A 68,744-nucleotide genomic window follows, 5' to 3' on the forward strand; every position below is an offset into this window, starting at 1 on the left:
TACAAATTTTGAAAAGGAGCTATGTGTATGTGGTAAAGCATTTAAATGGTATAAGAAAATGATTCTTTTATATTATGAAGAATGATATTTTATTAGGTTTTTTTTTTTAGTAGATACTTTTACCAGATTGAGGAAATTTCTTGGGGTTAGTTTAAGATCATCTTATATGGGAGTAATATCAAATGAATTTTCTGGAACAATTGGGATGATATGACTTTTTTATTTTAATCAATTAATGTGATAACTGATATGTATTACTATTTCTCTGTTAAGTACCCTTGAGTTCCAGGGTTAAATCCAACTTGGTCGTGGTGTATCATCATTGCTGGATTTGGGTTGCTTCTATTTTGTTCAGGACTTTTGTGTTGAAGTCCATGAGTGAGACTGGCCTGCACTCTTCCTTTCTTGTCCTGTGCTTTGTCTTACTTGGATCAAGTTGATACTGTCTTCATAGAATGAGCTGGGTATGCCCCCTTCTTTTTCAGTTATCTGGATTGTTTTTTTTCTTGTTTTATTATTTTAATTTTTTTCCACTGTATAGCATGGGAACCAAGTTACTCTTACATGTATACATTTTTCCCCCCATCCTTTGTTCTTTTGCAATATAGGTATATAGACATAGTTCTCGATGCTACTCAACAGGATCTCCTTGTAAATCCATTCCAAGTTGTATCTAATAACCCCAAGCTCCTGATCCCTCCCACTTCCTCCCTCTCCCTCTGGGCAGCCACAAGTCTATTCTCCAAGTCCATGATTTTCTTTTCTGTAGAAAGGTTCATTTGTGCTGGATATTAGATTCCAGTTATAAGTGATAGCATATGGTCTTTGTCTTTGTCTTTCTGGCTCATTTCACTCAGTATGTGAGTCTCTAGTTCCTTCCATGTTGCTGCAAATGGCACTATGCCATTCTTTTTTATGGCTGAGTAGTATTCCATTGTGTATATGTACAACATCTTCCTAATCCATTCATCTGTTGATGGACATTTGGGTTGTTTCCATGTCCTGGCTATTGTGAATAGTGCTGCAATGAACATACGGGTGCATGTGTTTCTTTTAAGTAGAGTTTTGTCCGGATATATGCCCAAGATTGGGATTGTGGGGTCATATGGAAGTTCTATGTATAGATTTCTAAGGTATCTCCAAACTGTTCTCCATAGTGGTTGTACCAGCTTACATTCCCACCAACAGTGCAGGAGGGTTCCCTTTTCTCCACACTCCCTCCAGCACTTGTTATTTGTGGACTTATTAATGATGTCCATTCTGACTGGTGTGAGGTGATATCTCATTGTAGTTTTGATTTGCATTTCTCTTATAACCAGCGATGTTGAGCATTTTTTCATGTGTTTGTTGGCTGTCTGTATATCTTCTTTGGAGAAATGTCTATTCAGGTCTTTTGCCCATTTTTCCATTGACTGATTGGCTTTTTTGCTGCTGGGTTGTATAAGTTGCTTATATATTCTAGAGATTGAGCCCTTGTCTGTTGCATTGTTTGAAACTATTTTCTCCCATTCTGTAAGTTGTCTTTTTGTTTTCTTTTGGGTTTCCTTTGCTGTGCAAAAGCTTTTCAGTTTGACGAGGTCCCATGGGTTTATTTTTGCTCTTATTTCTGTTGCTTTGGGAGACTGACCTGAGAAAATCTTCATGATGTTGATGTCAGAGAGTGTTTTGCATATGTTTTCTTCTAGGAGTTTGATGGTGTCCTGTCGTATATTTAAGTCTTTCAGCCATTTTAAGTTTATTTTTGTGCATGGTGTGAGGGTGTGTTCTAGTTTCATTGCTTTGCATGCAGCTGTCCAGGTTTCCCAGCAATGCTTGCTGAATAGACTTTCTTTTTCCCATTTGATGTTCTTGCCTCCCTTGTCAAAGATTAATTGACCATAGGTGTCAGGGTTTATTTCCGGGTTCTCTATTCTCTTCCATTGGTCTGTCTGTCTGTTTTGATACCAGTACCACACTGTTTTGATGACTGTGGCTTTGTAATACTTCTTGAAGTCTGGGAGAGTTATGCCCCCTGCTTGGTTTTTGTTTCTCAGTATTGCTTTGGCAATCCTGGGTCTTTTGCTGTTCCATATAAATTTTTGGATTGTTCTAGTTCTGTGAAAATGTCATGGGTAATTTGACAGGGATTGCATTGAATCTGTAGATTGCTTTGGGTAGTATGGCCATTTTTACAATATTGATTTTTCCAATCAATGGAATATCTTTCCATTTCTTTACATCTTCTTTATGTTATCCAATTAAAGTTTTATAGTTCTTGGCATATAGGTCCTTTACCTCCTTGGTCAGGTGTATTCCGAGGTATTTGATTTTGTGAGGTGCAATTTTAAAAGGTATTGTATTTTTTATTCCTTTTCTAATATTTCATTGTTGGCATATAGAAATGCTACTGATTTCTGAATGTTAATCTTATATCCTGCTACATTGCTAAATTTATTAATCAGTTCAAGTAGTTTTGGGGTTGAGTCCTTAGGGTTTTCTATGTATAGTATCATGTCGTCTGCATACAGTGACAGTTTTATCTCTTCTCTTCCTATTTGGATGCCTTTTATTTCTTTTGCTTGTCTGATTGCTGTGGCTAGGACTTCTAAAACTATGTTGAAGAGCAGTGGTGAGAGTGGGCATCCCTGTCTTGTTCCAGGTTTGAGTGAGAAGGCTTTCAATTTGTCTCCATTGAGTATTATATTTGCTGTGGGTTTATCATAAATGGCTTTGATTATGTTCAGGAATGTTCCCTCTATACCCACTTTGGTGAGAGTTTTGATCATGAATGGATGTTGGACTTTGTCAAATGCTTTTTCTGCATCTATTGAGAGATGATCATATGGTTTTTGACATTTCTTTTGTTAATGTGGTGTATGATGCTGATTGATTTGCGTATGTTGAACCATCCTTGTGAACCTGGGATGAACCCTACCTGGTCATGGTGTATGATCTTTTTGATATGTTGTTGGATTCTGTTGGCTAAGATTTTGTTGAGAATTTTTGCGTCTATATTCATCAAAGATATTGGCCAATAGTTTTCTTTTTTGGATTGTTTTTATGTGATGCTTTAGAATCTTGGCTTCAGCTCCATGGTCACATCCTCTGAGAAGGTTGTCAAGGGTCCTGCCTCCTGGCAGTTATGCCCCTGTGTAACCCTCCTCATTGGTGAGGCTGGACAGGTGCCTTGCTTCTACTGAATAGAATGTGGTAAAAGAGATGGGATGCCACTTCTGAAATGAGGTGATAAAAGCCTGTGGCTTCCACCTTGGGAGCTCCCTGCCTCACTCTGAGGGAAGCCAGCTGCCATGTTGGGAGCTGCCCTGAAGAGAGACCCAGGTGGCAAAGATCTGAGGGGGGGGCTCCTGGCCCACAGCCAGCAGGGAACGGAACCCACGAGCTTGTGAGGAAGGGAATCCTGCCAAACCACCTAAGAGGACTTGGCGGTGGATCCTCCCCCAGGTGAGATTTTGGATGGGATGTAGCCCAGCCCGACAGCAGCACTGTAACCTCCTGAGAGAGCTTGAGCCAGAGGTGCCAGCTAAGCCTCACCTGGACCCCTAACCCAAGGACTGTGCTGTGAAAATGTTCGTTGTTTCCAGCTGTTCTATTTTGGGATAATGTGTTAGACAGCATCAAGAACTAGTGCACCTTTCTTGGTGTCTGTTCCAGCCCCAACTTCAGGGACCAGCTTTTCATGGATTCCAGCTTAATTGGTGTAGGTGAAGCCTGCCTGTGCCTGTCAACTTAGCAAATCATGTATGATAGAGAAGTTTTAGAGAATTACTGCCCTGCTGTCAGAACCTTGGCCCAAAGGGAGAAGGAAATCATTGGATAGCTTCTTCCTCTTTCTTTCCCTTGGCTGGGCTGTCCTGGACGCAGTGGTCATATGGCCTCTCAGAAGATGACCTCTGTTGATCAAACAGTTGGTTGCTTTTAACAGCAAGTATTGGCCAGGTTGGTTAAGGGACCTGGTATAGATGATCCTGCCTTTCATGCTTGATTTTTATTTTCCTTCACGCTTGCTCCCCTGGGCTCAAATTCCCCATAAGACAGTAGCCCAAAAGCCTGGGTCTCAGGCTCTTCTTCCTTGGGAAATCTCTGGAGTTCATGCTTTCCTTGTGGGAGGATGACTTCCACTTAATTTTTAAAAGACTTTTTGTACTATTTAACTTTGTATTCTTCTTGGGTTAGTTTTGGTCAGTTATGCTTTCCTAGGAACTAGCCTATTGCTTCTAATATTTTAGCTAATATTTTTCATGGTTCTTAGCAACAGTTAAATTAATAGTTATGATCTTCTTCAGTTTAAGACATCATCCTACAGATTTTAGATATTCTGGTGGACCCAGGCGTGTGTCCTTTTTAATAATTATAGTGAGCATCATGGTCTGAGAGGCACTCTGTGTTTCTAAGTAACCACTGTGAGCGAGCAGAAGCAAGACTCTCCCCACCACCCACATGCTGAGACTGTGGACAAGGGTTGCTGGGGAAGATAGTGCCCATCTGACTTCCAGAGGAAGCCTGGGAATTCACCAGATGGAAAATCAGCTTGGCCCCTTCCAGGTGGAAGAACAGTTTTGTTCAGATACTAGCAGAATCAGTTATGTTTCATCTTGGTGGGCATGGGGACTGGCAGATCATACCTTGTTTAAAACATCAGGTGCTCCTTAGAAGTGGTCTGAGATAAGACTGAAGAAGCCAGCCATGACCAGATGCACATGAGTCTTTTTTTTCACATTTTATTTTTATTATTTTAAAAAAATGAGATGTACTTAACATACAATGTTAATTTCAAGTGTACGACGTAATGCTTTGATATTTTTATATATTGGGATTTGATCACCTCAATAAGACTAATAAGCAGCAGTCACCATACAGAGTTGTTCCAATATTTTTGACTGTATTCCCTTTGTGTACATTGTATCCCTCTGACTTGTTTATTTTATGTGTGGGAGTTTGTATCTATTTGTCCCCTTGGCCTTTTGTGGCTGTCCCCCCGTGCCTCTCCCATCTGGCCACCATCTTTTTGTTCTCTGTGTCTATGATTTTGTTTCTCTGTTGTTTGTTTGGTTTTTTAGATTCAACATATAAATGAAATCCTAAGGTATTTCTTTTTCTCTGACTTATATCACTTAGTATGATACCCTCTGGGTCAATATAAAAACAAGAAAATGAAAAACCCAATTAAAAATGGGCAGAAGAAATGAATAGCCTTTTTTTCCCCCAAAGAAGACGTGCAGATGGCAACAGACACATGAAAAGGTACTCAACATCACGCATCGTCAGGAAAAACAAGTCAAGCCTCACACCCCTCCCTCAGAATGGCTCTCATCAAAAAGCCAAGAAACACATTTTGGCCAGGATAGACAGAGAAGGGAACTCTCCTGCCTAGTTGGTGGGATTGTAAATTAGTACGACCACTGTGGATGTCAGAATGGAAACTGCTCAAAAACGAAAAGTAGCCTACCATATGATCCAGCACTTCCAATTCTGGGTGTCTATGAATATGCATATGAATGAATGAATGTGAAAATGAATATGAATATGAACACATAAATTTGAAAAGATACATACCCCTATGCTCATGGCAGCACTGTTTACAATAGCCAGGATGCAGAAGCAGCCCAAGGGACCAACAAAGGTCTTGAGTTGCTACTGCCAGACATGGATTTTATCCTGTGGATGATGGAAGCATGTGGAGAGGTCTGAGCAACTGAGGAATGTTACAAAATCCATGTTTTACCAGGCTCTGTCTGGTGACAGAGGAGGGGATTCCCTGGGTGAGGCTAGCCTAGGATCAGGCCAAACTCATGCAGAGGTTACTGCAACACTGAGGAGAGACCACCAACGCTTTGCCTCTCTTTCGCAATATGACATGTGATGCTCATCTTTTCCTTCCCCCAATACTTCCTCTTTCATTATTTGCCTTTGTCGTGGTCTTCTGACACTTGCCTTCCATTCCCTGATTCTTCTTTCAATCATGGATTTCATCATCTTTTACCCCCTGCTTTCTTGGAAACCCAGATGATTCTGATTGCTACATGTCAGACCTGTTTGCAGCATCTCCTATTGGCTAACATCACGAATTCAGTGAAAACATAACTTTTAGTAGGCAGAACGATGTGCTGTGATTTTGTGGCCAAAACCAGCTCTGTAGAGTTTGCACAACAGTGGAATCATGCTGAAAGGAGTGGAAGGAAATCATTTATTTATTGTATAAATATCAAGGCTGACCCAACCTGCCAAATTATTTCAGGAGGCACCTTGGAATCCAAGTAAGTATGAATCACCAGCTGTGACCACATGTCCTGGATTCATGGTTTAATTGCTTGGGCAGGTTTCATCCCCACCCTGAGCTTTTGTTTCTGCATCTGTAAAGAGGGATTTAAATAATCCTAGCCCACGTGAAATCCTCACAAATATTCCTTAAGGATCATTTAAGAGAGACATGAGGGAGTTCCCATCGTGATGCAGTGTAAACAAATCTGACTAGGAACCATGAGGTTGTGGGTTTGATCCCTGGCCTTGCTCAGTGGGTTAAAGATCCAGCATTGCTGTGAGCAGTGGTGTAAGTCACAGACCTGGCTTGGATCTGGCATTGCTGTGGCTGTGGTGCAGGCTGGCAGCTACAGTTCCAATTGGACCCCTTGCCTGGGAACCTCCATATGCTGTGGGGGAGGCCCTAAAAAGACTTAAAAAGAGAGAGAGAGAGAGAGACGTGAAAGAACTTTATAAACAGTACTTTGCAGTAGAGATGTTCTTTGTTAACTTGGAATGATAAAAATTCTGGAATTGTGTAGAAAGCAAGTGGATTTCCATGAGGAAATCTTCCTCCTCCTCTTCCCTTTGATGCAAAGTGAATGAGAGCACTTCTGATTCAGGGCACAGGGGCCGGTGGAGTGCAGGGAGGCTTTCTGCATGATGGGACGTGTGGGGGTCAGGGAGAACATCCCCCACCCTCACCCCAACTCTCACCGATAGGCTTGTGAGGGAGCCTCACCTTGTCTGTATAGAGACAAGGGCATTCACCACCCTCTCAGAATACCTGGGCTCTGGGACTAGCTCCCCCATAATTCTTGGGCAAGGATGGGCCTGGTTCAAGGTAAGGCCTTGAGTTAGAAACCTAGACTTTCTAAATTTGAGTCCCAGCTCTGCTAGTTATTAGTTATGCATTCTTGGATGGTTCCTTAACCTTTCTCTGCCCAAGTTTGGTCATTTGTGAAACGGGAATGACAGCAATACTTAGCTCATAGGGTTGTTGGGTGGATTAAATCAGTTAATGCAGGCCAAGTACTCCGAACAATATGTTTAGCTTTCTATGCCCGTGTGTGTGTGTGTGTGTGTGTGTGTGTGTGTGTGTGTGTGTGTGTGTGTGTACACCCCTCTCTGCAGTCCCATTTGGGAAGCCACTCTAGAATCTAGAGCTCAGGACTTAAACAGGTTGGTTGTCTTCTCCCAGGTCAATCCTCTTCCATTGTGCCCTCAGGAACTCTTGGTTCCTCACAGGCCTGGGGGACATGGGGACTCTAAATGACATAGAAGGGAGAGAGAATACAGAAGGAGGAAGAAGTGCTTAGAAAATCTTTCACAGGACCTGAGAGGACAGGTGGTGAAGAGGCCTTGTGGTTGGGATAAGGTCCTCATAGGTCAGTTCTGGTCAGTTTTCCTCTCAGACAGATGAGGAAAGAGACCCCAGGATGCCCAGGGTCACACATTCTACCGCATCCATCCTGCTGATTCTCTTGTCTCCGTATCTTTTGAAGAAAGACAGAGTTTAAGGAAACAAAAAAGGGTCAACTCTATCATTGCTGGGAACTTAAGAAAGGCAGTTCTTCCCTTTCATAGCACATGTCCCAGTATCCAGCTCAATATTTAGTTGTGTGGTAATTTGTTTAGTGCTTTTTGCCTCCTTGCCTTCATAAGGGCAAGGACCTGACCCATTTCTATTTAGGCTTGGCTCATGGCCTGAACACGGTAGGCACAGATCCCAACCCACATGCAATGACCTTGGGGGGAGATGCTCACCTCCTCCATGGCCAGGAGCAAATGTTTACAGATTTGCCATTGGCCTCACCACCCCCTCACCAACCACAATGCCTGGCCACCAAAACTTGGATACCACCTGAATACTCTGAAATGACAAGATCAGGGTATGCCCTACTGAGAAGATTGAAGGCTTGAGAACTGAGTTATGGACACGTCACCTTGCTTTTATTTATTTATTTATTTATTTATTTTAAAGGAGAGATTTTTTTAAAAATTTCAATACTGCCAATACTTCATCTTTTTTTTTTTTTGTCTTTTTGTCTTTTGTTGTTGTTGTTGTTGCTGCTATTTCTTGGGCCACTCCCGCGGCATATGGAGGTTCCCAGGCTAGGGGTTGAATCGGAGCTGTAGCCACCGGCCTACGCCACAGCCACAGCAACGCGGGATCCGAGCCGCGTCTGCAACCTACACCACAGCTCACGGCAACGCCGGATCGTTAACCCACTGAGCAAGGGCAGGGACTGAACCCGCAACCTCATGGTTCCTAGTCGGATTCGTTAACCACTGCGCCACGACGGGAACTCCTTTTTGTTTTTGTTTTTTGTTTTTTTTTTTTGTCCAATACTTCATCTTTTTTGCATGAGTCTCGAAGAGTCTGCAACGACTTTGGAAATTCTGTTAGTTTTTCTTAGCTGCAGTTTATCTTTACGTGAATATAGGTCATCTCCAGTATTTATTTGTGCTTTTACATTTTAGGATATAAAAACCAATGTAGACTTTTCAATTTCCTTAACTCAAATTTTGCAATAAAACTATTTACTCATTGTGTACCTCAAAGTGTTGCCACATTTGTAAGCTACCAGAGTGACTCTTCCAAGCCGAGAGCTAAACTTCTATTTCTTTAAAAAATTATTTTAATACTTTGTATGTGCCTGCAAAGATAAACTATTTAAACTTTTATTCAATTTAAAAATCGATACAAGCAAATGAATAACACATGTGAAGGGCACTATGTTGATTCAGTTCAATTTGACAAACATTTATTGAGCAACTATTAATGCTGATTTCTGCAACAGGTACAGACTGTGACATGGTCTCAGATCTTGAAGTGTTTACAATTTTTTTTTGGCTTTTTAGGGCTGCACCTGCAGCATTTAGAAGTTCCCAAGCTAGGGTTGAATGGGAGCTGTAGCCACTGGCCTACACCACAGCCACAGCAATGCCAGATCTGAGTCACATTCGCTATACCGTAGCTTGGGCAATGCGAGATCCTTAACTCACTGAGCGAGTCCAGGGATCAAACGTGAATCCTCCTGGAGACTAGATGGGTCTTAACCCACTGAGCCACAGTGGAACTCTTACAATCTTTTTTTTTTTTAAATTGAAGTGTAGTTGATTTACAGTATTGTGTTAGCTTCAGGTGTATTGCAAAGTGATTCAGATAAATACATAGGTATATTTTTTCAGATTATTTTTCACTACAGGTTATTCCAAGACATCAACTATTACTCTCTGTGTTATACAGTAAGTCCTTGTTGCTTATCTATTTTGCACACAGTTGTTTGTTAATTTTTCGTCCCTAATTTTTTCCTCCCCTCCTCCCTTCCCCCTTTGGCAACTGTAAGTTTGCTTTCTATGTCTGTGAGTCTCTATTTTGTATGTAGAATCATTTGTATTATTCTTTAGATTTCACATATAAGTTATATACCATGGTAGTTGTCTTTTTCTGACTTAGTATGATATTCTCTAGGTTGATGTATGTTGCTGCAAATGGCAATATTTCATTTTTTTAATGGGTAATATATACCTCACCTTCTTCTTATTCTTTTTTTTTTTGTCTTTTTGTCTTTTGAGGGCTGCACCAATGGTATATGGAGGTTCCCAGGCTAGGGGTCTAATCAGAGCTGTAGCTGCCAGCCTGTACCACAGCCATAGCAATGCCAGATCCGAGCTGCATCTGCGACCTACACCACAGCTTACGGCAATGCCAGATCCTTAACCCACTGAGGGAGGCCAGTGATCAAACCCGAAACCTCATGTTTCCTAGTGGGATTCGTTTCTGCTGTGCCACGACGGGAACTCCTATCATCTGTTGATTGGTATTTGGGTTGTTTCTATGTCTTTGCTACTGTAAATAGTGCTGCTATGAATATTGAGTTTTAATTTTTTCTCGCTATGTCTAAGAGTGAGATTTTTGGATCATATGGTAACTCTATTTTGAGTTTTTCAAAGAACCTCCATACAGTTTTCCATAGTGACTGAACCTGTGTACATTTCCACCAACAGTTTTCTCCACACCCTCTCCAGCATTTTATTATTTGTAGACTGTTTGTGTTGGCCATTCTTACCAGTTTAAGGTGATAACTCACGGTGGCTTTGATTTGCATTTCTCTAAAAATTAGTGACGCTGAGCATTTTTTCATGTGCCTATTGGTCATCTGTATGTCTTCTTTGGAGAAATGTCTATTTAGGTCTTCTGCCCATTTTTTGATCGGGTTGTTTTTTGTTTTTTGCTATTGAGTTATATGACTGTTTGTATTTTTTTGGACATTAACCCCTTGTTGGTTTCATTGTTTGAAAACTTTTTCTCCCAGTCTACAGGGTATCTTTTCATTTTGTTGATGATTTCCTTTGCTGTGCAAAACTTTTAAGTTTAATTAGGTCCCACTTGTTTATTTTTGCTTTTATTTATTTTATAAGAGAGTGATCTAAGAAAATATTGCTATGATTTATGTCTGAAAATGTTTTGTCTACATTCTCTTCTAGGAGTTTTATGAGGTCATGTCTTATATTTAGATCTTCAAACCATATTGAGTTTATTTTTGTGTATGGAGTGAGGGAATGTTCTAACTTCATCGAATGACATGCAGCTGTCCAACTTTCCCAGCACCACTTGCTGAAGGGACTATCTTTTCTCCATTGTATATTCTTGCCTCATCTTTGAAGATTAATTGACTATAGATATAGGGGTTTATTTTTGGTTTCTCTATTCTGTTCCTTTGATTTTATATGTCTATTTTTTGTGTGCCAATAGCATGCTGTTTTGATTACTGTAGCTTTGTAATTTTTTCTGAAGTCTGGCAGGGTTTGCCTCCAACTTTGCTCTTTTTCCTCAGTACTGCTTTGGCAATTCTGGGCCTTTGTGATTCCAAATAAATGTTAGGATTAGTTCTAGTTCCTTGAAAAATGCCATGAGTAATTTGATTAGGATCACATTAAATCTGTAGATTGTTTTGGTTAGTATGGCCATTTAAACAATATTAACTCTCCCAATCCAAGAGTATGGGACATCTTTCCATTTCTTTGAATCATCTTTGATTTCCTTAATCAGTGTTTTATAGTTCTCAGAATATAGGCCTTTCACGTCCTTGGTTAGGCTTATTCATAGATATTTTATTATTTTTTAATGTGATTTCTAAGTGAGATTCATTTTTACTTTCTCTTTCTGATATTTCATTTTCAGTGTAAGGAAATACAACAAATTCTATATATTAATCTTGTATACTGCTACCTTGCTGAATTCAACTATTAGTTCTAATAGTTTTTGTGTGGAGTATCACATCATCTGCACAGACTGACAACTGTACCTCTTCTCTTTTGATTTGTGTACTTTTTATTTCTTGTCTGATTGATATGGTTAGGATTTCTGATACTATGTTTAATAAGACTGGTGAAAATGGACAGCCTTGTCTTGTTCCAGAATTAAGCAGAAAGGCTTTCAGCTTTTCATCATTGTGTATTATGTTGGCTGGAGTTTTGCCATAAATGGCTTTTATTATGTTGAGATATAGTCCCTCTATATCCACTTTGATGAGAATTTTTTTTTCTTTTTAGGGCTGTACCTGCAGCACATGGAAGTTCCCAGGCTAGGGGTTGAATTGGAACTGCAGCTGCCAGCCTACATCACAGCCAGAGCCACAGCAATGTGAGATCTGAGCCATGTCTGCAACCTGCATCACAGCTCACAGTAATGACGTACCCTTAACCCACTGAGTGAGGCCAGGAATCAAACCCGCATCCTCATGGATACTAGTCAGTTCTTTACTGCTGTGCCACAACAGAAACTCTGATGAGAGTTTTTAAAATCATGAATGGATGCTGATTTTTTTCAAATGCTTTCTCTGCATCTAGTGAGATGATCATGTAGTTTTTGTCTTCTTTTGTAGATATGGTGTATCACATTGATTGATTTATGTATATCAAACCATGCTTGCAACTCTGGAATGAATCCAACCTGACCATGGTCTATGATCCTTTTTATGTATTGTTGGATTCAGTTTTATAATCTTTGTTGAGGATTTTCACATCTATATTCATCAAAGATATTGGCCTGCAACTTTTTTTGGTGTTTTCGTCTGGTTTTGTATCAGGGTAATGGTGGCCTTATAGAATGAATTAGGGAATGTTTCCTCCTCTTCAGTTTTTAAAAACAATTTGAGGACTATCAGCATAAGTTTTTCTTTTTGAGTTTGGTAGAATTCCTCAGTGAAGCCATCCAATCCTGGACTTTTGTTTGCAGGGAGTTTTTAAAATTAGGGTGTCCATGTTCTTTCTTGAAATTGGTCTGTTCAAATTATCTGTTTTTTTAATTGACTCAGTTTTGGCAGGCTGTATATTTCTTTCTATTTTACTAGGTTGTCCAATTTGTTGGCATATCACTGTTCATAGTATTTTTCGTGTGATTTTTTGAATTCTGTACTATTTTTATTTCTTATCTTTCATTTCTTATTTTGTTTGTTTATTTGTATACCCAGGACCTTGCTGTGTGGCCAGGTGTGTTGTGTACCCTCCAGGACTTAGTTGTATATGGAATTATTCACAAAGGAAATGACATAATAAATCAGTTTGGATGGAAGAAAGGGGAAGTAGCAAATTTGCATTAAAAAAGATTGGCCATGTGTTAATGACTGTAAAAACTTGTGAACACTTCAGTCAGAGAGGTCAGGATGGCAGAGTAGGAGGACGTGGAGCTCACCTCCCTCCACAAACAGAACAAAAGTACATCTGCATATATTTTTCTCACTGAAAACTGGCAGAAGATCTCTTAACAAAAAAAGCTGCAAGAATGGCCCCACATAAGTGGGTAAAACAAAGAAAAAGAAGCATCAGGATGGGACCTGGGCCCCTAGGAGGGAGCTGTGAAATACAAAAGGTCCACATGTGTGGCCCCTCACTCTAGGAACCCTCCTTGCCTTCTTGGAGGCCCTCCAGGACAGATAGAGGGACTGGAGGGGCTTGAACTATGCTCATGAGGGGTGTATATGTGTTGTCTTGTGCCAGCTTGCTAGTGATCGGAACAGAGAGACCAGCACAGACAGCTGCCACTTCACCACATTTCCTAGCCCCAAATGTGTGCCAGGTAGGGCTGCTAGTATGTACAACTGCTCAGCACTGAAACTCAGGCTTCAGCAGATGGGCTCTGGTAGAAGATTCAGTGTAGCTGCACAGAGACAGCCTAGAGGGCCTGGAGTGTAGTCCAGCCTAACCTCAAAGCCTATTAGAGCTTGAGTGTGGGGCTGGTGTCTGCCATAGGACCCCCATTATCATTGTGCACAGGACAGGGCATGGATCTGCCAAAGGAGCACCATTATCAGCGTGTTTATGGAGGGGTGAAACTTTGGTGTCAGTGAGTTTGGTGAGTGTGCGCATGACGTGGGTGTGACTAACCTCATAGTCCATTACCAGTGCTCCCATACTGGAGACAGTTCTGGCAGCAGCAGATTTTGTTGGTGAGCACATCAGATGGCAGTGTCACAGAATGGCATGTCTCTGGTGGGCAGCCCTTGGGGAAGGGTATATAGTGGTTCCCTTTTTGGAAAGAGTACTCCAGTTCCATGCACCTCACAGCACAGCTTAGAACTGAATCTGGGGTGCACAGGCTCAGGGAGAGCCCTACCATAGAGGCAGCTAAGTCACAGGTGGCAGAAAAATCACCTTGATTCCTACAGCCACAACACCCTGGCCCCCAGCAACAGTCTAGCACTAGGTCTGGGACAAACAGAATGGAGAAAGTGACACAACCGTGGGCTGCTTCAGAGCAGAACCAGGATTGCCTGCACAGGAGGTGCATAGATTCATGGTGATCAACCATATGGGTCTCGCTTGCTTCAGCACTTACCTCACTGGAGATAGAGTGCACACTTAAGGGACTTATCAAACCCGACACTCAGGGATTCTATTGCAACAAAAGGGGAGCAAAACTCCCCATACCTTCTACAGGGCTGTGATGGCCATAGAGCAGAGGAAGCTCTGCCCAACATCAAATGTAGGCTCTGGTCACCACAATACCAATCAGGTGTAGAGGGAGAAATTGACAGGAATACAATGATAGTAGGAGAATTTAACACCGCACTGAAATTAATGGACAGATCTTCCAGAGAAAATCAATATTGTGACAGAGATCCTAAATGACACAATGAAACAGTTGGGCTTAATTGATATGTACAGGATACTACATCCAGAAAAACAAACAAACAAACAACAGAATACACATTCTTTTCAAGCTTGAATGGGACATTTTCTTGGAGAGACCACATACTAGGGAACAAAACAAGCCTCAACAAATTTAAGAGGATAGAAATTATTTCACATCTTTTCTGACCACAAAAGTATGAAACTAGAAATCCAACACAAAAAGAAAAATGGGAAATAATTGATCACATGGAGATTAAGCAACATGCTACTAAAAACCCAATGAATCAATGATGAAATAAAAGGGGAAATCCCAAAATGCCTCTAGACAAATGACAAAACCATCATTTTTTTTTTGGTCTTGTCTTTTTAGTGCCACACCCATGGCATATGGAGGTTCCCCAGATAGGGGTCTAATTGGAGCTGTTTCCTCCGGCCTATGCCAGAGCCACAGAAATGCCAGATCCAAGCTGAATCCATGACCATAGCTCACAGCAGCGCCAGATCCTTAACCTACTGAGCAAGGCCAGGGATTGAACCCACAACCTCATGGTTCCTAGTCATATTTGTTTCCACTGTGCCATGACAGGAACTCCAACCATGTTTTTTGGAATTTGATCTAACACATAAATTATTCCAGAGAAACACTTCCTCCTCACACTGTGATTGATTCCCTCAGCCAGAGAAAGTCAGGACAGGTTTCACAGAAGACAAGCCACTTGGGCTAACATATGAAAGGATGCAAATAGCAGACTGATGGTGCATCTTGCACTACTGAGTTCCTGACACCCTGTTCACCTATGCTGATACCCAAGCCTAATGCTTCCTTCAGTGTTATTTGATTTTCAACTTTGACCGCTTGATAAAGACTGAGAAAGAAGATAAGCCATTTACAGCTGATGAGGACTCTGAGTTTTTAATCTATATGATTACTTTAATTTGGTTGTTCTATAATTAACTGTATTTGTCTCTATCTTCAACCTGAATATTGTCTGGGTCTTAGTCATATCTCCACCCTAAGCATTTAAGACAGAGCTTTGAAAATACATGCTGACCAATCACAAATATTATTTTATATGGGTACAAGATAAGAGCAAAATTATATTTACTCGTTTTGATACATGATATTGAATGTTTGTATAAACTAAGAATTTACATTTTTTTTGTTAAAGTACAAGATGAGCCCATTAGTACACAAATGAGAAAGTGAGATACATGGGGGCTGGGTGCCCTTCAGGCACAAATGTCTTCCTTCACAACCTCAGCACATCAGATTTTTCAAGTTAGTTGTTCTCTGCTGTGGAATGAAGGGGCACAAAAACCATGTCCTCCGTAATTTCCCCTTGCAGATCAAGGCCATTTCACTGGTTAGAAGATGGTACTGGCTAGATTTTAGTCTCAAACCATGAAGAGCCTTTGTCCACTGAGTTAAATTCCAATCGACTGGACCAGGCCCTGAGGCAAATAGGGCAGCAAATGGTCCCATTAGCTTAGTGAGAAAACCATTGTAGCTGAGTATGTGTTTTGGAGGAAGATGAATGCATACAGTTTCCTCAATGGTTTTGTTTCCAAGAAGAATAAGGCTTTTAATTTGAGTGAATTAAGTTGTCAGTAGTTATCAGGTGACACCCTCATCTTCCATGCTGGATGTGTTTTGTATATCTCTGAGTCAGGAATAGAGAGTTGAATCCTACCCAGGACCCACAGCAGCCTCATGACCTGCACCTGTCTTGGTTCTTCCTGTGATGAGAAGGAGTCTGTGGTTTGAGAAACACATGGGGAGCCCCTGGGCAGGGGTAACCACAGGAGACAAGAACCCACATTCTAAGCAGTTTGCTGTTGCAGGCTTGGGTCTCCCTATTTCCCATAGCGACCCTCATCATGGAACTGGCACACACTGAATACCGGCATTTCAGAGCAGCAGAAGACTTGCCAATCATTCTTCATATTAGCTTATTTATAACATGTTTTGATCCACAGCTGTTGGGAAGCCCCTTGCACTCCCTGAGCCTCAGTTTCTACATGACTCTACTTCATGGTGCCCAGAGAAGGTACCGAAAGGGGACAGAAACACATCAGAATTCCTAGGACTTTCTATCCTACTTTGCCTCGGGATCATCTTTGAGCCTCCAAATTCTGTCCTTTGTTGATATTCGACCTTGCAGCTTCTTCTCTCCTGGTTACCTCTCTGTAGGGCTCCATTTCCCAGAGATTCCAGGGGTGTGCCCCACACTGGGCCTGGCCGTATGTCTCACTGCCTCCATGGGGAGGCTGCTCCCAAGGGAGGGGACTGTAGGGCTTATAGCCCGCAGCCCAGCACAGGACCTGGACCTGACAGTCACCCACTTGGCCTTGAGTCAATGCACAGAGGAATAGGTATACTCACTGCATTACAATTTCCAGTGGCAGCTATGGATTTTAAGAGGTGCCTCCTGGAGAAAGCCTGGACCCAAAGATGACAAATGATGATGGTAGAAATTTCATGCTGCACGACACACACCCCAGAAAATCAAAGAGGGCAAGTGACAGAGCTGGGACTCACTGCATGCTACCAATGAGCCACTCACCCACTCAGGTCAGTGTGAGGCAGCTCTGGGGACTTTCAGGCCAGAAGAACTGAAAGTGAAAAAGGATAAAGAGAGAGAGAAGTGCACAAGGTCCGCTTAAATGTCTTCCATTTCCGTTGAGGTTTAAGAACATCAGAGGTTTGGTTTTTACATTGTCCATGGTTCTCTGCCAAACAGAGGCAAAACTTGGTTCAGAGGGATACTAATGAGCTGGATGAATTTCTCTCCCATCAGGTGTATGGCAGTGTCTCCCAGGTGACACCCAACTTCTAGCTGTCTATAGGACTCCTCCTACCAGCTGCATTAAAAAAATTCCCTACTGGTCAAAGAGTGGGGCATCCAATCTGATGCCCTTTGCCCTGGATGAAAATATCATGCCAACATTTTTGAGACTTTTGTGCTGTATGAGCTACATCTCGGTGGATAAGGAGGTTGGGGTCCACTTGGCCATTGGGTTTCTTTCCTGTGTCACACCCTTCACACCCATTGTTTGAGAAGTGGTGGTCTTCCTATAGAGAAAGGTCCTTTCTTGCTTCACTTCTGTCTGACTCACTGTCTACTGCAAGACTCTCTCAGTGGGATATAAATCAGCCCAAATTAATGTTTTTGGTATAGCTATCACCATCTCCTCCAAGTCCTGCATCTCTTTCTGGAGCCGTCTTGTCAATAGAATGCTGATGGATAATCTAGAATGTCCAGTGATGGTGGCCAAGGCCCACCAGGCCCTCTGTTGTATTAACTATCCAGGAAGATGGTGTGGTCACTAAAGAGTCACAGGGAAAGGAAACACAAGGGCCCAGATTTCTCATGATGACCACTTCGAGTCCACCAACCTTTCTGATGCCCATCACTGCTAGGTACCAAGGACAGAAGGGTGACTAATACTCAGACTGTGTCCACGCCCTCGATCTGTAAGGGAACAAGGTGTGGAAACAAACCAGCCTCCTGGAGAATAATAGAAATGTGCTCAGGGGGATAGGAATTGCCTAGAAGTGGAAGTGGTTATTCCTGGTCAAGGAAGTTGGTTAGAGATGACTCTAAGATAGACTATTCTTTCTGAGCTGAGATTTGAAGAATGAGAAGGTGCCTTATTGGGGAAGTAGGGGTATTTCTAGGCAGAGGAAACTGCATGGGTAAATATTTGTAGATGTAGGTTGTCTGGAGGATTTCAAGTATTTTGGAGTGCAGGCAGCTTAAGGGAGACTTGGCATTATATAGGAGATTAATGGCTAATGGTTTTATTTGAGTTCTGTAACCTTCGGACTTACTGATAACACTTATTGAGTTGTTATTGAATTCTCACAGAATATGAGCTCAAAGGAGGTCAAACTTGAGTGTCCATGGCGCTTTGCCAACTATCAAGGGGGGGAGGGCTCCTGCAGCAAGAGCACTGGTGTTTTTCACTGGCTGCAACCCCAGCTCCACCCACTTCCCAGCATATAAATCTTTCAGCCTCAGCGAGTCATCACTGAGTGTGAAAGCAGCAGGCAAAGTGCAGCACAACCAGCTAAAAGGAAAATCCGAGGAGAGAATCACGGAGGACAGTGGCCATGGACCTGATCCCAGGCTTTTCCACAGAAACCTGGGTTCTCCTGGCTACCAGCCTGGTGCTCCTCTATCTGTGAGTAGCCGTCCAGACTTGTCTGCTCTGTTCCCTTGGACTTAGGTGCTAATCAGGTCTCCCTTTCCCTTTACGGATTTGAAGATCAGATTTAATGGAGGGAAGGGTGCTTAAGCTGTGGGTCCACAAACAGCAAAGGGAGTATTATTGATATTATTGACATTGACTCAGTCCCGTGGAAGGAGTAACCAACCTCCTGCCCCCAAGTGCCTATTTTCTGTAGTTGGCAGAGTTTAGTGACATTATTTGCTCCCAGGGAAGATCTTCTGATGGACGACCAGTTTCCATGGACCAGAATCCACCAGAGGAAGATTTTAACCAACAGGTCCCTGTGCAGTGGGGTACCCTCCCCTTTCCAAGCTCTGGGGGTCCTGGAGACATGAAGTCAACTGGGTTTTTGTCCCATTGTCTTCACCTCCTGGGTTCTGGGTCTGCTACCAGAGATGTGTAGAAGGATTGTCCCTTCAGGGGTTCCTGGTCCCTTTTCTGCTATCCCAGGTGTCATTTACACAAGGCACCTGGTCACCCAGACTTTGTGGGAGGTGGGGCTAGAAACATTGCCTGTCTCTTCAGACTCAGGTTTCCCCCCTTTCCATGCCCCTCTTTGGCACTCATCTCTAAGAGTGCCATCCCTCCCACTTTTTCTATGCCCAACTCTCTAGCCCCCAAATCAGAAATCTGTAGAACAGAGGAGTCTTGGCAGAAATCTGGATATTTTATTCATTTCTTTCACTTTCCCCTCCTATCTCTGGAAGGATTATCATTAACACAGAAACTTATTTTCCCTATGATATGAAATCTGCTCACGACCCATGCAAGTCTCAAAGTCCAACTTGTATTATAATTATTTTTCCCCTTTAAGTACAGTACTAGACAAGGAATCACAGTCATCTAACAGTGTGGGATTCTTGACACCACAGAACAGGTTGGGAAAGGGATTACTTTAAAGGAGTGGGTAGGAAAGGCCCATCTCCATGTCACATTTGACTTCTATCTCAATTTCACTTTTATTAGAAAACAGCAAGAAGTCATGATGACATGAACTCTATAAATGTTTTAATTCTTGGAAAGTAATGGTAGTGATTCAGGTATGTGCAACACGTTTTCTGTCTCCTGACATTTTAAAATTGATAGCTTTTAATTCATTCTTCATCGTAGATTTGTTAATGATATAAGACAATTTCCCATATGTTCTTTCTGAAGGATAAAAGAGATCTGCTCTTCAGTATTTTTGATCACAAAGGTAGATAAATAAGCTGACATTTCTAGAATCATGTCAGGAAAATGAAATCTAGTGTAGAAAGATATATTTCTGTGATGGATATAGGTTGTTTTAAATACACCTGCCAGCAGGTTATTTTAATCTTCAGTGCAGGCGAGTAAGCGCGCCTGGGAGCCAGTGATAATGGGGGAGGCACCCAGGGAGGGTCAGGATGCAGGGAGGAATAGTCCTCATTCCTCAGAGCAGACCTCCCAGCGATGATCGTCTGACCTGGTCCCACCGGAGGTCAGCAGAGTTGGCATCTCATCCGCTTGAAGCCTGGGGTGGGTCACCATCTAAGTCACATGATGTGTGGTCCATCTGGCCCTGGGGCTGTTACTAGGTAGTGTCAGCACCAGGCAAACGTCACAGTCGCCTTAGAAGATACTGGTGCAGCCAAGAGTCAGTAGCTGCAGGCAGAGTTCTCCTGATGCCAACGCAGTGTGAACGCAATAAGAATGATTGGCTTTATTGTAAGGCCCTTCCTTTTTACTCAAAGAAGCTTTCCCAAACCATAAGAAGCTGGAAAGTAATCCAAGAATTCACCCAGACCACACTCTGCCTTTATATGAAATCATGTGTGGTTAGACACTGGACCAGATCTTTCCTTGGGACCAATTCATTCAGACACATTCATTCAATGTTTTGGCATCACTTTAAAAAATATTAAAAGTATAGTTGATTTACAGTGTTGTGCCAATTTTTGCAATATAGCAAAGTGTTGTGCCAATTTCTGCAATATAGCAAACTATATACATATAGTTTTCCATCATGGTCTATCCCAGGAGATTGGCTATAGTTCCCTGAGCTATACAGAAGGGCCTTGGACTTAACGTCTCTTCATTCTAAATGTAATCGTTTGCTTCTGTTAATCCCAACTTCCTGCCAACCCATTCCCTCCCCTCAGGCCCCACCCCTGGTAACAACAAATTTGTTCTCTATGTCTGTGACTCTGTTTATATTGTGTACCTAGGTTCATTTGTGCCATATTTTAGACTGCACATATAAGTGATATCATATGGCATTTTTCTTACTTACTTCACTTAACATGATAATCTGTAGTTGTGTCTTGGCATCAGTCTTGAGTTCATGCAACACATTGAGAGTTTAGAAGGAGAAACTGATTTTCCCTGGTTATGATGGCTGAGGAAGGAACTAGGGTGGGCATAGCCCAGGTCACTCCCTTTTTGGAAACTGATGTCCGCTCCTCCACCAACTCTTCTGGAGGAAAGATCCAAACACTCAGCTGTGCTTGGCCAAGGTGCCCATGCTGCATCTTCAAACAATGCAATTTCCCTCATGCAATTTTTGTGTTTATTTTGTCACATATTCTAAGATGTGATGGATTTGTACAGAATATCTGGGACCTGTAGCATCAAAGAAGAGACAGGTCTTAATCCACCAATCTGAAACATTTTATGGCTATTCATTTTATACCACACAATGACTTTTTTTTTTGCTATTGGCAAGAAGGTACCTGAAGTGTGAAAGGCCTACTTTTAGCTGAAAACACCTGCAGGACATGTTGAACCATTTATACATAGCACACTTTTCAGCCCCGTCTTCCTAATTTGCCTCTACAGTATTGGTCTTGGAGGCTTAGCAACTTCATGGTTAAAACTGTTGCTGGCAACCTCTTCCCTCAGCCTCTCTTTTCCTCCAGTCTCATCTCTGAGTAACACCAGGCTGAGAGGATCTGCAAGAATTAAAACCCAGAGTTGTGGAATTCCACACAGGACACAGGAAGATGAGTTCTGGGTCCATGAGGCATAGAAAGAACCAGTCTTAATGGCTTTTGGGGATAGTTAATGCACAGAGGCAGTAAAGTAACTATTTTGTGACTGAACATCTTGAAAAAATGAGTGTGCTTGGGGCACTGTGCTTAGCAGGTGAGTACCATAAGTTGTAAGCCCAGGTACCATTTGAGAAAGAATGGTCTGGAAATGGATTCACGAGTCATTGGTTCATTTATGAACTTATATTCAGGGAACATATGGTCACTCACCCTTCTCTGTAGCTCAAGTCAACCAAATTGCCTAAGGACAGAAACTTGGGTGTGGCTGAAAGGTACTCACATTTCTGTTATGACAATAGAAGCACTATTGTTTACTAAAGTATGATTATGAAGATAGATTCAAGTAGAATGAAATCCTGACATGTCAGGGCATAGAGGGAAAGAAAAGCACAAGAATCTCCATGAAAATTGCAAGAACAACGTCACAGTAGGGTCTCCGTAACTTACTGTTTTTATGAGGGGCACATTTAAGCGAAAGCTCATTGTGGACACGGAAAAAGAAATTTCCCATTTCTACTTTGAATGAGACTCTCCAAATCATCCAGGAGTCAAGTTATGAAAGAAATCTGAGGAATTCCCTGGAGGACTTCCAGCCCGAACCTCTCAGGAGCACTCACAGCCAAAACATCTGTCGAGTGTTCACTCTACAATTCACGAAGAATTGGGCTGCTTTGAGCTAATCATCGTTACCTTCTGTGGGTCTCATAGTGGTGCTGGCAGAGGAGGTGATGAGTGAGTGTAACTACTGCTTTGGGAGTTGCCGATATTATTTATTGCCTACATGTTACCTCCCTAGGTTGACTGTTCCAGGTCTGAGTCAGTTATGAGGCAGCACCTATTCCATAATCCCTGTGACCTGGTTTTCTCTTTCACTTTATAGATATGGGACTTATTCACACGGACTTTTTAAGAAGCTGGGGATTCCTGGGCCAAGACCTCTGCCTTATTTTGGAAATATCCTGGGCTACCTGAAGGTGTGTGTGGTCTGAACTCCCTCTTTACTTCTTATGGTTGCACATTCCAGCTGAGTTCCACAGTAAAACTGCTCTCCTCGGGAGGAAGTTCTGAGATTTCATACCTTGTAGAAATGACGTCTTGGGCCCCACCCAGCACATTGCAGGTTTTACATCACACCTCTATTTGCAGTTGTCAGGAGCCTCAGGTTTTGCCTGAATCCGACAGCCCAGCTCTCTGGCTGATTCAGTTCAGGACTTGATGTTCTGTCTTGTGAGTATTGTGAAGAGACCCTTCTTCCAGGTGCAGATTCCCAGAGAGGCACAGTCCTCCTTAATATCAGGAGAAAAGCCGGAAGGGGCTCCTGGTCATTGCCCATTCAGCTGCATTCCTTAGAGTCAGACTTTCCTGTTGGCAGCATAAGCTCTGGATAGCGTTTTCTTCTTCCTCCTGGTTTGCTGGGTAACTTCAGTTTCTAAGCAGCCTGAGTGTTTACCTTTGGGTAGTTTTGCATGAGCTCGAATCCATTCACGATCTGCTAACACCTGCGGTTATTTCTGTGGCTCTATTCCACTTTTGCTACCCCTGACATCTTTTGGGTTTTAAGGAATGGGGCAAGAGTTTTCTCCTTCACTTTTGTGCCTTCAAAGGAGGCACTTTTTGGGTGCCTCTGAGCAGGGAGTAGGTATAACAGGGGCAAGATGGTGGTTGTCTATTTACTTCAGCTAGTTAACCACTAAATAGGATGTGGAGTTTTTTAAACAAGGCAGAATCACTTATATAAAATAAATCAAAACAGTATGACTTGACAAAATTATTAAAAATTTAATTTAACTGAATGGAATGTGCGAGGTGACACATGGATTGTGAATTTTGGCAGAGCCTTTGTGGTTAATTCAGCTCTGATGCCTCGCCCAGGGCCTGGTGCCAGAACTAAGGGTCATGAACTAAATCTAGGTGCCCAGAGAGAGAGTCTTGTATGCAGGCTGCTCTCTGGCTCAGATTTCCTTTTCTACAGATGTGAGTTTTTCCCCTCAGATCCTGACTCTTCCAACAGAGGCCCTCACTGTATCATTACTGCCTAACATCTTCCTGTATTTTTTTCCCCTCTGAAGAAGCAGTACTTTTCTTTCTACTTGTCTCAGGTGAACGTCTTAGCAGATGCACCCAAGACCCACATTTCTTGGGCTTTTATTTGCAAAGTCAAACCATCAAATATCACAACAGAATCTAGTTACAGGAAGTTTTTCTTTAATTGTTTCTTTTTTAAGTTACAGAAGTGAAAAGTCAGGGTAAGTGTTTGAATTCTTTGTGAACTTGTGGCATCTTCCTATTTGTGTGTGTGTTGATCTGGACAAGTAGAAAGCGAGTCTGTTTTGCGATTCATTTACTCACTTTCTTAATGCACAAGGCTTAGACCCATTTACATTTGCTAGACCAATAAAGCTCACTGGTGTCTTTAACTTCCTCCTTCTGCTGGAATTCCAGAGAGGGCTCATGAGAGAAATGGAAAGGATGTTTAGCTGGGAGCTGAAAGGGTGTCTAGGCCACTCTAACTTTCCCCCCAGCTTCAGTTTTCTCACAGAAGACAAGGAGATACTGAATATTCTCAGGCAAAGGTAAGCCTTCAGTATCTATAACAGTTGGAGAAAATTCAAGTGCGATTTTAAGTTCTCGTTTCCCATATCTCCTCTGTTTCCCCTCCTTTGCTCTGAGACGTCTCTGAGTAAGAATTATCCCTGCAACTGCCTGTGCAAAACAGTAGCCTGATTTCACGAGTTGGAAGACATTTTTGCCTCCTAAAGAGGTAGGGTTCAATACATTCAGATTAATACTCTAATTTTGTTTCTTCTTGCAGGGTGTTGACCATTTTGATAAAAAGTGTTTTCAACAGTATGGGAAAATGTGGGGGTGAGTATGATGTTCTAGAACCTTCCATTGCCTAGACTTGCTGGGATGTGGCTCCCCCTTGTGGTGTGGAGGACCCTCTTAGCTCAGCTCCTGGGGAGGAAACCATCTACTGTAAAGCTTTGGAGGCTTGTTCCACCAGGGACCCCAGATGTCACCAGGTGTCCAGCTCCCCAGTCTGAGTCAGGCCTGCAGAGCTGCAGGTCAGCACTTTTCTCCAGACTTGGAGGCTTGGGGACCCCAGCATCTCTTTACCCAGTGTCTTGCTATTCCATCCCCCCCCCTACCCGCCATTTTTCCTTCCTTAAGGTGCCCCCCTCTTCTTCTTTTTTGTCTATACCCACAGCATGTAGAAGTTCTCTGGCCAGTGATTGAACCCATGTCACAGCAGTGACCTGAGCCACAGCAGTACAACACCAGATCCTTAACCCACCGAGCCACTGGATAACTTATAGGATGGCTTTAATTGCATAAAATGCATAATTCCAGACCCTTCTCATGTGTGCACATCAATATATATTATTGCCCCTTCCCACATGATTCACTTTTAATTAAAAGCCACAATTCCTTTATTTATATTTTGGATTTATCATGTCGGGTTAGAAAACACTGGAGAGGACATCGGCATACCGTATGGCCTGTGGTGGGGCTTAAAAATCTGCATTTTAACTGATAGTGTAAGAAGTGCTAAGGCAAGTGTGAGGTCATGAGTGTAAAACATTACCTTCCTCCTGTAAACCACTGTCCTTTCTTCACCCATGTGTTTTTTTTAAAACACATGAACGAAAGAAGGGGATCATCCAAGAAAAAAAATTATTCAGTGGAGAGCAGATTATGTGCCTCCTCACTCACTTCGGTCACTGCTTCAGCACTAAATACACTTGACACCCACTTAAACCCTCTGAGGTTTAGAATAGTTTTTAGAGGCTGGCAGCAGTAAATACAGTGATTCTCATCCATTGTTACAGGTGATCCAAAAACCAGTGGAACTCCCTCTGTGACGTCAAAGGAGGAATAGGTGACTTATAGGAAATCTTCCACTGTGTCCAGTGATTGTAAATGCTTGTTAGTGGAAACAAAAGGCCAGAAGACAGTGTAATTAACTTAGAGTCAATCTCGTGCCAGTGGCCCATTCCCGTGAACGGGCATCCTGACAGTCAGGAGATCAAGCCAGTTTGGACATAGCACATATGAAGGGTCAGCTCTGGGTGGTACGAGTGTCAGACGTGGGCCCGCCCTGCTGCTGCGGGAGGCTACCTACCTGGAGCCCGAGGCCCACTCAGAATTCATATGGAAGAATACATACAAGTAATGAAAAGAAAATATTTTCAAAATAAAATCTGCGTCTTTTTCTCAATGTCTTCATTCTCTTTGTCCTTTTGTTTTGAGTTCTTCTAACTATGATGCTCTCAGGATATCTCCTTATCATTTAATGTAACATTTCCTTTAAAAACATATACACTAGAAAGCAAATAGAAAAAAAATAGACTTGGGATTCTTTCATCATCCTCCTTTCACTTGTGGGGCATTCCAAATCTTCCATTTGCAGGCAAATTGCTATATATTTATGATCAGTGCGTCTACAGATTTCATATGCCTTGTTCATGTTTTGATGTATCTTCAAAAATGAGTGGTCGGAAGCTTCCTAATTATGTTTTTCATTCCTAGATAATTTGCCTCCCTTCAATTATTTACTAAGCTAACTTCCTTTTTGATAAGGTAATATTATAAACATATAAAAATAATGGAGAGGAGTTCTCATGTGGTGCAGTAGGTTAAGGATCCCGCATTGTCACTGTAGCAGCTCAGGTTGATGCTGTAGCATGGGTTCGATCCCCGGCCCAGGAATTTCCACATGCCATGGGTGTGGCCAAAAAAGACTAAAACGTGCTGTAAACGTCATGGAGAATGGCATAGGAAATACCTATGTCCACCACACCTAGACTGAATAAGAGTTCTAATGTTATTTTGAACCACAATCTCTAGGAGGAAGGATTATGTAATGTCAGGATGAGAGTCTGGACCTCCGGGTGTGGCTCCAGCTGTAGAAACCAGATCATGACATCTAAGCAGATCTGTTTTCCCTGCACAGGGTTTTTGATGGTCGGCAGCCTCTGCTGGCTGTCACAGATCCAAACATGATCAAATCAGTCCTAGTGAAGGAATGTTATTCTGTCTTCACAAACCGGAGGGTAAGCATCAATTTTTTTTTTAAGTTAAAATTGTATGTATTAAATATTTATTTTGAAATCACTATAAGTGCACAGGCTATTGTCAATAGAGAAAATACAGGGTGGTGCCATGTCATGCAGCCCATGTCCCGTTTCACTCATGATAATATTGTGTGTAAATTTTGCAGAATATCAAAGCAGGAAATTGACATTGAAACTATCCACAGAGCTTACTTAGATTTGATCAGTTTTCTCTGTCCTCATTTGGTGTATGTGTGTGTGTTGCTCTATGAAAATTTATCATATATGTAGATGGGTGTAATGACCACCACAGTTAATGAACTGTTCCCTCTGCCATAAGGCTCTCTCTTACTAGTCTTTTATGGCCACAGTGTGTAGTTTTTTTTTTTTCCTCTCATCATAGTCTTAGAAGAGCAAATTTTAAAAAAAATTTCGATGAGGCCATTTATCATTTATTCTTTGATGGGTTGTGCCTTTGGTATTAAGTTGAAAACTCTTCACCTTGCCCTAGGTCCTGAAGATTTTGTCCTAAACATTATCATTTTATATTTTGTGTTTAAGTCCATGATCCACTTTGTGTTACTTTTTGTATATTGTGTGGAAGGAGGTCATCGTCCTTTTATTATTATTTTTTTCTGGCCTGTAAATGCCTCTCTTTCTCCACCAGCATTTTCAGAAGGACTACTCTTCCTTCAGTACATAGTTGTGGTCCTTTTGTCAAAGATCATTTAGACCTCTTTGTGTGGATCTATTTTTCACTCTCTATTCTGTTGGTTGCCAAAATACTGGCTGCCACTGTACAGCCATGCCAAATGGAAACATGGAGTCAGAGTTGGAGGAAGCAGAAAAAGTAGCTTTAGTCACCAGGCAAAGAGGAGAACACAGCAGGCTAGTGCCTCAAGGACTGCGTGCCCCCTTGGAGGGGGCAGTGAGGGTAGTGAGGTGTCTTATTGTGTTTGAGGAGCAGGGTGTGATCAGCTCCTGACATTATCCTGACTGGTGGGTGGTAAGGTGATTGGGGCAGCATCATCAACCTTCTTGTTCCAACCTGTCTGGGGTCTACGTGCTGTGGGCAGCATCCAGTCAACTTCTTTCACCTGGTGGGGCTTCAGCACCTGCAAAACACCTTCAAGGACATGGCTCAGAGTATTATCTATAGTCTTTGAAGGAGAACTGAAGGTCCTTGTCTTGGTTGAATGCCTGAATTATTATTACTTTTTTTCTCTGTATTTTCTTTTCCACTTCTCTGATTAAATCTGTCCTTTGACTGAAGTTTTTCTATATATAAAGGCAGGTGGAGGACATGGAGGGGCCCACTCTGGGAAGGCCTCCCAGGATCCTGCTTGGTTACATAGTTATTGGTCTATGTATTTAGCCACACCCACCCTGGGATCACACAATCATGGTTAGTGTAGCTGTATAGTAAGTCTGAACATGTAGAAAATTCTTCCCACTGTATTTTTTTTTCTTTCAGAAATGTTTTAGTTATACAAGATCCTTTTCTTTTGCCATACAAGTTTAGGATAAGCCTGCATATGTTTACCAAAAGATCGCTGAGATCTTAGATTTGAAATAAACCTATAGATCAGTTAGAGGAAAATCTGCGCATTTGCTAGGTCAGAACTTTCAGCCCCCCTCCAAAGAAATTCCAGTCCATGTGTGCAGTATTTTTCCCCATTCATTTGGGTTTTCTTTGATTCCTTTCACAACATTGTGTCATTTTCGTAGAGATTCAGTATATGGTTTTATTTTATTTTATTTTATTTATTTATTTATTTTTGTCTTTTTGCCATTTCTAGGGCCACTCCCACGGCATATGGAGGTTCCCAGGCTAGGGGTCTAATCGGAGCTGTAGCCACCGGCCTACACCAGAGCCACAGCAACGCGGGATCAGAGCCATGTCTGCAACCTACACCACAGCTCAGGGCAATGCTGGATCCTTAACCCACTGGCCAGGGATTGAGCGAGACCAGGGATCGAACTCGCACCCTCATGGTTCCTAGTCAGATTCGTTAACCACTGCGCCACAATGGGAACTCCCAGTACATGTTTTTAAAATACATATTTAACAAGTTATTTTATTTGGGGTGATTATAAATGATATTTTTTAATGTGCAGTCACACATTCATTGTTATTATATAGAAATTATCTATCTAGTTGTTAAGTTTCTGTCATGAATGGGTATTCAAAATATCCAGTTTATTTTATTTTACTCTATTTTTTTGTCTTTTTGCCATTTTTTGGGCCGCTCCCGCGGCATATGGGAGGTTCCCAGGCTAGGGGACGAATCGGAGCTGCAGCCGCCAACCTACGCCGGAGCCACAGCAACGCGGGATCCAAGCCATGTCTGCAACCTACCACAGCCTAAGGCAATGCCAGATCCTTAACCCACTGGCCAGGGATTGAGCGAGGCCAGGGATCGAACTTGCAACCTCATGGTTCCTAGTCGAATTCATTAACCACTGAGCCACGATGGAAACTCCCAAAATATCCATTTTTAAAACGTAATATAGTTTTGGAAGATGAAAAAAAGTCTCAAGCAATTTGGCTTGACAGTCCAGTCCCAAACTGAGAAACAACTACCTCTTTTCTTTTTCTTCCAACACTGGAGGGAAAAAAATGGAAGGGAAGAGAATTTCCACATACTTATAGCATTTCTTCAAGAATAGCAAATGGATTCCTAAATCTATTTTTTAAGATATTAAAGTATTAATTACTATTTTTAAAGTATTAAAATTTTAAAAGTTTTAAAAGTATTAACTACTATTTTTTAACAGTAGTAACTAAAGTATTTTTAAAAAGACTTTAAAAGAATTTTAAAGTCTTTTTAAAGTATTAAATACTATTTTTTTGAAACTATCGTATGAAGATATCCGTTTTCAATGCTCATGCTGTAGATACATGTAACGACAGAACTGATCTGAGACCACAGATACTTGCCAAGGCTCTCTGGCTCTTTGTCACTAGTTTCCCTGTACTCTGCACAGACCCAGAGGATAAACTAGGTCTTATTCCTGTCTGATTCCCTTGGAGAATTCTTTCTGTACCGCACGGGTCATTTGCATTTAAAGGGAGATTGGTATCTAAAGGCTGGAAACCACATCAGGTGTCTGGACGTCTCCTCCAGCCTCAAGGGAAAATATTTCTATGATAAATATTTCTTGAGCATCTAGCATAGGGCCTGCTGCTAAGTAGACAGTCAGAATTTGTTAAATAAGTGGTTCTTTTTTAAACTCAATAGATTTTATTGTATTTATGGTTGTACAACGATCATTATAACCCAATTTTACAGCCTTTCCATCCCAAACCCCCAACCCATCCCCACTCCTCAACCTGTCCTCTTTGGTAACCATAAGTTTTCAAAGTCTGTGAGTCAGTATCTGTTCTGAAAAGAAGTTCATTGTATCCTTTTTTAAGATTCCACATATAAGTGATAATGTATGATGTTTGTGTCTCACAGTCTGACTTTAGCATGATAATTTCTGAGTCCATCCATGTTGCTGCAAATGCCATTATTTCATTCCTTTTTATGGCTGAGTAATATTCCATTGTGTGTATGTACCACATCTTCTTTATCCACTCCTTTGTCAGTGGACATTTAGGTTTCTTCCATGTCTTGGCTATTGTATATAGGGCTGCAATGAACATTGGGGTACATGTGTATTTTCAAGTCATGGTTTTCTCTGACTAGGTCCCCAGAGTGGGATTGCTGGATCAAATGGTAATTCTATTTTTAGTTTTTTGAGGAATCTCCATACTCTTTTCCACAGTGGTTGCACCAATTTACATTTCCACCAAGAGTGTAAGAGGGTTCCCTTTTTTCCACACCCTCTCCAGCATTTATTGTTTGTAGACATTTTGCTGATGGCCATTCTGGCTGGTGTAAGGTGGTACCTCATAGTAGTTTTGATTTGAATTTGTCTAGTAATTAGGGATGTTGATCATCTTTTCATGTATTTTTTGTCCATCTGTATGTCTTCTTTGGAGAATTGTCTGTTTAGATCTTCTGCTCATTTTTTAATGGGGTTGTTTGTGTTTTTTTGGTATTGAGCTACAGGAGGTATTTATACGTTTTGGAGATCATTCCCTTGTCAGTTGCTTCATTTGCAAATGTTTTTTCCCATTCTGTGTGTGGTCTTTTTGTTTTGTTTAGGGTTTCTTTTGCTGTGCAAAAACTCTTCAGTTTAGCTAGGTCCCATTTGTTTATTTTTGTTTTTATTCTCATTACTCCAGGACGTGGACCTGAGAAGATATTTCTTTTTTTTTTTTTTTGTCTTTTGTCTTTTTTGTTGTTGTTGTTGTTGTTGTTGCTGCTATTTCTTGGGCCGCTCCCGCGGCATATGGAGGTTCCCAGGCTAGGGGTTGAATCGGAGCTGTAGCCACCGGCCTACGCCAGAGCCACAGCAACGCGGGATCCGAGCCGCGTCTGCAACCTACACCACAGCTCACGGCAACGCTGGATCGTTAACCCACTGAGCAAGGGCAGGGACCGAACCCGCAACCTCATGGTTCCTAGTCGGATTCGTTAACCACTGCGCCACGACGGGAACTCCCTGAGAAGATATTTCTATGGTTTACATCAGAGAGTGTTCAGCCTATGTTTTCCTCTAAGAGTTTTCATATATATATATATATATATATATATATATATATATAGTATATATATATAGTCTTATATCTAGGTCCTTGATCCATTTTGAGTTTATTTTTGTGTATGGTGTTAGGAAGTGTTCCAATTTCATTCTTTTACATATAGCTCTCCAGTTTTCCTAGCACCACTTATTGAAGGCACTATATTTTCTCTGTTGTATATTCTTGCCTCCTTTGTCATAGGTTAGTTGACCATAGGTACATGGGTTTAATTCTGGGCTTTCTATCCTGTTCCACTGATCTATATTTCTGTCTTTGTGCCACTACGATAATGTTTTCATGACTGTAGCTTTGTAGTATAGTCTGAAGTCAGGGAGCATGATTCCTCTAGCTCCATTTTTCTTTTTCAGGATGTCTTTGTCTATTCTGGGTCTTTTGTGCTTCCAAACAAACTTTAAAATATTTTGTTCAAGTTGTGTGAAAAATGTCCTTGGTAATTTGATAGGGATTGCATTGAATCTGTAGATTGCCTTGGGTAGTATATTCATTTTGATAATATTGACTCTTCCAATCCAAGAACATGGTATGTCTTTCCATTTATTTGTGTCGTCTTTGATTTCTTTCATCAGTGTTTTGTAGTTTTCAGAATGCAGGTCTTTTGTCTCTTTAGTATGTTTATTCCTAGGTATTTTGTTCTTTTTGAAGTGGTGGTAAATGGGATTTTCCTCCTAATTTCTCTTTCTGATCTTTCATTGTTATTATATAGAAATGCAGTTGATTTCTGTGTATTAATTTTGTATTCTGCAACTTTACCAAATTCATAGATGAGCTCTAAGAGTTTTCTGGTAGCATTGTTAAGATTTTCAAGGTATGGTGTCAAGTCATCTGCAAATAGTGACAGTTTCACTTCTTCCTTTCCAATTTGGATTCCTTTTATTTCTTTTACATGTCTGATTACCATGGCTAGGACTTCCAAAACCATGTTGAAGAGTAGTGGTGAGAGCAGACATCCTTGTCTTGTCACTGATCTTAGCAGGAATTCTTTCAGCTTTTCACCATTAAGAATGATATGAGTTGTGGCTTTGTATGGCCTTAATTATGTTGAGGTAGGTTCCCTCTATGCCCACTTTCTGGAGGTTTTTTTTTTTTATCATGAAAGGGTGTTGGATTTTGTCAAAAGCTTTTTCTGTGTCCATTGAGAGGATCATATGGTTTTTTTATTCTTAAGTTTGTTAATATGGTGTATCACACTGACTAATTTGCAGATATTGAAAAATTCTTGCATCCCTGGGATAAATCCCACTCGATCATGGTGTACAATCCTATTAATGTATTGTTGGATTCTGCTTGCTAGTATTTTGTTGAGGATTTTTGCATCTATGTTCATCAGTGATATTGGTCTGTAATTTTCTTTTTTGGGAGTATCTTTGGTTTGGTATCAAGGCGATGGTGGCCTCATAGAATGAGTTTGGGAGTGTTCTTTCCTCTGCAATTGTTTGGAATAGTTTCAGAAGGATAGGTGTTAGATCTCTAAATGTTTAATAGAGTTAGCCTCTGAAACCATCTGGTCCTGGACTTTTGTTTGTTGGAAGTTTTTTTTTTGTCTTTTATAGGGCTGCACCTATGGTATATGGAGGTTCCCAGGCTAGGGGTCTAATCCAGCTGTTGCCACCAGCCTACGCCAGAGCCACAGCAACACCAGATCTGAGCTGTGTCTGTGACCTACACCACAGCTCATGGCAGTGCCAGCTCCTCAACCCACTGAGCGAGGCCAGGGATCAAATCCGCAACCTCATGGCTCCTAGTCAGATTTGTTTCCACTGCGCCATGATGGGAACTCCTGTTGGAAGTTTTTAAATCACAGTTTCAATTCCAGTACTTGTGATTGGTCCATTTATCTTTTCTATTTCATCTAGGTTTAGTTTTGGAATATTTTAATTTTCTAAGAATTTGTCCATTTCTTCCAGGGTGTCTATTTTATTGGCATATATTTGCTAGTCTCTTACAATCCTTTGTATTTCTGAGATGTCCATTGTAACATCTCCTTATTCATTTCTAATTTTATTGATTTGAGTCCCCTCTCTTTTTTCCTTGATGGATCTGGTTAAGAGCTTATCAATTTTGTTGATCTTTTCAAAGAATCAGCTTTTAGTTTCGTTGATGTTTACTATGGTTTTCTTCATTTCTATTTCATTTATTTCTTCTCTGATTTTTATGATTTCTTTCCTTCTACTAATTTTGAGTTTTGTATGTTCTTCTCTCTCTAGTTGCTTTAGGTGTAGAGTTAGGTTTTTTTTTCATTTGAGTTTTTAATGTTTCCTGAGGCAAGCTCGTGTTGCTATACACTTTCCTCTCAGAACTGCTTTTGCTGCCTCCTGTAGGTTTTGGATCGTTGTGTCTTGGTTGTCATTTGCTTCTAGGTATTTTTAAATGTCCTCTTTGATTTCTTCAGTGATCCATTGTTTGTTTAGTAGCCTGCTGTTTAGTCTCCACATGCTTTGTTTTTGTAATTTTTTTTTTCTTGTTGATTTCCAGTTGTATACCATTGTGGTCAGAAAAGATGCTTGATATGATTTCAATTTTCTTAAATTTACTGAGGCTTGATTTGTGGTCCAGAATGTGATCTACTCTAGAGAATGTTCCGTGTGCACTTGAGAAGAATCTGTATTCTGCTGCTTTTGGATAGAATGTTCTATAAATATCTATTAAGTCCATCTGGTCTAATGTATCATTTAAGGCCTGTGTTTCCTTTTTGATTTTCTGTCTGGATGATCTGTCCATTGCTGTAAGTAGGGTGTTAAAGTCCCCCGTTATTATCATGTTATTGTCAGTTTCTCCTTTTAAGTGCGTTAGCAATTGCCTTATATATTGAGGTGATCCTGTGTTGGGTGCCTATATATTTAAAATTGTTATATCTTCTTCTTGAATTGATCCTTTGATCGTTATGTAATATCCTTATTTGTATCTTATAATATTCTTTATTTTAAGGTCTATTTTGTCTGATATGGGTATTGCTACTCTAGCTTTCTTATGATTTACACTTACATGGAATATTTTCTTCCGTCCTCTCACTTTCCATTTGTATTTGTCCCTAGCACTGAAGTGGGTCTCTTAAATTAAGACAGCATATGTATGGGTCTTGTTTTTGTGTCCATTCATCCAGTCTGTGTCTTTTGGTTGGGGCATTTAGTCCATTTACATTTAAGGAAATTATTGATATGTATGTTCTCATTGCCATTTTATTAACTGTTCTGGATTTGTTTTGTTGGTCTTTTTTTCTTCCCTTTTTCTCTTGTGGTTTGATGACTATCTTGTGTTGTGTTTGGATTGCTTTTTCTTATTTTTATGTATCTATTGTAGACTTTTGGTTTGCATTTACCCTGAAGTTTTGATATAGGAGTCTATGTGTATATATATATATATACAAGATTGTTTTAAGTTTTTTGTCTCTTAATTGGAAGTGCCTCTCCATGTCCTTCATTTGTACCCTGCTCTTCTCACTTCTGGTTTTTGGTAGCATATTTGTTTGTAGATGATTTCCTATTTTTACTATATGTATGCCTTTACCAGTGAGGCGTTTCATTTCTAATATTTCTGTTTCTAGTAATAACCTTTTCTTTTCCACATAGTGAAGTCCCATTTGTATTTGTTGTATGGTTGGTTTAGTGGTGCTGAATTCTCTTAGCTGTTGCTTATCTGTAAAGCTTTTGATTTCTCCTTCGAATCTGAATGAGAGCCTTGCTATGTAGCATAATCTTGGTTTGAAGTTTTTTCCTTTCATCACTTTAAGTATATCATGCCACTCCCTTCTGGCCTGCAGAGTTTCTGCTGAAAAATCTGCCAATAACCTTATTGGAGTTCCCTTATATGTTATTTGTTTCTTTTCCCTAGCTACTTTCATATGTTCTCTTTGTCTTTAATTTTGGTTAGTTTGAGTAATATGCATCTCGGGGTGTTCCTCATTGGGTTTATTTTATATGGTACTCGTTCTGCTTCCTGGATTTGAGTGAGTAGTTCCTTTTCCATGTTAGGGAGGTTTTTAGCTATTATCTCTTCAAATATTTTCTTGGCCCTTTTCTCTCTCTCTTCTCCTTCTGGCACCCTATAGTATGGATGTTGGAACATTTAACATTGTCCCAGAGTTCCCTTAGACTGTCTTCATTTATTTTCAATCTTTTTTCTCTTTTCTGTTCCACATCAGTGATTTCCACTAGTCTGTCCTCCACATTGCTTGTTCGTTCTTCTGCCTCTTGTATTCTGCTGTTGGTTGCTTCTAGAGGTTTTTTTGTTTTAGTTATTGCATTTTGCATCTCTGCTCGCTTAGTCCTTAAATCTTGTATTTCTTTGCTCAGTGTTTCTTGTAATTTATCAATCTTTGCCTCCAGTTTATTTTCCAAGATCTTGAGTCATCTTTACTATCATCAGTCTAAAGTCTTTTTCATGGAGGTTGGTAATCTCTAGATCACTTAGCTGTTTTTCTGTTTTTTTTTTTTTTTTTTTTTTTTTTTTTGCTGTTGTTCCCTTATCTGAATCGTAATTCCCTGCTTGAAGTTCCCATCATGGCGCAGTGATTAACGAATCTGACTAGGAACCATGAGGTTGAGGGTTAGATCCCTGACCTTGCTCAGTAGGTTAAGGATTTGATGTTGCCATGAGCTGTGGTGTAGGTCGCAGACGCAGCTTGGATCCTGCGTTGCTGTGGCTCTGGTGTAGGCTGGTGGCTATGGCTCCGATTAGACCCCTAGCCTGGGAACGTCCACATGCCATGGGTGCGGCCCTAGAAAAGGCAAAAAGACAAAAAAAAAAAAGAAAGAAAAAGACATAATTCCCTGCTTTTTCATTTTGTATAGATTTTTGAGTGTGGTCTCCTTTTTGCAGACAATAGGGTTATAGCCTCTCTTGCTTCTGCCCCTCTTGTGGCTGAAGATGGAACAGGAGCTTGCTACAGGCTTCCTGATGGGAGGGACTGGTGCCTGCCCACTTGTAGGTGGAGCTGATTCTTACTCCTCTAGTGGGTGGGGCTTTGTCCCTGGATAATATTAGAGGCAGCTGTGTGCTTAAGGTTTTTTTGGAAGCCTTTTTGATGATGGGTGGGGCTGTTTTCCCACCCAGATTATTATTTGGCCTGGGGCTTCTCAGCCCTAATGGGTGGGGTCAGATTTTTCCAAAAAGGCCACATCCAGAGGAGTACACTCTGATGATTATTCCTGAGTCCTTTGCCTCCAATTCCTCTCCCCCATAATGAGCCACAGTCACCCCCTGTTTTTCCAGGAGATCCTCCAAGAACCACAGGCAGGTCTGACCCAGATTCCTATGGAATCTCTGCTTTGCCCTGGGACCCAGCGCATGTGAAAGCCTGGGGGTGTGCCTTTCAAAAATGGAGTCTCCATTTCCCCGAGTCTTGTGGAGCTCCTGCACACAAGCCCCACTGGCTCTCAGTGCCAAATTCTCTGGGGGCTTCTCCTCCAAATGCCGGATCCCCAGGCATGGGAACCTGATGTGTGGCTCACAGCTCTCACCCCTGTGGGTGAGCCTCTGCAATACACTTACTTTCCAGTCTGTGGTCTGCCCACCTGCTGGGTATGGGGTTGCTTATATTGTATCATCACCCCTCTTACCATCTTGATGTGGCCTCTTCTTTGTCTTCTGGATATCTTTTTTGATAGTTTGCAGTCTATTTAGTTGAAGGTCCTTCAGCAGTTGGTTGTAATTTTGTTGCTTTTGTGAGAGAAGGTGAGCTCCATTCCTTCTACTCTTCCATCTCAATAATTTGTTCTTATTCAATACATTTTCTACAACTGTTGAGACTTCCAAAATTTAACACAGGGTCAATGTGTTTGGCTTTTGACTCTAGTCTCTTGGTCCATTGGGCGCTATGAGAAATGCTCTCTCTCTGGCTGAGGATGAAGAGTGGAAAAGAATACGAACGTTGCTGTCTCCGACCTTCACCAGTGGAAAGCTCAAGGAGGTGAGCAAAGCAGAGGGCTTTCCACTACGAACTTAAATAATGACTCTAGGGACAGGTAGAAAATGGTCATACTCCCTTTCCAAAGAAGAGTCTGCTGAACTTGAGTTTCCTAATGATGTCTTTTATTGTTACACTTTCGAAGAGATATTTTAAGATTCAATGTCAAATGTCACTTCCTGTGCCATGTTTGGGAAAGCCAGGTCCTGCCAGGACTTGAGTCTCTGCATTTAACTTCGGGTGGTGTTTATTTTGTGTCTAGATGTTCCCCATCATTAGCCATTATGGAGACTTGTTGGTGAGCAACCTGAGGAAGGAAGCAGAGAAAGGCAAACCTGTGACCATGAAAGAGTAAGTAGAGGTGGAGCTGCGGGGGTTCTGAGCTCTGCTGAGACCCTCCCTCTGCCCATCGCGGAGCCAGATCCCCACTGGAGATCTTTCTGTCTGTAAGGAGCAGACAGAAGTAGGTGTGTGGTGGTACATCTTCAGGGGGCCACCCTAGATTGAGTGTCAGGGCAGCCAAGAGAGAAGGTGATTTCTGTGTGCACGAGCCAGGGTTTAACTTACCTGTTCACCTGCCACTTTGGCCATTCAGAAAGACAAAAATCCATAGTTTAGAAAAGAGAAACATTACTGTGCCAAAGTTTTGAATGTAGAGTGTATGGAACAGTGGTAGGGAAGGCTCTTGGTAGGTAATGGCAGGCAGTGGGTTGGGTAGGAATGTTACAATGTAGAACTCGAAAGAACTCAAGCTCTTCACAGTTTTCCTGAGGAAAATCCTAAGTATTAATTCTTAACCACCCTTTGTTTTTCCTTCAGCCTCAAAAGAGAGAAGCCCCTGTAAAGGCTATGCACAGGGTGAACACAGCATCTGCTGTCTAAACAGGAAGAGCAGATATAAACTGAGAATGTCTCAGGAACACTGAGGACAGAAGACCACCTAACTATGGGATTCTCTATTTCGACTTTGGAGTGATTTATCATTTTTTTTCAACTAGGAACATTTTTAGTTCTTACATTTTACAGAAATGATCCTACCCTCAGGGAAACCGTAGATCACTGGAATTGGGGCAGGGTGGTCTTTCAGGAGCTTTAACAGCTGTTGAAGTCCAGGAGGGGTGATGTTTCTGGCAGTTCAGGTAGGGAGCTGCTGTTCTGTAGTGTGCAGAAGAGGAATCCATCCTGAGAAGAGGGACTGTGGTGAGGCAAGACCCAGATCAGTGTCTCCTTTCTTGACTCCCCCTGGAAGAGTTAATTATTCTGCTTTTTGTCCTGCTCATGCATGGTGCCTGTACACCTGTTATTGCCCACAGTTATAACACACAACTGTGTTCTGTCTAATTATGGGTGTCCATCCTTCGATGACTGAGCTCCTTGAGCTTGCGGGGGGTGTGTGTGTCTAACTTGCCTTAGGGTCCCCACCACCCCAGCACAGGGCCAGCTGCATCATTGGCACCTTGTACACCTTGTGAGTGAGTGAGTGTTGGTAGCACAGATGCTTCATGATCTACCAGGTGGTTCTGGAAGAGTGTGGCTCTTTACCTCTCTTGGCTGGACATCGGATTTTTCCAGGCGCTTCTTGTTACCGTGTTGGGTAAGGCCAGTAAAGAGAGGTGGATTTTAATCGTTCTCATCTTTCTCTCCTCAGCATCTTTGGGGCCTACAGCATGGACGTGATCACTAGCACAGCCTTTGGAGTGAACATCGATTCCCTCAACAACCCACAAGACCCCTTTGTGGAAAATAGCAAGAAGCTCTTAAAATTTAGTTTCTTTGATCCGTTCCTTCTCTCAATAAGTATGTGAACTACCTGAATTCCTTTATTTATCCTTCCTTCCCTCCCTCCTTCCCGCTTCCCTTTATTCCTTTATCCCTTCCTTCCTTTTCCCCTCTTTCCCTCCCTTTATCTCTCCCTTCATCCCTTCCTTCCTTCTGCTACCTTTTGTTTTTTGTTTTTTTTTGGCTGCCCCACATCCTATAAAAACTCCCTGACCAGGGATGGAATCTGTGCCACAGCAGCGACAATGCTGGATCCTTTATCTGCTGAGCTACCAGGGAACAACTCTTTCTTTTAAAAATAATAGCTTTAATAATAGCTCAATAGCCTTATTGAAATGCAATTCATATACCTTATAATGCACCACTGTGAGGTATATAATTCCTGGGTTTTCGCATCCTACCTGTCCATCAACAGATGAAATGTACAGGGAAAATATGTACAACATTCAATATATACAATGGAATACACATACCCATGCACAATTAAATATTATTCAGCCCGAAGAGGAAGAACATTCTGTCATTTGCAGCAAGGCGGAATAAACTTGAGGGTGTTAAGTGAAATAAGTTGAACAGAGAAAAGCTAATACTTATATATAGAATACCCCCCCCCAAAAAAAAACCCTCAAGAAACAAAGAAGAAGAAAACCAAACTCATAGAAAAACAAGATCAGGTTTTTGGTTACTAGAGGTATGGGTTGGTGGAGGGAGAACAGGATAAAACTGGTCACAGGTACACGTTTTCAGCTGTTTCATACAAAGTCCTGGCAGTGCTGTATGACATATTTATACCTTACCAAGAAAGTAGATCCTAAATGTTCTCATCATGAGGGAAGATTTTTTTTTTTGTATCTGTATGAGGTGAGGAATGTTAACTAAACTTATGGGGTTAATTTCACAATATAAGTCATTATGTTGTGCATGAAAGAATACAGTATATTATCTCAGCCGTAACTCAACAAAACTGAGAAAAAAAGGTTTTTAATGCAATCAAAGATAGGTGCAACCATCACTACAGTCAATTGCTGAACATTTTTGTCAAGTCACCAACCTAGTAACTATCACCTCTCAGTACCTTTAGCCCTGAGCAACCACAAAGCTACCTTCTGTGTCTATAGACTTGCCGACTCGGGACACTTCACATAGATGAATTATGCAATATGCGGTCTTTTGTGGTCGGCTTCTTTCATTTATCATGATGTTTTCAAGGTTCATCCATCTTGTAGCATATATCAGTACTTTACCTCTTTGTTATGGCCAGGTACTAGTCCATTATATGGACTTTCTGTATTTTGTTTATCCATTCATCAGTTAATGGACATTTGGGTTGGTTCCATCTTATGGGGATCGTGGACAGTGATGAATGCACATTCATGTACAAGTTTTTTTTGGACACCTGTTTTCACTTATAGTGGGAGTATTTAGAGGTGAAGTTGTTGAGTCATAGAGTGACTCTGTTTAACTTATAATTAACTGCCAAACTGTTACCCACAGTCTTTTTAAGATAAATGTCTATTGAAATCTTTTGCATATTTATAGTTGGATTGCATTTCGGTTGCTGAGTTTAAGGAGCTCTTGATACATTCTAGATAAGAGCCCGTTATCAGATAGATGATTTAAAAAGATTTTTCCCTTTCTATAGGTGCCTTTTCATGTTAGAAGTACAAAATTTTAAATTTTCGTTATGTACAATTTCTGCATTCTTCCTTTTCTTTCCTGTTCCTTTGGAGTCATCTCTAAGAGTCCATTGCCAAATATGGGTCATAAAGATCTACCCAGTGGTTCTCTTCTCAGAGGTGTATCATTTTAGCTCTTATGTTTAGGTCTTTGCTCTATTTTATGTTTACTTTTGTATATGGTGTGAGGTAAGAGTCTACTCTTTTTTGCACATAGCCGTCCAGGTGTCCCAGGATTTTTTATTGAAAACTATTTTGTTTCCATTGAATGGTATTGGAACTCTTCTCAACATAGAGTTTACCAGAGAGAAGTGGGTTTATTTCTGGAGTCTAAATTTTATTCTATTTATTTGTATGTCCATTCTTATGCCCGTTTGACATTGCCTTGTTTACTATAGATTTGTGATAAATTTTGAGATCAGGAAGTATGAGTCCTACAACTTTATTCTTTTTTCCCCCCAAATTGTTTTGGCTCTTCTGTGCCCTTTGCAATTGCATATGAATTTTAAAGTCAGCTTTTCAATTTCTATCAAAAACAACAACAACAACAACAACAACAACAACAACAACAACAAAAAACAAACCCCAGCTAGGATTCTGATAGAGAATGCCTTAAATCTGTAGATTTTGTATCTTGACAGTGTTTAGTGTTCTTAAACATACATGCAATATTTTTCATTTATTTATACCATTTTTATTTCAACAATGTTGCAGTTTTCAGGGTAGAAGTTTTTCACTTATTTTATTAAATTACTCCTAAATATTGTTTTTTTGATGTTATGTAAATAGAGTCATTTTCTTAATTCAACTTTTGGGTTATTTACTACAGTATATAGAAATGGGAGTTCCTGAGGCTCAGCAGTAACGAATCTGACTAGTATCCATGAGGACATGGGTTTGATCCCTGCCCTTGCTCAATGGGTTAAGGATCCCATGTTGCTGTGACTATAGTGTAGGCTGGCAGCTGTAGCTCTGATTCGACCCCTAGCCCAGGAACTTCCATAGGCTGCAGGTGTGGCCCCAAAAAGGCAAACAAAAAAAAAAAGAAAAAGGAAATGAAATTGATTTTGGATATTAATTTTGTTTCCTGAAACCCTGTTGAAAATTGTGTATTAGTTCTAATAGGATGTTAGTGGATTATTTAGAATTTTTTATATATAAGATCATGTTATCTGATGGTAGAGGAGTTTCACTTTATTTCCCATATGGGTGCATTTTATTCTCTTTTGTTGCCTAATTCCCCTGGCTAGAACGTCTAGCACAATGTTGAGTGGAAGTGGTAAGAGAAGCTTCCTAGTCTTGTTCTTAAACATATTCAGTGTGGTATTAGATAACTTTTTTCATAAATGCCTTTTATCAAGTTGAGGAAATTCTCTTCTGTTTCTGTTTGTTGAGTGCTTTTATCACAAGAGTGTGTCACATTTTGTGACATGATTTTTATGCATCTATTAGATGATCATCTGATCATTGTTTTTTATTCCTTTGATATGGTTTATTACCCTCTACAACTTAATTATGGTGTGTATCACTTTTTATATGTTCCTGGATTCAGTGTGCTAGTATTTTGTTGAGGATTTTTGCAACCATGGTATACGTTATGTAGGTCTATAGTATATAGACATATACACAAAAGTGATTCAGTTACACACACACACACATTTTTCAGATTCTCTTCCATCATAGGTGATTACAAGATATTAAGTATACATAGATTTTCTTTCTCTCTCTTTCTCTCTTTCTCTCTTTCTTTCTCTCTTTCTTTCTTTCTTTCTCTCTTTCTTTCTTTCTTTCTTTCTTTCTTTCTTTCTTTCTTTCTCTTTCTCTCTTTCTCTCTCTTCTCTCTCTCTCTCTCTCTCTCTCTCTCTCTCTCTCTCTCTCTCTCTCTGTCTCTCTCTGTCTCTCTCTGTCTCTGTCTCTCTCTCTCTCTCTCTCTCTCTCTCTCTCTCTGTCTCTCTTTCTTTCTTTCTTTCTTTCTTTCATGGCTGTGGCATACAGGAGTTCATGGGCCAGGGCTTGAATCTGTGCCACAGTAGCTACCCAAGCTCCAACAGTGACAAAGCCAGATCCTTAATCTACTGAAGCACCAGGAATCTCCCATAGATTTCTTTATAATCCTTCTCTCTTTTTCTCTTAAGGGTCACACACGTGGCGTATGGAAGTTCACAGGCTGGGGTAGAATGAGAGCTTCAGATGCAGGCCTACACCACAGCCATAGCCATGCAGGATCTGAGCTGCATCTGCAGCCCACACTCCAGCTTGCAGCAATGCCAGATCCTTAACCCACTGAGCGAGGCCAGGGATTGAATGCGCATCCTCACAGACATTATGTTGGGTTTTTATTTTTTATTTTTATATTTTGTCTTTTTAGGGCTGCACCCATGGCATATGGAGGTTTCCAGGCCAGGGGTCAAGTGGGAGCTGCAGCTGTGCCACAGCCACAGCAATGCCAGATCCAAGCCACATCTGCAACATATACCACAGCTCACAGCAATGCCAGATTCATAACCCACTGAGCAAGGCCAGGGATTGAACATGAATCCTCGTGGATACTAATCAGATTCATTTCCACTGAGCCACGATGGGAATACCTATGTTGGGTTTTTAACCCACTGAGCCAAAATAGGAACTCTTTTCATTTTTTAAAAGTCAGTTGTAATCCCACCTCTTTCATTTCCAATGCTAGAAATTTGATTGTTTTTTCTTGGTCCATCTAGCTAAAATATCTTTTCAAGACATCACCTTTTGGTTTCATGGATTTTCTCCATTATTTTTTATTCTCCTGTTCATGACAATTTCTTCACTTGTCTTTACTCTTTTCTACCTTCTGCTTATTTTATTTTTTGCTCATCTCTTTTTAGTGTGTTAAGGTAGAAAGTATGATTCTTTATTTGAGATCTTTTTTTTGTTTGTTGTTTGCTTTTTAACTCTACAACCAGGGCATATGGAAGTCCCCAGGCTAGGGGTCAAATCAGAGCTAGAGCTGCGGGCCTACCCCACAGCCACAGCAACATGGGACCTGAGCTGTGTTTGTGACCTACACCACAGCTCAGAGCAATGCCAGATCCCTAACCCACTAACCTCCTAACCCACATCTCATGGGTACTAGTTGGATTTGTTTCCACTGCTCCACAATGGGAGCTCCTATTTGAGATATCTATTCTTCCAAAGTCTAAACTTATAGCCATAAATATCTCTCTGAGCACTGCTTTTGCTACATCTCATCCGTGTGGTATATTGTGTCTTCATTTTTGTTCACTGGAAAGTAATTTCTGAATGCATTCTTTTCAACCCATTGGTTATTTAGGAGTGTGTTATTTAATGTCCACATATTTTCTTTCTGTTATTGATTCCTAATTACATTCATTGTGGTGTAAAGATCTACTTTGTATTATTTCTATCATGATTTTCATTTGTTAAACAGCATGATTAATTGAAATAACCAACTATGATCTGGTTTCTCCAAAGAGAGGCCAGTCCAAGAATTAAAGACTATGAATTCCAGAATATAATCATGTCCTCTGATCATTACAAACATGCACAAAGGGCCACTGATCTCACTACTGCAGTGATGCCCCCTACATGTGGATGTGCTCAGTCATTGGCTCAGAAGTCTCAGTAAAAGTCATAGAGGCACTGGCTCCTGCCTGAGTGTCCTGGTGGTTTTACTTCTTTGATTTTGGTAGAGCACATGGTAATTGCTCCAGGTAAACTTTGCAAATTCACCATGCTTCCTTTTATCTTTTTTTCCCTACAGTATTCTTTCCATTCCTCACCCCGATCTTGGAAGTATTAAACATCACTCTGTTTCCCAAAAGTTCTGTGAATTTTTTCACGAAATCTGTAAAAAGGATGAAAGAAAGTCGCCTCAACGATCAACAAAAGGTAAAGTCAGCTGGTGGTTCCCTGAGGGTGTTCGCTGTTTAATGAACTGACTGCACTGTACACATGTGGCTTGTGCATATCTCTGCATTTTTAAAGGAAGGTAGAGAACTGTAGTGTTTAGAACAGGAGGGTTTTGAAATCTGGGGGAGTGAAGAAAGAGGTGATTGGGGAAGAAAATGAGAATATGAGTCAGAGAGTAATGTTTACATAGAAGGATAGGTATACTAATCAGTATATCACTCTGTAAATATTATTGAGGTAAGAAGTGGACCACTTTTCTTCAATAACTTGTCAAGGGATAAAAATTACTGTTTAAAAATGATTTTACTGGTATTATAATTTCCTCACATATTAGACTGGCAAAGAACCACTTCAACTTCAAGCCTCCTCTCTCACAGATGGTCCAATGGAAGCCCCATGAGGCACCTGTGGGGTGTAGCCTATGGTACATTTGAGCCTCTCATAGTCTGGGTGGCAGGAGTCTTCTCTGGGTGATGAGGCTGCAAGCTGGTTAACCAGCTTTGCCTTTGTGAGGTCTGGAGACCAGCACAGGGATGCCTTCAGGTCAGAGGTTACAGGGCTGGGTACCCAGGGTGGTACAGGAGATTGTGTAGAGATCTGGAAGGCTCAGGAGCTTGAAGATGCTGCTACAAAAGCTGCCAGTGAACTCTTCAAAGGTCAGGGGCTCCATTTATATGGCCCTTCCTTAGGAATTAGAAATTCCCTGGTCGTCTAGCAGTTAATCATCTGGAATCACTGCTGTGGTGCAAGTTCAATCCCTGGGTCAGGAACAAGAAAGAAAGAAAGAGAGAGAGAAAGAGAGAAAGAGAGAAAGAGAAAGAAAGAATAAAAGCTGGAGGGAAATAAGGGATTGAAGTCATGACTGTTCTCCTGAGCAAAAAGACATGACAGGAAAGGGGCTAGAGTATTCTTTGGCTAAGGAGCTGTTTCAAAAGTCAGAAAAGCCAAAGATCAGAGAGAGTAAGGACCAAAAGGCAGTTGGATACGATGGCTGGATTTCTCTCCGAAACACATCTTGCTCTCCAGGTTTTGTAGGTGGTGTCAGTGTTCACTGAGGACTCAGGTAGTGCTTCTTAGACTTCTAGTCTTTTAAGGGACCATATTCTCAGGAAAGAGGTTACATAGCATCTCCTGATTTATCTCTGACTTCACAAGTGGCTTTCCGTTACTGAAAACATTGACATGTCTCTTTCTGCTTCCAGCGCCGAGTGGACCTTCTTCAGCTGATGATTAACTCCCAGAATTCCAAAGAAACGGACGCCCATAAAAGTAACCACAGAGGGGTCAGAGGGGCCCCTGTGGGGAGGCCCAGAGGAAGGGGGTGGTTCTGAAAATGTGCAGGAAGTTTTTCCAGGCAGATGAGCATTTCTGCCCCATTGAAGAAAGTCACACGTTCAGAGAGAAACGGTAGCCAGAGGTGCTTCCTAGAAGTGGGCAGGCGCAACTTTGTTCAGAGCTTGAAGGGCAAGTGCAGCAAGGAGGTCAGGCCCAGAAGCCAGTCCTGGTCTGTGCATCCCCTACAGCGGAGCCTCTGGGGCCCTTGTTTCCAGTGTGGACGCTCAGGCTCCTCCAGACCCACTGAGTCAGAGCCTCTGCCTGGAAATTTGCATCAAGGCTTCATCACATCAGGAGGCACAAGCCCCAGTGCTGGTGACCTTAACTTGGAACACTTGGGAAATTCGTGTTCACTAGATTACTTAAAGTTTAATTTTTTCCTGTGATTAATAAGTAACTTGTGGGAGAAGCCTTTGAGACTGTAAATATCCTGTTAATCATCAAATTGTCATCTACTGGTTTTTCAAATGTGGATAGTTCTTGACTGAAACCTTTGTTGCTGTGATGGTGGCAACACCATGGCTTTCTACAAGTCCATCATTTTTCTGGATTTATGAGTTGATATTCTTTCGAAGGGAGCGCTCCCCATCCTCCCTCATCCCCTCATTTGTTTATTTAGTTATATTATGATGATCTCATGCAGAGCTAACTTACTCTCTTACATAATTCTTTATTTTGATTCTCAAATTGTCCGAGGTTTTATTCACTGGAGTTTTCAAGTGTGATCCTTCTTCTTCTTCAATCTTTTCTTCTTCCTCCTTAATCTTTTTTTTTAATGGACTATTTAAAAAATTTTTTTAAAGCAGTTAGGTTCAGAGCAAAACTGAGTGGAAAGTACAGAGATTTCCAATATACATCTGGTCCACAAAACACACAACATCCCCCATTATCCAAAGATAATACCGGAGTTGTGCACTTGTTGCAATCAATGAATGTACGTTAATACATTAGTATCACCCCAAGTCTATAATTGACCTTAGGGTTCATTCTTGGTGTACATTCCATGGGTATTGAAAAATGTGTAAGGAGGTATCCCCACGATTACAGCATACAGAGTATCCAGTATCCTTTCAATCTATCGTTTTCAGGGAACTTCCTTTCTGAAGTAAGGCAGTTCGGGTTTCTCTTTTAATTCCCCTGAGCAGCCCTGGAACCAACCATTTCTCCAAGGAGCTCTGGTTCCCTTTACTGAGAAACGGTATTTAGAAATCAAAGTCTGGGATCTAGGATTCTCATTGCACCCTAAAATGTCTTTCATCTCCTTTTAGGTCTGTCTGATGAAGAACTTGTGGCCCAAGGTGTTATTTTTATTTTTGCTGGCTATGAAACCACTAGCAGTGCTCTCTCCCTCCTTGTGTATGAATTGGCCACTCACCCTGACGTCCAGCAGAAGCTGCAGGAAGAGATTGAGGCAACTTTCCCCAATAAGGTGAGTGATGATACCTGCCTCCTCGCCCCTTCTTGGGAGATTTTTGCCCAAAAAAGGTGAATCTCAAATCTTTAACCTGCACTGTTTTGGAAGGATCTAAAGCATACAAAACAGAAAAAAATAGGACTTACCTGCTGCACACAGATCTATAGGTACTGTGAAAAAAGTGCTGGTACTGGCATGTCATATATGATATGTCATGTAAAAGCCACACAGTCTCAGTGGCATCTGATAGGAAGCATCTATCACTCCAGTGTCTGCATAGTTATCTGTTGACTTGGCTGGACTTGCTTTGGTCAGACTGTTGCTCATCTGGGCTGGCCGTGGCTCAGCTGGCCTGGCTGACTCAGCTCCACACATCTCTCATAGCCCATGTCTGCTTCTAGGGCAGTGGCAGGTGTCAAGAGCAAGAACCCCAATCATGTGGGTATCCTCAAAACTCTGCTAGCATCACACTGAGCCCACTTCCCACTGGTTCAAAGTGAGCCACCTGGTCAACCTGAGTCAGAAGAGGAGGGTGCCAAAATGCTAGATGGCAAAGGACGTGGACCCAGGAAGGGGTGGAAAACTGGGACCTTTAATTCCGTCTACCACCCTGGGACCAGGAGGAGGTGTGAAACAACAAGGGCATAGGAAAGGAAATAGAGGACATGAGCTTGGGTCCTGGCTGTGGTTTTGGACAAGCCTAGAGTCCTAGGTCCTTCAAATACAAGGTAAGGATGCATCCTAGGACCTCCCTGGTTTAGAGATGGTCTGTCGTCACTGGTAAATGCCATATTGGGATGCTTTTGATGCAATAAGATGAGAAGGTCACTAAGAGACAAACACTAGTAAAGCATTGGGTTCTCCCCTTTTTAGTGTATTATAATAACAATATTCTTGCCTAACATTTGCTTCTTACTATATACATCTATTCTGTATAGGTCTCTATAGGTCTGTTTTCTACTTATAAATGAATCTGAGTTTCATAAAATTCTGATTTAAGTCAGGAGAGGCTAGGTTATGCCTCAGTAACAGATGAGCCGCCAAATCTCTGAGCTCTCATAGCAAAGATTTAGTTCTAATCCGCATTTCCTTGCGCAAAATGGATTATCAGTGGAGGATGGGAGTCCAGATTCTATTTCACACAGTTATTCCAGGAAACTGACTAGAGGTCCCAGCATCCTGGACCTGCATTATCTGGACACAAGGTCTTCGTGTTTGGGGAATAAGGACCTCGAGCACTACTCACTGGCTTTTCAAGTGTTTGGTTCCTGAATTGACATAACCACCTCAGTTCACAGCCCATTGGCAAAGCTGGTTTCCTGTAACTTCAAGTGGACTGGGAAATAAGGGGACCATGTGGATATTGGGGAGCAGTGAATGTCTCTGCCACTCAACCCTAGGAAGGGTCAACTCTGATTACGTCCATGCAGCATTTCAGAAAACTGAGCTATAGAGGGATGAAGCACTTGCATGCACCAGCCTTGTGCCTGGTAGTGAAGATGCCAAGCTGGGAGCCAGGGTGTTGGCTCCTGAGCCTTGTCACCCTCTACAGTATTACCCCTGAACTATAACCCCATGTGACAGCTCCATATCACCCTTACCATCTCCGATCTCTGCCCAATCTGGAGTTCTTGGTGGGTATGGAGCCCTGGCCTCTGGGGCTGGAGTGGCCTGTTTAGACCCTCACACCTTACAGTCAGACCTGAAGGGACAATAATGGGGCTGAAGTGGGTGCTCCGATCCTCTTATAACTTTCTCTGGAACTGAAATTGTGTTCCTGGTAGCACCCATTTTACCTTTCTATTGCTTATTTGGTTTAAAAAATAACTGGTTTCTCCTAAACTTATTTATAGAGATTGTATAATGTATAGTGTCTTCACATTTTACATGTATATTCAAGAGAATTAACAGTCATTACTTTTTAACCTTAAAACTTTCTGTTAAATAGGAAAATTGCACTTTCACACATACCCTTTCCTTAGTACAGATGTGTGGCCTTTCTTTTAAAAAGGTGACTTTGGCATATTTCACTTAAGAGTAAAGGTCATATTCTAAAAACTGATTTGAATTTTGGCATATTTCACTTAAGAGTAAAGGTCATATTATAAGAACTCTGATTTGAAAGATACATGCACCCCAGTGTTCATGGCAGCACTGTTTACAACAGCCAAGATATGGACATAACCTAACGTCCACTGACTGATAAATGGATAAAGAAGAATGTGGTGTGTGTGTGTGTGTGTGTGTGGATCCATAATATTACTCAGCCATAAAAATAAACAAAATAAGCTATTTGCAACAACATAGATGGACCTGGAGATGATCATACTAAGTGACAGAAGTCAGACAAAGACAAATATCATATAATGTCGCTTATATGTAGAATCTAAAAAATGATACAAGGAAACTTATTTATAAAATAGAAACAGACTCACAGACTTCGAAAACAAATGTATGGTTACCAAAGTGGAAGTGGGAGGGCAGGATAAATGAGATGAAGAGATACCCACTACTCTATATAAAAGAGATAAGCATCTACAACTTACTGTATTGCACAGGGAACCATATAGTCAATATCTTATAATAAACGAGAATAGAAAAGAATGTGAAAAAGAATATACGTACATATATGTATAAATGTATAAATGCGTCGCTTTGCTCCACACCTGAAGCATTGTAAATCAACTATACTTCAATAAAAAAGAGTGAGGGTCATATTCTATTAGTCACATTTTTTCTTATAAGGAAGAAAATACACTGCATGATGATGTGTGGGATTTTGGACCCTGTTTAGGGAATTGTCCCTAAAGAGTTTCCCATTGTTGTAACAACTCCACCTATCTCAGTGGGCCATTGAACAGGTCCAAGTACATGATAGATATTGAAATGTCTATAAATCATAAGATCCTTTACCGTTTATAGAGTATTCTCTGGAGCGCCTTAACATTTCAGTAGGACTACGTAGACTGAGTTGAAGGTTGATCCCAAATCTTAATTTATCAAAACTGGTTTCTTTCTTCCCAGGCACCTCCCACCTATGATGCCCTGGCACAGATGGAGTATCTTGACATGGTAGTGAATGAAACTCTTAGATTATACCCACTTGCTGCTAGACTTGAGAGGTCCTGTAAGAAGGATGTGGAAATCCATGGCGTGTTCGTTCCCAAAGGGACCGTGGTGGTGGTGCCAGTCTTCGTGCTTCACAGAGACCCAGACCTCTGGCCAGAGCCTGAGGAGTTCCGTCCTGAAAGGTACGAGACCCCAGGGAAGGGGACCTACCCTGATCCTCTTTGGTGCTTGCATAGTCTGTCAACTCTTATTATAGGTGACAAATAGGTGATCATGCAGTCATTTATTTGTATATATTTTGTGATTAGAAGATTTTTCTCTTTAAGAGTGTTCATTGTTTGACTCAAAATTATACTAACTCTAGAAAATTACAGTTGTTTGCATTCCTAATACCTTAAGATACCCATCAATATGTAGGATATATCCCTATGGACATTTTTCTATATATATAGATTCTTAATACTTTGAATGGCATTATATATAATTTGATTTTGTACTTACACCTGATTTAACAGTAAACTCTAAACAACATTCTATGTATATAGATTTGCTTCATATGCCATAATTTACCTAACAGATATCTTATTTTAGGTGTCTAGTCTTTTATTTTCTTTAAGCCATTCTGTATGTTCTCTTTAGCTCTTTGAATTCACCACCAGCGTTCCCATGTTGCATTTTTTTTCTTTTTTTTAGTTTCCCCAATACATTATTTTTTTCCTACTGTACAGCATGGTGACCCATTTACATATACATGTATACATTCTTTTTTCTTACATTGTCATGCTCTATCATAAGTGACTAGACATAGTTCCCAGTGCTAACACAGCAGGATCTCATTGCTAATCCATTCCAAAGGCAATAGTCTGCATCTATTAAGCCCAAATTCCCTGTCCATCCCACTCCCTCCCCCTCCCCCTTGGCAACCACAAGTCTCTTCTCCAAGTACATGATTTTCTTTTCTGTGGAAAGATTCATTTGTGCTGTATATTAGATTCCAGATATAAGTGATCTCATGTGGTATTTGTCTTTCTCTTTCTGATGTACTTCACTCAGTATGAGAGTCTCTAGTTCCATCCATGTTGCTGCAAATGGCATTATGTCATTCTTTTTTATGACTGAGTAGTATTCCATTGTGTATATATACACCACATCTTCCTAATCCAATCATCTGTTGTTGGACCTTTGGGTTGTTTCCATGTCCTGGCTATTGTGAATAGTGCTGCAATGAACATGTGTGTGCATGTGTCTCTTCCAAGGAAAGTTTTGTTCAGATAGATGCCCAAGAGTGGGACTGCTGGGTCATATGGTAGTTCTATGTACAGTTTTCTAAGGTACCTCCATACTGTTCTCCATAGTGGTTGTACCAGCTTACATTCCCACCAACAGTGCAGGAGGGTTCCCTTTTCTCCACAACCCCTCCAGCATTTGTTATTTGTGGACTTATTAATGATGGCCATTCTATCCGGTGCGAGGTGGCATCTCATGGTAGTTTTGATTTGAATTTCTCTAATAATCAGTGATGCTGAGCATTGTTTCAAGTGCTAGTTGGCCGTCTGTATATCTTCCTTGGAGAAATGTCTATTCAGGTCTTTTGCCCATTTTTCAATGGGGTTGTTGGCTTTTTTGCTGTTGAGTTGTATATGTTGCTTGTATAGTTTAGAGATTAGGCCCTTGTCAGCTGCATCATTTGAAACTATTTTCTCCCATTCTGTAAGTTGTCTTTCTGTTTTCTTTTTGGTTTCCTTTGCTGTGCAAAAGCTTGTCAGTTTGATTAAATCCCACTGGTTTTGCAAATCAATGAAATTAGAACACACCCTCACACCATGCATGAAAATAAACTCAAAATGGCTTAAAAACATAAGATATCATCAAATTCCTGGAAGAGAACAGAGGCAAAACATTCTCTGACATCAACCTTACAAATGTTTTCTCAGGTCAGTCTCCCAAAGCAACAGAAATAAAAGCAAAAATAAACCAATGGGACCTAATCAAACTGAAAACCTTTTGCACAGCAAAGGAAACCATTTTTTTAAAAAAACCTTGCCTTCACTTCCATTTCCTCCAGCATTATTGTGGAATGCAGGCTGGGGACCTAGAAGCCTCATCCCTGTGGATCAAGCAGCCTCACTGAGGATGGAGGTGCACACAGGCCCGGGTGCTGTCTGTGGCAACAGTCCTGGGCCAGCTCCTTCTACTCAGTATTTGTTGCCCTTCTGCAGAGAAGTCCTCTCAGACATCTGAGACTTCCTCCTTGGAGGGGTTGAGCATCCTCTTCCAGGAATTCGGAGCCAAGGTCTGGCTTGGACACAGCTTGGACTCCAGAGGGAGTTAATGCTTCCCATTTGAGTATCAGGAGCAAAATTTGGAGAGAACTTTTAGGGCACTAGCTGGGATCTAGACTTTTATCGTCCCCTGACTATAAGCTCCCTGATGGCAGGGACTTTGCCATATTGGCCATGGTGCCCCTGGTGCTGACATAACCTCTACCCGTAGCACTTGTTGAAAGAGGAGGTCAGAACCAAGTCTTCTGTGTTCCGGGCCAGGGAGCCTCCAAGCTCAGTAGCGCCCCCTCCTGGAGCTTCAGGAACCTAAAACCAGAGACCGCTCTGCATTTCTCTGACTTGTTCAGATGTCAAGCAGAGAGTTCGTGCCTCCCTATGTGTCAGGGCCTGGGCCAGGCAGTGAGAAATCCAAATGTTAAAAACAATGCCTATTATGGAGAATATTGGACATATACACAAGTATATATGTATTTGATAGACACAGAATCATATTCTGTAGGTACAAGTTGATACAAGTCTATGGCATACTTTTGATGTGTCTGTATGTGCCCATTTCCTGCCCAGCAGCCATCAGCCCATGTCTCTGCCCTAATCACATACCACTGCTGCCCTTCTACCAAATCCTATATTATTTGAAGTCACATCATCAGTAAATATTCCAGGATGTTTTGCAACATAGGGTCTGTTTAAAATATATATAACAACAGTGCCATTGGAACTTTCCCCACATCCACATTGAGAAGTCAAACTTGAATAAAACAGAGGTCTAACCATCAAGGAATGTATAGGCTACTGGAGCAGATTGGCAAAAGGACATCAGTGATTATACTAAAGTGAAACATGTGTCCACTACATCTTCTGACCTAAGCATCTTCTGTGTGTGGGAGAGAGAGAGAGAGAAACAGACAAGTAGAATGCAATGACACAAGGGGAGGGGAGGAAAATAACAACTTAAATCCTCAGAGATGTTTCACCTGCTTCCTTTCTCCACAAGCACCTGACCAATAGAAATATCCATGGAGGCAGAACCCAGGTGCCCTTCAATCCGTCTCGTTTCCTAACTACCTTTCCGAGCATGATCGTGTCACCACCCTGAATACAATTTTGTGTTTAGGGATACATTTTTTTTTGGAAGCAACCAAGAATAATTTATTAGCCAGTATTCAAAATTTTAGTACTTAAAACGGAGTAAATATTGACATATCTCTTAAGTTGCATCTAAATGCTGAACTAAACTTTAAACAATAGAAAATTTCTATTCAGTAGAAAGTCTTTATATATGTGTAATTTATATATATAAATATGTAACTTATATATAAATATATATGTAGTGTATATAAATACATGTGCAACCTATATATAAAAATATGTATGTAATATATAAATATATGTAATATACATAAATATATATGCAATATATGTATGTAATATATGTAAATATATGTAATATATAAATATATGTGTAATTTATATAAATATATATGTAATTTTTTCCCACATAGGTTATTACAAAGTATTGAGTAGGTTTCCCCGAGCTGTACAGTGGGTTCCTGTTACTCATATGTTCTATTTTATTTTATTTTATTTTATTTTCCCACTGTACAGCAAGGGGATCGAGTTATCCTTACATGTATATATATATATATATTTTCCCCCACCCTTTGTTCTGTTGCAACAACTCATATGTTCTATACAGGAGTGTGTATATGTTACTTCCACCGTCCAAATTCCTCCCTCCCTGCCAGTGCGTCCCTGCTGGTAACCCTAAGATTGTTTTTGAAATCTGAGTCTCTTTCTGTTCTATAAATAAGCACCCTTGCCTCACTTTTTCTCAGATTCCACATATAAGGGATATCATATGATATTTATAAAGATACATTTTATTTAAATGCATTCATTTCCTCTCCTCAACAGGACTGAAAGCATCTGCAGGATGAGGAGAATGGGAAGGAATGGCCCAGCAGTTAAGTTAAAACCTCAGACCCAGTGTTTTGTTTCATTAACTTTTGTTTCTTCGCCTCTTGTGGAACCAGGTTCAGTAAGAAGAACAAGGACACCATAAATCCTTACACTTACCTGCCCTTTGGGACTGGACCCCGCAACTGCATTGGCATGAGGTTTGCCCTCATGAACATGAAACTCGCTCTCGTCAAAGTCCTGCAGAACTTCTCCTTCAAACCTTGTAAAGAAACACAGGTCAGACAGTTACCTATCTGCATTAATAGTGTTTTATTGGGAGGGTCTCTGTCTCTCTCGCTCTCTCTATATGTTACTTATTCAAAGAAAAATGTATTCTATTAGCCAAGAATCTATTTGGAGCCATCTGTGACCTTAAATTGTCAGTTAGCTCTTCAGGGCTAAGTCTGTGGCTTTGTAAAGACCCAACTATGAAGGTCAACTGGGGTCCATTCAGTTAGCGTGGCATGACGTGGCTACATGCAGTCCATGAACTTGAGCAACACTGTAAATTTGGTTTCAAGTCCTCTGGAAGGAAAAAGACGTGTGTGCACAGTCATTGTAGAAATGATCATATCATGACCTTTCAGTGATGCTCTTCTCCCCCAGAGCTTACAGAAGCTCTCCCTGCAGAGGTTCTCGGCCACTGCTAGTTAATGAAATTGATGGGGCGGCTTTAAAACTAATCCTGATGCCTGCATCAACGCAGACATTCTAAAATAATTCTCCCAGAGTGTTAAATCCAAAATAACCTGTTGATTCTCATGTGTGCCCAAAGTGAGACTCCCTGATTGAGAGCATTTCTGCCAGATGTGAAGGATCCCACAGTCCCCTCACCTGCCAGGGTCCTGCTACCATCACGCTGGGCTCCCTTTTCATTCCAGTAATAACTCTGTGTATGTTCTTCCCTCTCTCCCCCCATTGTGCTCTCACCCTTCAAGTTCTAGTTCAGTCCCCAAGCCCCTCCATGGAGCTGTCCCCATCCAGTCCAGGGCCCATTCTCCCCTCTGCTGTGTCATCACATGGGTCCTACCAGCTAACTTAATACTTCATAATTGAACCATTTCCTTTGCACCTTAGAATGTCTTTAAATCCAACGCCTCATTTTATTCCTTTTATATACTTCCGAAGGTGCCTCGCAGTCATCTGGGTAAATGCTTAAAGAGAGACTTGCCATTAATTTAGAGCTCTTGGATATAGATTTTGAGTAGTTTGAACTTTAAAACATTCACAAATGACTTTTGTGTACATGCTTGTTTTTTGTGTGTCTTTTTATCTGCAGGGGAAATAGACACATACCATTTGGAATGTTAAAATAGGAAGTGTTACAGTTATAGAAAAATCTGGAATCTCTCCTCTGAGGAGAACAGACAACAGTTTCCATTGCTTCATAGTAAGCCCGGACCTATAAGAAGGCTTATTTCTAGGACTCCGGCTCTTTAGAAGCAGCTGCTCCCTTGAGTAGGTTCTCAGGGAAGAGGTCAGAGATGGTCCCCATGATACTTGTGTGCATCTGTGTGGCATCCTGTACATGCGCACAGACAGAGGGCTCAGCCCTGAGAGAAAGGGAGCCTCTGGCACACATGAGAAGGGCAGATGCCCCCTGCAAGCTCCACCCAATCAGCCCCAGGCTGGGGCTTCTCCCCTCTGTGACAATTTGTCTGCCCTTCAGTCAACTGAGTTAGAAGGTCACTCTGTGGGCTCCCCCAACACTGAAGGAGTGATGGGGTGAGAATGGGGCTAAAGGTGTCAGACAAAACACTGCAGGTCTGCAGAGGTTCAGCATTTGCACTACACTTGGGAGCCAGAAAATATTAAACAACAGGCATAATGCTTCACAAACACCTCTTCCCATCACAAAACTGCCTGGGTTTTCTACTGAGAGAGGTCCTTGGACTCTTTAGAAGTCGAGGAAGGCACATACAGTTAAAATGTGTGCTACCCATTCGGGATTACCTTGCAGATTCCATCATATGCAAAATTATGTCCATATCCTTTTTCAAGAAATTTTGCCACAATGCCTAAGATTATAGTACATTTTTAAAACTCAGCATTTTAACTTAAAATTTAAATCAATAAAGAACACAGCCCACCTGATTTTGTATCAAGCATGGTGCAGAATAGGGGCTCCGTAGATATTTTGTGGAATGAATGATGAATGAATGTATTCACTGTTCAGTCTTTTTTTTCTTAAAGCATTTTATCAATTCATATTTGAGTTTCTTTTTTTTTCTTTTTTCCTTTTTATTTATTTATTTAACTTTTTAAATTTTTTTTTTGTCTTTTGAGGGCCGCACCCATGGCATATGGAGGTTCCCAGGCTAGGGGTTGAATCAGAACTGGAGCTGCCAGCCTACGCCACAGTCACAGCCACGACAGGTCCAAGCTGCGTCTGTGACCTACACCACAGCTCATGGCAATGCCAGATCCTTAACCCACTGAGCGAGGCCAGGGATTGAACCTTCATCCTCATGGATACTAGTCAGATTCGTTTCTCCTGAGCCAAGAACGGAACTCCCACTATTCAATCTTGACACAGCTTAGAGAACAGATAGAATCAAAGTTAGGCAGGGGGAGTTCCCACTGTGGCTCAGCAGAACTGAATCCAACTAGTAACAATGAGGACGCAGGTTCAATCCCTGGCCTTGCTCAGGAGGTTAAGGATCCAGCATTGCCATGAGCTGTGGTATAGGTTGCAGATGTGGCTCGGATCCTGCATTGCTGTGGCTGTGGCTAGGCTGGCAGCTAAAGCTCCGATTGGACCCCTAACCTGGAAACTTCCATATACCATGGGTGTGGCCCTAAAAAGCCAAGAACAAAAACAAAAAGATAGGTAGGGAAAATTGAATGAAAGTGGTCAAAAAGTACAAACTTTGATCTATAGACGAATACTAGTATTGTAATGTAAAATATGACTATTGTTAATATTTCTGTGTGGTATGAGTAGATCCTAAGAGTTCTCACACAGGGAAAACAGTATTTTTTCTTTTTCTCTTCTTTTTCTATCTATAAGAGATGATGAGTGTTAATAAAACATATTGTGGTAATCATTTCATGATATGTTTAAGTCAAATCATTATTCTGTACACCTTAAATTTAGGCATTGCTGTAAGTCAGTTGTATTTCAATAAAAGTAGAAATAAAAAAATTCTAATAGGACATAATAAAGGAATACTGTGAACCACTTTTTTCCCCCATATGTTTTATAACATATATGACATAGACCAATTCTCTAAAAGAGGCAAGCTATTAAAATTCAGTCAAGGAAATATAGGCAGCCTGGCCATCTCTGTACGTATTAAACCTATTGAATTAGCAGTTTCAAAAATTGAATATATACGCTGCTACAAGTAGCTTTAACATGTTTGTAGAGCTATTGTCTATAATGTATCTTGTCTCCTTTGCTTCTCTTGGTGGTGGTGCTTCCTTACTAGGTTCTCAACTGCTTGTTTCACTGTTGCAGATCCCCCTGAAATTAACCACGCAAGGGCTTACACAACCTGAAAAACCTGTCGTTCTAAAGATTTTGCCCAGAGATGGGACCGTAAGTGGAGCCTGACTTTCTCTAAGGACTTGGGCTTTGATGGTCAAGCAAGCTGCATCCCAGAGCACCAGAGGTTTATTTACTTCGTGATGAAATCAACAATGAAGATGGGCTTGATCTACTGTACTTGATGGATGACTAGGGATTCTGCACATTCATTTAGCTTCTCAGGGTCTGTGTGGAGTGTTACATATGGGCACTAGTGGAAGCTGGATAAGCAGACACAGCTTATCTGGTTCTCACAGGATGGTCTCCATCCACCCCCACCTAGTATCACCTCCTCTTCCTGGGTGCTGATCAGAAGGAAAATTTCTCAGCACTTGTATCCACAGACTTTAATGGAAATCAGAAATATAGTGGAGACTGAAGTGGTGAAATTTAGACGACTGATTTTGTTTTGAATCGTCTCAATATTATGTTGATCCAGTCATTAAACATCTCTTTAAAAAAGTATTATCTGATGCCTTTGTGCACATCAGGGGGAATATGGTACCTGGAATCCAGGAGAGTCTGTGCCTAAATGCTTCTGACCAGCACCGTCACTGGTAGGTGGGGCCTTTTTCAAAACTCCAGTGTGATAGATCCATTAACTAAGAGTTAATCGACAGACTTTGCCCATTGCTTGGAAGGTATATTCATAGTTTAAATCTATCTTTTTTGGAGTGCCTATTTTTCATACCACTTTATATTCCACCCTTGGTTCTCAACTGTCTTTTAACAAAATGAATATGGAATAAAAGGTGGCTGATTGGTCAGTTGATGGGGCAGAGTGGCTACAAGCACTGGTCGGTTTCAGTGGGTATCAGAAGCTGCACGGGGCTCTTCCTTTCCCTTTTTTCTCCTTCCCTCTCCTTTCCTTCTGCTGCCTCACCCGCCTTTCAGGAAGATCCAGTCCTAAAGCCAGGAGGTGGGGCACCAAAGGTGGGCAGCCTCACACTGCAGGGCAGGAGTAGAGAAGGGGGCAGAGAGTTTCCAAGTCAGAGACCAAGGAGGGAGTGGAGGGTGTCCAGAGGGATGGCAGCCTGGCACAGGTGTGGGGACCCAAAGGACTCCCTAAGAAGGGTGGCCTGTAGCAGCACCCAGAGTCTAAATAGGGTGGGAGATCCCAAGTATGTGAGGAGGGTGTCCAGGCTTAGAAAGGGATGGTTCAGGGAACTGGCTCCTTAAAGGGGGATTGACCAAGGAAGCAAATATATGAAGGATGGTGGAAGCTAGAACTCTCCCTGTTGGAGAAGGAAGTCACTGATTCAGAAAGGGAGAAAAACCAGAATAAACCCAGGGAATCAGAGATTGGGAAACAGAATGGCGTTCCCGTCGTGGCTCAGCAATTAACGAACCTGACCAGGATCCGTGAGGATGCGGGTTTGATCCCTGGCCTCGCTCAGTGGGTTAAGGATCAGGCGTTGCCGTCAGCTGTGGTGTAGGTCACTGACAAGGCTTGGATCTGGTGTGGCTGTGGCTGTGGCGTAGGCCGGCAGCTGTAGCTTGAATTTGACCCCTAGCCTGGGAAACTCCATATGCTGCGGGTGCAGCTCCGTATGTATCAGTGTAAATTCATACCTTTCTATGTAGATAGACGATAACTAGTTAGATGGATAGATGGTAGCTAGGTGGCAGATAGATATAGATAATATAGATAGGTGTGTGTGTCTGTTTGCGTAGCTCTTAAAAACACATAATACTTACTTCTTTCCACTTATATAGTTTAGAATGTCGACACCCTAATAGCAATAAGCACACCTTATGCCCAGACCTTGGCTTATAAAAACCAGGTTTTTTTTTTCTTCTTTTTCCGTTGCACCCGCAGCATATGGGAGTTCCCAGGCCAGGGATCGAATCCAAGCCAGAGCTGCAATGTATACCACTGTAAGGGGCTGGGGATTGAACCTGCACCTCTGCAGAGGCGAGCTGGATCATTAGCTCACTGAGCCACAGTGGGAACCCCTAAATATCATTTTCCAGTGAAAAGAACCAGGACTCCTTAGAGAAATGGCTGGTTCCTGGGCTGGGAAAGTACATGATGACCTTGGGTTAGAAAACAAGGAAATGACAGAAAAGAAAATCAGGGACATGGAAACAGACTTGTTGCCAAGAGGGAGGGTCAGGGAGTGGAAAGGACTGGGAATTTGGAGCTCATAAACCCAAGCTATTGCCTTTGGAAATGGATAAGCCATGGGATCCTGCTGTGTAGCCCTGGGAACTATGTCTGGTCACTTGTGATGGAGCATGACAATGTGAGATAAAGAATGTATACTTGTCTGTGTAGCTGAGTCCCCCTTGCTGTGCAGTAGAACATTGACAGAACACTGTAAGTCAGCTATAATGGAACAAATAAAAATCTTTCTAGAAAAAAAAGAAAGCAAGGAAATGCAGACAGTGAGAGAGACACGTCAAAAGGACACAAAAGCCAGCCCGAGGGGCCTCCCCTGAAATCTGGGACAATCTGAGCATCATAATAAATAAGGATAGTAAGCAATTACAAGCCAGTCCAAAAAATAGGAAAACATAAGTACATACGGATGTATGTAAATAAATGGATACTTTATCAATTGAAGAGGGTATTTACCTACTTTCAAAGTACTGCTGCTCAAAAGTACCCCTTAATGACAGAGGGAAGGGGTCGCTTCAGAGGAGAAAACTGGCAAAACCCCTTCCATCAAGGGGTCAGAGAGCATCATCAGAAATAGGAGGAGTTGACTTTGTGTCCCCCGATAGCCCTTGGTGAGATTAGAGATCATTGTTGTGCTGTTCCTGGAAAGGAGGAAACCCAAAAGGAATCCTGGAAAAAAAGAAAAAAAAAAAAAGGCCAACTCAAGCTGAGGAACATTCTACGCCTGGTCTGTAGTGGGTTTGCCATCTACAAAAGCATCACGGTCACAAAGGCAGAGATGGACTGAAAATGTTCCAAACCCAAGGAGACGACAGAGAGGTGACGGCTGAATGTAACTCGTGGGATGGGGTCTTCTCTATAAGGCTTTTTGGGACGGGGAGGACTGGGGGCCCTGAGGTTGGAGGGCAGTGATGTGTCCACGTTAACGCCCTGACTTGGAGGTGGTGTTGGGGTCACGGAGGAGTTGTCATTGTGTGTGGGGGGCTACAGGGGGTGTGAAGTATCAGGTTGGCAATTGACTCTGAGATGGCCCAGAACATGGTTCCTTTACCAGACTCTTCAGTAAGTCTGTGACTCTTTGGTGGGCTTCCAGAGGCCCCTTTGGGCATATATATAAGGCTCCATGTCTCACCTTAGTCTTTCGTTGTATTATTCGATAGAAGGAGGCAGTACCACGCTGTGCCTGAGAGATGGGGTGGGGAGGCTCTGAAGCTCCTGGATTTCAAATCCCAGCACCGTCCTGGGCTGAGTCTGGACTAATCAGTGGCTCGGGGCAAATGAGGACAAGCTGCCTGTTGCATAGTGAGAGCCACAGAATTGGGGCTGAATGTCAGCAGCTGTGTGACCCTCAGCTGAAGGTCACTGTGCACGCATTAGCTGGGGCTTGGCCCCTGTCTAAGGTCAGGGTCTCTAAAAACAGCACCAGAGATGGAGGCTCTGGCACAAATACTTTACTGAGGGCTTCCCCTCCAGAGATGGAGTGACAGAAACCAGGGACAACGGGAGGAGAAGCTGGGTGAAGAGGTGGGCTCTGCGGAGCCTGATCCCACAGGGAGATCTGAGATTTGTAACACAGAGTGGATGCCAATTTGAGGCAGGGAACCAGCCTTCTGTACCCCCATCCATGCGTCATAGACAAGTCCTCCCATCCCTCGGGAGGAGGCACAAACTCCCAGGGGAAGTAGCTTTCTTCGGGTTCAGGAGATTCTCCAGAGCAAGGAGGCACCATGCATCAGCAGCGGCTAACACCCCCGCGACTGGGGCAGGAACACGCAGCCCAGGGAGGGGGATCTGGAACCTGCCTGGACACCCTGGCTGCAGTTTATAAATCCCCCGAGTCTGCTGCGGGAGGGAGTGAGCTCTCCTAAGGCCTGTTTGTAGTTCCTTGGGGTTTGTCTTTTCTCTGCATACAATGGATTCAAGTTAGGAAACTTTTAAGATACAATTTCTGCCCCAGGGCAGGAGGAGGGGTGTGAGAGGGATTTCAACCAGGGGGGTGCTTTGAGGTCCTACAGGGGTGAAAGGGGCGGTGGCTGGATGTCCTGCTCAGGGCCCTGGACAGACACCACCTGCCTCAATTAGAATCCAGATATTAGGTCCTAAGCAGTGACTCAGTGGTGCCACACACAGCAGGTGGTAAAAAGAGCCATTTAAGCACAATCATTAAGGAGGAAAGAAAAACTTCACAGCCAGCATATTCCCAGCCGTTTAATTATTTGTCAACCACAACTTGAACTTATACCTCTTCTTGCTGATAAAATATACCTTCCATAATTTGTGATTACATTAAACTCTTGTGTTTCAGCCACTAGTCGAAGGGTTTAGGAGTTCCAATGAGTGAACATTCTTCGTGGGCCTGCTGAGGTCAGGTATCTGGTTGGGCAATGTCTCTTTTGTCAAGGCCATGGCTGACTTACAGATCTAGGTCCCAACTCTGTCAGGTTAAGGACCAGCGACTGATCTATTCTGGGCTCCTTTTAGAAGGGGAAAACATAATTCAAAAAATTTTTTAATTAAAGTGTAGTTGATTTATAACATTGTGCCAATGTCTGCTGTATGGCACAGTGATTTGGTCCTACCTATACCTGCATTCTTTTTTAAAATATTATTTTCCATCATGGTCTATCCCAAGAGACTGGATCGAGTTCCCTGTGCTAGGACCTTATTGTCTATCCATTCTAAGTGCAATAGATTACATCTATTAACCCCAAACTCCCAGTCCTCCCTCTCCCCACCCCACTTCCCTGGCAACCATGAGTCTGTTCTCCAAAGAAGGGAAAGATATATTTATTGAAGAGGCAGCTGACATGGAGAATTTTTAAGTAACTCACCCAGAGCCTGCACATCAATCACATTTTGTGGATCCCTACAAGCCAGCTGTCCATCCAACAGAGAGTTCAAGAGCCACCTCAGGCAGGTTCCCAACCACACCCTTTTCTTGTCCCCTTCTATCTCGGGTAGATTCTTAACCATTTTGACGTTTTGATTTTATAGTTCCAGAAAGTCAAAATTTCAGAAATGTTCCTGGATCACAATGACTAGAATGGCTATAAAAAATGAAACGTAAAAAGCAAATGCTGGTGATGATGTGTAGAAATTGGAAGACTCATTCCTTGCTGGTGGGGTCGTCAAATGGCACAGCCATTGCAGACAATGTTTGGCAGCTCTTTAGAAAAGTAAGCATAGAACTATCACACAACCCATCCATTGCACATCTGGACAGATACCTAAGAGAATTGAACAGAGTTTCTCAAACATACACATGTATCTTCATGTTCACAGATGCACCATTCCCCAAAACAAAAGGATGGAAACAAGAAAATCTGCGGAAGAATGGATAAACAAATTGTTGCATATGTGTAAACTATGGTGAAATTAAATTATTTTTAAGGTCGAAAAAAAAGTCACATGTTAAATTCTCTCTCTGCCACTCGAGCCACCCTTCCCTTTTAGTGAGTTTTGTGCATCTGCACTAACCAGCCTTCCTTAGAAGACACAGGAATGCCTGCTTCACTGTCAAGGGCAATTTTCTCTGGTGCCAGCGAGATCACTCCTTAGGAGATAACGATCCTTTTAATCTTGCAAGGGGTCCCACTGTGCCGATCTCGCTTATGTGAACTGCCGACATGTCATTTGATGTGCAACACTTTGAACTCAAAAACTTACATGCCTGTGCTTTGACCTCTAAAGGGGGGGACAGTCCTCAGAACTTTCCGAAAGTTTGTCTCCTGGGTTACAATTCCCAGATTGACTCAAATACAATTTTCTGTTTCTTTCTTAGAGGGACTATTAATTCTGTTTTTTCATCAACCAGAATATTATTGGGTCATCGAAAGAGTGAAGTACTGATAGATGGTGCAAGACGGATGAAGATGAACCTGGAAAACATGTAAGTCAACAAACCCATATGTTACATGTCTCCATTTATATGAAACATCAGGAATAGGCAAATCCAAAAAGAGAGAATGGTTTGTGGTGGTTAGCATGGCTTGGTGACAGGAGAGAGTGGAGAATAAGTGTTTAATGGGCCCAGATTTAAGTTTGGTGTAATGGAAATATTTTGGAACTAGATTGACATGTTGGTAGCACAACATCGTGAATATATTTCATGACACTGAACCGTTCAGTTTAACATGGCTGTTTTTGTGTCATGTAAATTTTACCTCCGTTAATTTTTTTTTTTTAATTCTAGGAATGTATGCTCACAAGAGCAGAACAGATCACTAAGGTGCCTGTGAATCCCAGTAGCGTTTTCCAGAATCCCTGCACACTGTCCAGCCCTCTGCTGACCAGACAAGAGTGGAACCTTGACCCTGGAAGCAGAGGACCCCTAGCTTGTTCTGGGTTCTCATCACCCCCTTATTAGCAAGAAGAAGGTTGGCTTGATTTAGATGCTGTGTGTTGCAACCCAGAAGTGAGAAACACACACAGTGATGGTAAGTTGGTCCATTTCTCATAGATGAACCTACCTACACAACAGAAACAGACTCACTCACAGACATGGAGAAGAGACTTTGACTGCCAAGGGGAGGAGGAGGGACTGGGATGGATGGGGATTTTGAGGTTAAAAGATGCACACGGTTACATTTAGAATGGATGAGCAATGAGGTCCTACAGTATAGCACAGGGAACTATATCCAATCACTTGTGATAGAACATGGTAGAAGATAATATGAGAAAAAGGATGTATATATGTATGATTGGGTCACTGTGCTGTACAGCAGAAATTGACAAAACATTGTAAATCAACCATAATAAAATAGAATTTTAAAAAGTTGATTGCAAATCAACTATAATAAAATAAAATTAAGAAAAGATTCTCGCAGCCCAAAATGCCCTCTCCCCTTCTCTCCTTCTGGCCAAATGCATGAGGAAGTGGGACAGGATAACTCTGAAGAAGCCGCTCTTGTCCAGATGAAGGAGAGTCTTGAGTTACTACCTTAAGGCATTTTGATTTTATCTTGGGGATAATGGGGGTGGTTGGAGAGATTTGAAGAACAGATTAATGTTACAAGATCTATGTTTTACCAGGCTCTGGTGGCTTGAGAAGGGTATTTTCTGGAGAGGCCAGCCAATGGTGAAGCAAAACTTGAAGGAAGTTTTTGCAGGGATAAGGAGAGGCCATTGCTCTGCTTCTCTCTTCCAACTCACCCTCGAACATTCATTTTTTCCCCTTCATTTTGCACTTCCTGTTTCATTATTTCTCTTCCATGTAGTCTTCTGATAGTTGTCTCTGTTCTCTGCTTCCCCTTTCACTCATTGTTTTCATTGCCTTTTACTGTCTGCTTTTCTAAAAACCCAAATGCTTCTGACTGTGACATGTCCAAGCCATTTGCAATATCCTCTGACAGCTGACACCCAAAGTCCAGGGAATACCTCATTTAGTAATGGGTAGAAGGATGTTGTTTTTGTGGTCAGAACTGGCTGTGTAGCTTTTAGAACAAAAGCGGCAGCAGGATGGGAAGTGTGGAATATTCTATGGGAATATACTTTGCTTCCTGCAAAGTTATTTCAGGAAGCCCTGAATCTAGGCAAGCAAGCCGTAGGTGCCGTCTAGAATCTCAAGATCTGGCTCTGTGATCTGGATGCATGGTTTAATTGCTTGGCCAGGACCCTTCCCCACCCTGTGCTTCTGTGTCCACTCTGTCAAGTGGGAATTCCATAATTGCAGCACTGTCTGTCTCACAGAGTTTTCACAAGGGTGGATTAAAAGAGATGTGAGGGAACATTGTAGAGCACAGCAGAGATGATAGTTGTTAGTTCATCGGGAAAGAGAAACTCGGGATGGAGTAGAAAGTGAGCAGCCCCGAGGAAGTCCTCCTCCTCTTCTTCCCTTTGCTGTGAAGTCTGTGGAAGGGCTTCTGCTTCAGGGCATGGAAAGGGGCCCCCTCCATGGTGCAGTGTGTGGGGGTCTGAAAAAATATTCTCCGACCTCACTCCAGCTGCCATCGATGGACTTGCCAGGGAGCCTCACCATGTCTCTGGCTTGGGGCAGAGCCCTGGTCACTACCCACTCTGAAGCCTTGGGCTTGTGACAGTCCCCCCACTAAACTCTTGGGAAAGGCTGGGCTTAGTTTAAGTTAAGACCTTGGGCTCTCAGACAAGATAATCTAAATTTGACTCCTGACTCTGAGAGTAATTAGTGATGCATCTCTCTTTTTTTTTTTTGTCTTTTTGCTTTTCTAGGGCTGCACCCTCAGCATATGGAGGTTCCCAGGCTAGGGATCTAATCGGAGCTATAGCCGCTGGCCTACACCACAGCCACAGCAATGCAGGATCTGAGCCGCGTCTGCGACCTACACCACAGCTCACACAACGCCAGATCCTTAACCTATTGCATGAGGCCAGGGATTGAACCTGCAACCTCATGGTTCCTAGTCAGATTCATTAACCACTGAGCCACGACAGGAGCTCTGTAATGCATCTCTTTTTAAAAATTTAATTTTTTTGGAATATAGTTGACTTACAATGTCAAATGAGTTTCAGATGTACAGCAAAGTGAATCAATCATACATATAAATACAGCCATTCTTTTCTCCTGCATAGCTTCTTACAATCTATTGAGTAGATTTTCTGGGCTATACAGTAGCTTCTTGTTAATCATCTATTTTATACAGTAGTGTGGATATATTATTTCCACCCTCCCACTTCTTCCCTCCTCCTAACAGTTTCCAGATTGGTGACCACAGATGGTTTTGAAATCTGTGAGTGCCTTATTGAATGGTCATTAACATTTTCTGTGTCCCAGCTTGCTCATTCTTAAAAGACGGATCATACCGATACCTATCTCACAGGTCTGTTGGGTAGATTGAATCTCTTAATGCTGGCCCAGTGCTTGAGGATAAGACTTTTCTCTCTCTCTCTCTCTCTCTCTCTCTCTCTCTCTCTCTCTCTCCCTTTCTCTCCCGCTCCCTCTCCTCCTCTCTCTCCCTCTCCCTCTGTGTGTGTGTGTGTGTGTGTATGTGTGGTCAGTGTGGTATGATGTGCCCCTCTCTGCAGTCCCAATAGAAAAACTACTTTAGAATTGAGAGCTCAGGACCTAAATGTGTGGTTGTCCTCTGCCAGGTCCCTCTTGATTCCATCTTGGCTTCAGGGACCCTTGGATCCTGACTGGGCTGGGAGACTTGGGGATCTTAAATGACATATAAGAGAAGGAGGGAGAGACACAGGGGCAGAGAGAGGCAGGCAGTGAAGGGGACTGTGGTTGGGATAAGGTCGTCTTAGGTCAATTCTGGTCAGTTTCTCTCTCAGACAGATGAGGAAACAGACCCCAGGATGCCCAAGGTCACACACTTCCATCGCATCCACCCTGCTGATTCTCTTGTCTTCATGTCTTTCAAGAAGAACAGAGTTTAAGGAAAGAAAGGTCAACCATGTCCATGCTAAGGGAGCACAGGTCCTGACCTATATCTCGGTATTTATTTGTGACGTTAACTAGTTTAGAGTCTCTTTCCCCTTTAAGTGTAGGCTTCATGAGAGCAGGCTTTTAGCTTCTTTATAGTTAATCTTGACACATGACCTAAATGCAACAGGCATGGACCCCAGCCAACAACGATGTTGGGGTGAGGTGCCCACCTCCTCTAAGGCCAAGAGAGAATGTTCTGTCACTATCTTCCCATCCCACCATCCTTCCCATCCTTGAAACCAGGAGACCCCGAAAAGTTGTTTATTCCCTTCCCCAAGCCACCAGCACTTAAATACCACCTGTTACCCCAGAATGGCATTATCAAGTTTTGCCCTACCGCAAAGAATGAAGAAATGAGCGTAAAAAAAGAAAAAAAATAATACGGTTCGCAAAACCTCAGGGATGATATTATCATATAAAGTGGAGTAAGTCAGAAAGAGAATGACAAATACCATACGATATCACTTATAAGTGGAATCTAAAATATGGCACAAGTGAACCTATCTACAAAACAGAAACAGACTCACAGACATGCAGAACAGACTTGTGGTTGCCAAGGGGGATGGGGGAGGGAGTGGGATGGACTGAGAGGCTGGGGTTAGTAGATACAGATACAAACTATTACATTTAGAATGGATAAACATCAACAGGTCCTACTCTATAGCCCAGGGAACTATGTCCAATCTCCTGGGATAGACCGTGATGGAAAAGAATACTAAAAAAGAATGTGTGTGTGTATAAAATGCACGTATGACCGAGTCACTTTGCTGTATAGCAGAAAGTGACACAGCATTGTAAATCAAATACATGTTAATTTTAAAAACAATGAAGGCATTGGAGCAGAGTTATAAACACATAATCTTGCTCATACTGTTTTCACACAGATTGTGACCTATGAAATTTGAATCTAACATATAAATCATTCCAGACTAATGTTGCTTCCTTATACGGTGAGCAATTCTTTGAGCCAGTGGAAGTGGAAGTCAGGACAGCCTTCCTGGAAGAGGAGTCACTTGGCTAACAGCATAACGGGAAAGGAAT

General features: G+C 41.7%; 1 protein-coding gene across 1 annotated transcript; it reads left to right on the top strand.

Moving 5' to 3' along the window:
• Positions 1 to 18,411: 18,411 nt before the first annotated feature.
• On the top strand, positions 18,412 to 58,641 carry LOC125127076 (cytochrome P450 3A29). Its single transcript, XM_047779604.1, has 13 exons — positions 18,412 to 18,564; positions 22,501 to 22,594; positions 24,433 to 24,485; positions 26,575 to 26,674; positions 37,120 to 37,233; positions 37,493 to 37,581; positions 38,879 to 39,027; positions 44,440 to 44,567; positions 45,791 to 45,857; positions 47,192 to 47,352; positions 50,362 to 50,588; positions 54,722 to 54,884; positions 58,108 to 58,641. The coding sequence occupies exons 1-13, from the start codon at positions 18,494 to 18,496 to the stop codon at positions 58,201 to 58,203; spliced, it is 1,512 nt and encodes a 503-aa protein (XP_047635560.1). The 5' UTR covers positions 18,412 to 18,493; the 3' UTR covers positions 58,204 to 58,641.
• Positions 58,642 to 68,744: the final 10,103 nt, after the last annotated feature.

This window comes from Phacochoerus africanus, chromosome 5 (genome assembly GCF_016906955.1).
Source record: "Phacochoerus africanus isolate WHEZ1 chromosome 5, ROS_Pafr_v1, whole genome shotgun sequence".
Lineage (NCBI taxonomy): Eukaryota > Metazoa > Chordata > Mammalia > Artiodactyla > Suidae > Phacochoerus > Phacochoerus africanus.

Bases quoted from the DNA above. Each gene is read 5' to 3' on its own strand.
- LOC125127076 (XM_047779604.1), top strand. From the start codon at position 18,494: ATGGACCTGATCCCAGGCTTTTCCACAGAAACCTGGGTTCTCCTGGCT. The intron at 37,234-37,492 runs GTGAGCAAAGCA...TTTTGTGTCTAG, and splicing joins CCAGTGGAAAGCTCAAGGAG to ATGTTCCCCATCATTAGCCA. The intron at 45,858-47,191 runs GTAACCACAGAG...ATCTCCTTTTAG, and splicing joins AGAAACGGACGCCCATAAAA to GTCTGTCTGATGAAGAACTT.